We start from the raw sequence: 71,786 nt of genomic DNA, 5'->3' as shown, positions 1-71,786 counted from the left end.
TGGATGTGCGCAGATCCATGCGCAGCCTGCCTGTCCCTCAGAGACTGGCCTCTGTGCTTTTCCTTTCTTGAAGGATGGAAGTGAAACAAGCACAGACCCAGACTGTACATTCAAAGGATTATACACATAGGGCCTCATTCTGTAAATGGCATCTAAAATCTAGATGTATCAAAAAAAAATGCTTAGCGCTAGTCTATATAACACACCTAAGTTAGGTGCGTTGTACAGAATAGCTCATAGGGCTGGGAAACACAACTACAGTAATACCTCGGCTTTCGTTGGTGTTGCTTTTCGTTGATTTTTTTCCGTGAAAACTTTGTCTAGGATTTCATCAGCGTGCCCCACATGACCTCGCTGCTAATTTTGCGAAAACAAAGGGCGACCCATACGTTCTGCTCAGTGGCATCACCCTGCATGTCTAGCCAAACAATTCCACATGGAAATAATTGCCTCGGTTTTCATCGGTTTCGGATTTCGCCGATTGTTTTTGGACGGATATTGACGAAAACCGAGGTATCACTGTACATTTAGGCGCAGCCATTCATGCCACTGAAAATCTGGTGTAAATATCTACGCCTAAATGCAGACACATTCCCCCAAATTCTATAACAACGCACATAAATTTGAGTAATGCCCTCAACATGCCCCTTTTCAGTGCCTGTCCACCCAATTGTACAGTCTGGATCTGCGCTTGGCTCCTCATATGCATATTCATTGGAACAAATTCTATGCAGTTTGCTAGAAGTGAGGTGCCCAAAACCTTGGTGCTAAACTAGTATTCTATAACAGCAGAGTTACGCATCACTACTACTACTACTACTACTATTTAGCATTTCTATAGCGCTACAAGGCATACGCAGCGCTGTACAAACATAGAAGACAGACAGTCCCTGCTCAAAGAGCTTACAATCTAATAGACAAAAATAAATAAAGTAAGCAAATCAAATCAATTAATGTGAACGGGAAGGAAGAGAGGAGGGTAGGTGGAGGCGAGTGGTACGAGTCAAAAGCAATGTTAAAGAGGTGGGTTTTCAGTCTAGATTTTAAAGGTGGCCAAGGATGGGGCAAGACGTAGGGGCTCAGGAAGTTTATTCCAGGCGTAGGGTTGCAGCGAGACAGAAGGCGCGAAGTCTGGAGTTGGCAGTAGTGGAGAAGGGAACAGATAAGTAGGATTTATCCATGGAGCGGAGTGCACGGGAAGGGGTTGTAGGGAAGGACGAGTGTGGAGAGATACTGGGGAGCAGCAGAGTGAATACATTTATAGGTTAGTAGAAGAAGTTTGAACAGGATGCGAAACGGATAGGGAGCCAGTGAAGGGTCTTGAGGAGAGGGGTAGTATGAGTAAAGCGACCCTGGCGGAAGATGAGACGGGCAGCAGAGTTTTGAACCGACTGGAGAGGGGAGAGGTGACTAAGTGGGAGGCCAGCAAGAAGCAGATTGAAGTAGTCTAAACGAGAGGTGACAAGGGTGTGGAGGAGGGTTTTGGTAGAGTGCTCGGAAAGAAAGGGGCGGATTTTACGGATGTTGTAAAGAAAGAAACGACAGGTCTTGGCGGTCTGCTGGATATGAGCAGAGAAGGAGAGAGAAGAGTCAAAGATGACCCCAAGGTTTCGAGCTGAGGAGACAGGGAGAATGAGAGAGCCATCAACAGAAATAGAAAACGGGGGGAGCGGGGAGGTGGGTTTGGGGGGGAAAATGAGAAGCTCGGTTTTTGGTCATATTTAATTTCAGGTGGCGTTGAGACATCCAGGCAGCAATGTCAGACAAGCACGCTGAAACTTTGGTTTGGATGCAAGGGTGAGATATCAGGGGTAGAAAGGTAGATTTGGGAGTCATCAGCATAGAGATGGTAGGCATCAAATCTGTTCTAGAATTGAGAGTTGCACAGGGACAGAAATGTCACCCACCTCTACTGGAATCTAACCCGGTCTCTGCCATCCCCATTGGAACCCTTCTCCATCCCCGCCTGTACCCTGTACTAAAATAACCCAACTTGTGGGTAGAATAACCCAACTTAACAGTAGCCCATGTTGATAACATTGAACTCAATTTGGTTACTTTAATCACACTGTAATTATTTAATGTTATACTCTACCTTACATTTTGCATATCCGATATGTATTATTTCTTTTATTTCTAATTTTATTGATTTCTAAATACCTTAATTGTAACAATGCTTTGTTTCTTCTCATACCGTTTATGACAATTGTCATTCTGGCTTAACGTAAGCCACATTGAGCCTGCAAAGAGGTGGAAAATGTGGGATACAAATGCAGCAATAAATAAATAAATAACCTTCCCCTCTCAGTGTTTATGGGGATTTCAATGCTACTCGACCATATTCATTAATTTTTTTAGTGCTATTAAACTGCTAAACTAGCTTAGAAACACAAGGAAAGGATAAGTAGGCTGGCTTGGCACTACACTTCAGCGGGAACCCCACAAGAACTGCATCCATCCCAATGGGACCCCTGCGGGAGTCCTGTAGAGCTGGAGGGGATCCCTACGGGATTTACGCTAACCCCATTCCTGTGCAACCCTCTATTCTAGAACACTAACATTAGTCCAAAAGTTAAGCACCAAACTTTAGCTGTGATCACTTTTTTTGCATTGGTAAATGTTTTATGTCTGTTTATTGTAGTTAAGTGTATTGAATGATTGTTATTTCTGTCCTATTAATTTTGGGAGTTCCTTTCTTTTTATTTTCTGATGTTTATATTTTTATTGTACCCTGCTGTGATCCTCCACCTCCCCTTCATGTCTGCTTCCTATTCCATCCCTCTTTTCCCTCCTTCTCACCCTTTACTATCCTGAATTGTTACAAGTGCCTTGTTATGATGTTATTACTTTCCTTTTCTATCATGCATTTTGTAGTGCATCTAACTTTAGGTGGCAATATAGACTTTGGGGGTTTGTGAGGACCCTGGACACAGAAGTACAAACCATTCAAACTTTATGCCACCGTTTAAACCCTAGTAAGGTGGCTTATGTGAAACGAGATGGCATTCTCAGTGTAAGTCTCACGTCAGGCTCCTAGCAGATCTCTATGAATCTGTGAATCCCTGCACACATCTCACCCGAACACAGTAAACATAATAAATGATGGCAGATAAAGAACTGAACGGTCCCATCCAGTCTCCCAACAGTCACAATTATTCTCAATTCTACATAAAATCAACAATGAATGTGATATTATATACTTGATCGTGGTCTTCTTTGTTGTTTCTGGGACACAGACCGTAGAAGTCCGCCCGGCTCTGTCCTTATGTTCCAACTACTGGAATTGCTGTCAAAGCCTATCTGAATCCGGCTTGTCATTTGCGGAACACGGACCATAAAAGTCTGCCTGGCCCTGTCCTCACATATACATTCTCAACTGATCAAAACCAGAAAACGGATTCCTTCATCCAGCCCCAGACATATAAACAGTACATGCAGAAGCGGTGAGGCTTGGAAAATAGGATTTAAAAAAGCCCCTGCACCTGTCCATAGGTTCCCAGGAGGATTTCCTGCACCCCGTCAAAATCCACATCAGTGACAAGTGCACACAGGACACAGTCGTACTGGTTACTCTCTGGCAACAGCAACTGCTCCTGAAGCCCCCTCTTCAAAACGTTCCTGCAAGATGAACACAAGGAGAGGTGCTCAAGAGCTAGGAACACATGGGAAAGAGGAGATAGGTCTAGCTTGGGTACAAGAAAAGTAGTTTAAAATCTTTCCTTTTTAATAACTCCTTCTTTCTTCTTCTGGGACCTGCCTAGGTGGCAGTAGGATCTGCAATACAGGTCTTTTCTCTTAATTGTTTTCTTCTTCCTTTTTAAAATATTGTAAACTGCTCTGAAAGCTCCTACATAGAGCAGTATATCGCGAATTAATTAAAACCTGGAAAACTTGGATAAGGGAAGACAGGCAAATCTATGGGTGCAGAGAGGGCAAGGGAGTACAGAGGGAAAGCCAGAAGAGCAGAAGGGACATAAGGAAACAGGGCAAAACAGTTAGAGACACACCTGTACACTACAGAGAGCTCAATGGTGCTGGTCACAAGCAGATGAAATCCTGAGGCAGACACTCCCTTTCCCAAGCTGCAGAAGACAAAAAGCACAGAAACTCCTCACTACAAACAGAATGACACCATATCGAGCAAAAATGACCCTTTTCTACAGTGCTCTCATGATTGCAAGGATCACCTTTACCCTCCACAAGTGGTAGCTCCTTGCTTCCTCTCTCTATGGCACGAGGCTAAGCCGAATATGAGCACTCGGGAAATGGGCCCATCCTGTTGGCTGGTCCAACTCTGGAGAACCACTACAATGAGAAAGATCAAAGTTCTATCAGTAAACAGAGAAATCCAAGGAAGATTCCAGTAACTATACCTCACTCCAACAAGTCCCACATATGCATGGTTCTGGCAATGCCTCCTTAATCCTACCCTGCAGCACCCTACTACTACTACTACTATTTAGCATTTCTATAGCGCTACAAGGCGTACGCAGCGCTGCACAAACATAGAAGAAAGACAGTCCTGCTCAAAGAGCTTACAATCTAATAGACAAAAATAAAGTAAGCAAATCAAATCAATTAATGTGTACAGGAAGGAGGAGAGGAGGGTAGGTGGAGGCGAGTGGTACAAGTGGTTACGAGTCAAAAGCAATGTTAAAGAGGTGGGCTTTCAGTCTAGATTTAAAGGTGGCCAAGGATGGGGCAAGACGAAGGGGCCTCAGGAAGTTTATTCCAGGCATAGGGTGCAGCGAGACAGAAGGCGCCAAGTCTGGCATTGGCAGTAGTGGAGAAGGGAACAGATAAGAAGGATTTATCCATGGAGCGGAGTGCATGGGAAGGAGTGTAGGGAAGGCGAGTGTGGAGAGATACTGGGGAGCAGCAGAGTGAGTACATTTATAGGTTCGTAGAAGAAGTTTGAAACAGGATGCGAAAACAGATAGGGAGCCAGTGAAGCGACTTGAGGAGAGGGGTAGTATGAGTAAAGTGACCCTGGCGGAAGACGAGACGGGGCAGCAGAGTTTTGAAACGATTGGAGAGGGGGAGAGGTGACTAAGTGGGAGGCCAGCAAGAAGCAGATTGCAGTAGTCTAAACGAGAGGTGACAAGGGTGTGGATGAGGGTTTTGGTAGAGTGCTCGGAAAGAAGGGGTGGATTTTCGGATGTTGTAAAGAAAGAAACGACAGGTCTTGGCGATCTGCTGGATATGAGCAGAGAAGGAGAGAGAAGAGTCAAAGATGACCCCAAGGTTTCGAGCTGAGGAGACAGGGAGACTGAGAGAGCCATCAACAGAAAATAGGCAAACAGGGGGAGTGGGGAGGTGGGTTGGAGGGAAATGAGAAGCTCTGTTGGTCATGTTTAATTTTCAGGTGGCGTTGAGGACATCCAGACAGCACGCTGAAACTTTGGTTTGGATGCAAGGTGGATATCAGGGGTAGAAAGGTAGCTTTGGGAGTCATCAGCATAGAGATGGTAGGAAAAGAATGGGATGAGATTAATGAACCAAGGGAAGAAGTGTAGATAGAAAAGAGGAGGGGACCAAGAACAGAACCCTGAGGTACGCCGACAGGCAGAGGGATAGAAGTAGAAGAGGATCCACCAGAGTGAACACTAAAGGTGCGGAGGGAGAGGGTAGGAAGAGAACCAGGAAAGGACAGAGCCCTGGAATCCAAGTGAGGACAGGGTATCGAGAAGTATTGCTGTGATCGACAGTGTCAAAAGCAGCAGAAAAGATCAAGAAGAATGAAGATGGAATATTGACCTCTGGATTTAGCCAAGTAATAGGTCATTGGAGACTTTAGTAAGCGCAGTTTCGGTTGAGTGGATGAGGGCGGAAACCAGATTGTAGTGGGTCAAGAATAGCATGAGAGAAAATCAGAGGCAGCGGGTGGTGACAGCACCAAGTAATTTGGAGAGGAAAAGGGAGGAGGGAGAGGGTCGGTAATTAGAGGGACAAGTAGGGTCGCGTGAAGGCTTCTTAAGGAGAGGTGTGACCACAGCATGTTTAAAGGCAGGTAGGGACAGTCGCAGTGGAAAGTGAGAGGTTGAGAATGTGACAGATAAAAGGCATAAGAGTAGGAGAGATGGCATTAAGAAGGTGGGTGGGAATGGGATCAGAGGAACAGGTGGTACATTTGAGGAAGAAAGGAGAAGTGTAGTTTCCTCTATAGTAACTTCAGGAAAGAAGGAAAAGGAATGAGGGGACGGAGAAGAGAGGGGAACGGACTAGTAACGAGCCCCTCAACACCAAGCCCTGTACAATGTACCTTAGTCTTGTACATCACGACTCCACCAAAAGCACAGGTCTTGTGTGGCAATAATATCCAACTCACCTTGGCTGGCCTGATCCACATGGGAGAGACTCACAAACCCACTCTGGCAGCCAAAGGCTGTGATACGGCGGGTGGAGCTGGGGAGGTTATACACATCCATCCACAGCACACTGCCAAACACAGAAAGAAAAGAGAGGTCAGCAGGATGCTTCAGGACCTACCCTCCATCTTATACTTAAATTCTTATTCAACTTCATAAAACAGAGCTGATGAGGTATTCCAAGAAATTATAAAATGATCTTCTGCATGATCAAAAACAAGCCACATGTAGAGGCATTTAAACACACACACAGAGCAGCGAGATCTACAGCACATTATCTTCGGCTATCCCTGCCATAACTGTGGAATTCTCCCCTCCCTATATTGTAACAGGACTCCCCACACAGGGACAGAAGGCAGTTAAATAAGAGACACAAAGACATTACCATCTTACTTCCTTGCTCTGCCATGCTTTCCAAACCAGTCAAAAAACGCAGGTATCACATTCTCCTACTTAAACGTACTACCCTCTCTCTTTGCTAAATGTAAATTCAAAATCTGCTTTTCATGATCCCTATCAGGCAGGACAAATTTAGTATAATTTATCTGCTCCTAGTTTGATGTAGAATATTAAGGACTATGAATCCAGCCTTCTGTGCATTCCCGTTAATCAGGACTGGTAAACAGAATAACATGTCAACCAACAGGCTCTTTCCAATTTCAACCAGCTGGGGTAAATATCACAGCGGGGACATGTATAGAGTAATCTCAAATCTCAGCGTTCATCAGATTTTATCAACTGTTCTCAGATCCAAACACCTGAACCATCAGTGGCAACTTATTTCATATGAACCAAAGTCCATAGCTCGCCTTACTCTTCATTGTGGTTGAATGTATGCTTTTCTTAAAAAACGTTCTGATTACATTTGAAAGCATGATACTGAAAGTATAGACACTGGCAACCTTCCCTCATGCAGAACTGAAATGTGGCCCATGTCGGTTGGTACGTCACTATCAGTTAAGTGTTGCATTTTGTAGTTTGCTTGTGCACGTTTAAGAATATGAAGACACAGGCGATATAAATTATGCATGGCAATATTAATTAAAAAATGTTTAAAGAAAAGCATAAATTCAACCACAATATTGTTGAACCAATGAACAGAAAGGAGAGGCATGAACATTGGTTTGTGTGAAACGAGTTGCCGCTGTTGGTTCATGTAGTTGGCTTTGAGAACATGCTTATGTTTATTGCTTGATATACCGCAATTACTAATAAAGGAAAATAGCGGTTCACAACTAAAATTAAAATTCTACATAAAACGTAACAGAAAAAGGAACGTCATTATTAAAGCAAAGAACAGTTAAAGAAAAGAAGATAAACAAAGTTTAAAAATACACATCATAACTTCAGGAAAGGATGCAACTCACGGCTGATCAGGCTCCAGTGCTACACTGAACGCACAATGAAAAAAGTAGCTTGGAGAAGAGATGGCTGAGGGGAGACATGATAGAGGTATATAAAATATTGAGTGGAGTGGAACAGGTGGATGTGAAGCGTCTGTTCATGCTTTCCAAAAATACTAGGACTAGGCAGCATGCGATGAAACTACAGTGGAGTAAATTTAAAACAAATCGGAGAAAATGTTTCTTCACCCAATGCGTAATTCAACTCTGGAATTCGTTGCCTGAGAACGTGGTGAAGGCGGTTATCTTAGCAGAGTTTAAAAAGGGGCTAGACGGTTTCCTAAAGGACAAGTCCAGAAACCATTACTAAATGGACTTGGGAAAAATCCACAATTCCAGGAATAACATGTATAGAATGTTTGTACGTTTGGGAAGCTCGCCAGGTGCCCTAGGCCTGGATTGGCCGCTGTCGTGGACAGGATGCTGGGCTCGATGGACCCTTGGTCTTTTCCCAGTGTGGCATTACTTATGTAGGTTTTTAACAGAGACCTGAATTTAACAAAGGAGAGCTCCAAACTAACTTCGGATGGAAGGTCATTCCAGAGTCTAGGGGCTATAAAAAAGAAAACTGATTTTCGAGTGGTTTCATAATGAGCGGCTTTTGGATCAGGCAGAACTAGGCAAGTAGAATCAAGAGACCTAAGAGTTTCGGTAGGGGTATAAGGAATAACCACTGAAGACAAATAGGAAGGAGTGCCTAAATGTAATGCTTTATAAGCTAAGGTGAATACTAGCCAACAGGCTCTTAGCATATAGAGACACTTTCACTTTTAGTAACCACAATGGGTTTTAACAGGCCCTGGTGATTATGACTGTGGAGCAATTATATGGAAATTACACTTAATCACCACAAATGGCCAAAAAATAATCCACAAAATATATAAAAAAAAACTTGCAACTCAAAAGTGGAAAAAGAAGATTCACAAACCTATCTTGTTTAAATGACAAAGTCAAAATATTGTTGTACTTATACATAGCAGGAGGAAAAAGACCTCAGAAATCTACACCTCTTCCCTGGGCTCCCCGATCTCATCTCATGGTTTCCAGTATCATCTCTATGCTGATGACACCCAACTGTATCTCTCCACACCAACAATCACCGCGGAGACCCAGGCAAAGGTATCGGCCTGCTTATCCGACATTGCTGCCTGGATGTCCAACCGCCACCTGAAACTGAACATGTCCAAGACTGCGTAACCCTAGTAGCGCTCTAGAAATGTTAAGTAGTAGTAGTAGTAGAAATCACAAAGAGTCTTTTATCCACCCTATGGATCATGGGTTGGGAGAACCTCTTTTAGTGATGAGAGGTAAAAAAAAACCAACTCTTTCCTGCTCTTAGTCCAAACTTTATTTATTTCAATGCAGGTTTGCCGCAATATCATATATATATATATATATATTTGTCTTTTGAAATATATAAAACAGTCTTAAGGAATATAGCCACAATTCTGACTCTCAGATCTTCATGGGAAAATAAATTGACAATATATAAATGAATCAATTAGCATACTGACAAAAAATATATATGCTACTGTGGCAAACCTGCATTGAAATAAAGGTCCTTTTACTAAGCGTCAGTAAGCCCAACGCGGGCTTACCGCTTGTTATTTAGGAAGTACCGCCGGGCTACCACAGCAGCCTGGCAGTGCTTCCCACCCCCTACCACGCCGTCATTTCCGGCCCTACAAAAATTTCTAGCACCGGATAGTACCCGGCAGTAATCGGGCAGTGCCATGCACTGCCCAGTTACCGCAGGAGCCCTTACCACCACCTCAATGGGTGGCGGTAAGAGCCCCCCCCCCCCCCCCCGAAATGGCCGCACAGCAAGTGCTTTACTTGCCATCCGGCCATTTCTGGCAGGAAAGCAAGACCGGCCCTTTTACCACCTGTGGTAAAAGGGGGCCTCGGCACGCGTGTAAAACATACGCCGACGCCAATGCAGCTTTTTGCCACAGCGTGGTTAAAGGGGGCCAAAGTTTGTACTAAGGGCAGAAAGGAGGTTTTCAACCTATGATTAATTCATCACTAAAAGACAGTTCTCCCAACCCGTGATCCATAGGTTGAGTAAAGACTCTCTGCGATTTCTGAGCACATGTTTACACATCATCAGGGGAATTCTATATAATGCCTAATGTTAGGTGCTACTTCTGCGCTGAGTTTTCAAGTCTAATGGACGCAAGGCACTGAAATGGGCAGAAACGGCAGAGCCGCACAAAACACACTTAAGAGCCCATTTATAGAATAGCCCCTATGTGTTTCCGAGTGGATCTGCAAAGAAGCATAACGATAGCAGGGACACGGACGGGTCAGGGACCTTCCCTTAAGATGCGCACAGTGATATACAATAGTGCGGATCTGAGAACAACTTGCGTTCCGGGATTCACATCTGATTTCAGTTGGTGTAAATTCTTGTGCCCAAAGTTGAGTGTGGATCCCAGCGCTTTGCGCTGTTCTATAAAGGACACCCATCCCAAAACACCCTTTATAGAACACCAGTCAGCGCCAATATTTTGAGGCCATTTACTAAATCCAGACCCATGTGCCCAGTCTCTGCCTCTGATGTCTTTCTACTCCAGCTAGTGGAATAAGAAATTGTGTAATCAGACATCCAGCCTCCTCAGGACTAGCCTTTAAAATATTACCTATGCTTCAGATACAGAAAACCTAGCACCTTTTTCCCTGTTCACCTGTAACCCCCACCGTAAGATACTGGGGCTATTCTTACTTGCTGGGCAGATCTTTCAGTTCTGGAAAGAGATTTTCTACAGGCTGTTCCTCAAATTGATGTAGGCCTTCATTCTGTGGGACAGGGCAAGAACACAGACTTCACTCATTCTTACTACCCATAAAGGAAGATACATCACACTGATTATCTACCTTCCCTAAAAAAAAAACACCTTACAATATGCAAACTAGTCCGATTATACTTAATTATAGTTGGGTAAACCGAGGCACAGGAAAAAGTGTCTTGATCATTACATTACATTATACAAAGCTTATAGCCCACAGATACCAAAATAGTTCATTGCAGGTAACAATAAGATAATAAAAGAACTGGACTACGAGTCAACAGAATGGGTAGGGAGGGAGGGGGGATGGGGGAAGGGTAGATTGTTCTTATTTCAGGGCTGTGGTGCATTTGCTGATGTTATTGTATTATTTTTTGTATACTCTTGCCCTGTTTTCAATTTTAAAAATTTCAAGTGGAAAAAAAAATTGAACTATTTGTTCAAGTAAGCTAACAAAACTGCTAAATACTAGAAAAAAAAACCCCAACAACAACAAATCAAAATATAATCTCACTAGGCTCCAAGTACAACATATTTATGAAATAGGAAAAAGTCTTAAGCACCTTCTAAAGACTCAGGACCCTGTTTGCCAAGGTGTGCTAGTGTTTTTAGCATGTGCTAAAAATTATTACGTATTAACCGTGTAGACGCCCAAAGGAATATTATGGGCATCAGCACGCTAACATTATGTCTAGTGTAGCTTAGTAAACAGGGCTCTGAGTAATTGCTCATTTTTCTGAACTGAAGTGGTAAACAATTACATAAAGATGCAGCCTGATATAAAAAAGAGAATGATAAACATTTTACAGACTTAACTTTCTTCACAGCAGAGTAACATAATAAAGCTTAATCACACAAACAGAGAGACTTAAGGCCTACCAACTGATTAACCAAGTTCACCATATAAAACTAAGAACCACAATTCCTAATTTAAATTGGACCCTAGCCTCTACTGGCAACCAGGTCAAACAGACAGGCTGGGGATCAGAAGTGAAGCAGGTAATGTGGCTGACCTCAAATTAACATAAAGTGAGTCAACAGCAGACCTTGAATTAGTACTCAAGAGCTGCCCATGCTGTGTGCTACCTATTTCCTCACACTTCTGTCGGGTCTTACACAAATATAGCACTGTCAACAATACCTCCTTATAAAGGTGAATTCGCTGATCATTCCCACTCAGTAAAAACACAGTTTCCTGCTTGTCCCCATCCTGTATCCTACAAGACAAAACACTCATTAGGGGAAAACATATGGAAAGGGTATTATATTGTCTTGGGCCATACAGCAAAATTCTTGCTCAGAGAGGGAGGCTGATGAGAGAAGAAAAATGACAAAGAGTTCTAGACATGTCAGACTCTTTATCTCAGTATCTATCTGATCCCTCCAGCCCTAGGAGTTGACAAGCTCTTTATCCCCGTCCTTATCCCCCAAGTCATTCAGTCTTACAGCTGGAGCTTCTGTGTCCCGAGTCATCCAAGGTTCGGGGGATATCAAATACTCCTACATAAAGGAAGTTAGGGGGATATTAAATTAAAAAGTCAGTCAGCTGGTTTACGTCTGCAAGAATTGTCTGTAAAGACCTATGTGAAGCCAAAAACCGGCAGTGCGACTCACTCTGCATGATACAGCTGGAAGGGTGTGAACTGCAGCTCCAGATTCAAGCAGCTTTCTAATAAATACAAAGATAATAGAACAGAGAACCTTATTTGTGGTGCAAAAAATCGTGGAGCTAACAAATACAAATCTCCCCTTACAATGTAAGAGCAGCCATAGGCTTCTCCCCTCCTCAAATTATTAGTTCAAGATTCAACTTACGTGCCACTGAGTCCAGGTTATACTCTGATCCAGGCTCATAGTCACAGTATATATTGAGGAAAGGACTGGCTTTGTCACCTGAATCCTAAGAAGAGAGATAAAGAAAGCCAGCCATTAAATCGATTGTGCCATCAAACGTGTCATCCAAGGTTACTAGTTGGTTTTATATCATCAGGGGCAGGGTAAACCAGCCAAAAACGTTACCCCCACTGCATCAATTAGTTCAAGGTTCCCATTTCTCAACAAACATCAAAGCAAGGCCACAAAGGCATTATGGAAAAATGTATCTTGCTAAAGATGTAAAAAGACTGGAAGCAGTGCAAAGAAAAGCTACAAAAATGGTATGGGATTTGCCAACCTGAAAATGTATACCTTGGAGAAAAGGATAAACAGGGGTGACATGATACAGACGTTCAAATATTTGAAAGGTATTAATTCGCAAACTATCCTTTTCTAGAGACAGGAAGGTGTTAGAACTAGGCGACATGAACTGAGGTTGAAGGGGGGTAGACTCAGGAGTAATGTCAGGAAGTATTTTTTCACAGAGAGGGTGGTGGATACATGGAATGCCCTCCCACAGAAGGTGGTAGAGATGAAATCAGTAATGGAATTCAATCATGTGTGGTATAAACAAAAGGAATCCCGTTTAGAAGGAATGGATCCACAGAATCTTAGCAGAGATTGGGTGGCAACACTGGTAATTGGGAAGCAAAACAAGTGCTGGGCAGTCCTCTATGGCCTGTGCCCTGATCATGACTGAATAAGTACATAAGTAATGCCATACTGGGAAAAGACCAAAGGTCCATCGAGCCCAGCATCCTTTCCCCGACAGCGGCCAATCCAGGTCAAGGGCACCTGGCAAGCTACCCAAATGTACAAACATTTTATATAAGTTATTCCCAAAATTGTGGATTTTTCCCAAGTCCATTTAGTAGCGGTCTATGGACTTGTCCTTAAGGAAACCGTCCAACCACTTTTTAAACTCTGCCAAGCTAACCGCCTTCACTACGTTCTCCGGCAACGAATTCCAGAGTTTAATTATGCGTTGGGTGAAGAAAGATTTTCTATTTGTTTTAAATTTACTACACTGTAGTTTCATCGCATGCCCCCTAGTCCTAGTATTTTTGGAAAGCGTGAACAGACGCTTCACATCCACCTGTTCCACTCCACTCATTATTTTATATACCTCTATCATGTCTCCCCTCAGCTGTCTCTTCTCCAAGCTGAAAAGCCCTAGCCTCCTTAGTCTTTCCTCATAGAGAAGTCATCCCATCCCTGCTATCATTTTTGTCGCCCTTCGCTGCACCTTTTCCAGTTCTACTATATCTTTCTTGAGATGCGGCGACCAAAATTGAACACAATACTCAAGGTGCGGTCACACCATGGAGCGATATAACAGCATTATAACATCCTCACATCTGTTCTCCATACCTTTCCTAATAATACCCAACATTCTATTTGCTTTCCTAGACGCAGCAGCACACTGAGCAGAAGGCTTAAGTGTATTATCAACGATGACACCCAGATCCCTTTCTTGGTCCGTAACTCCTAACGTGGATGGGATGAGGTGTAAATTTTAAGGGCTTTGACGTTAGCGTCAGAACATTTAGTACAAAAACAGTGCTGGGCAGACTTCTATGGTTTGTGCCCTGAGAATGGCAAGGACAAATCAAATTTGGGTTGGGTATACATAAAGTATCGCATACCATGTAAAATGAGTTTACCTTGTTGGGCAGACTGGATGAACCATACAGGTCTTTATCTGCCGTCATTTACAATGCTACCTTCAAAACACAGCCTTCCGGTGAGCATAGGAAGCCCAGAGAGAAACGTGCAATCCTTCTGCCAAGGTACCATCACCTACTGAAATTGTTTTTTTTAATCTGACATTTATTCTCATAGCTTTAAGTATGAAAGGCTCCATCCCTGAGCAACTGTTCTGCTTTTGTCTTAATGATGACAGTGAAAATGACAGCAGATAGACTACATGGCCTATCCAGTCTGCCCATCCATACCTTCCTCTCCTTTACAGAACCTCCACATCTGATCTGAGATTTCTAGAAATTCACCAACTACTGCCATTAAAAATTTGTCTATGTAACAGCTATATTAGCGATTCTTCATCTACTGGCACACAAGGCCCATGGCTTACAAAGTGTGTGGCAAACCTGAAAAGAACATCAGAGGCGTGGCAAAAGGATGGCCTGTATGAGATACAATAGCATTAATAAAAAATACGCTATGTCCCTCTCCCTTTACCTTAATGAAGGTGATTCCAACCACTAGACCCCTTTTGGGCAAAGATTTACTGAAAGTGTCAATAGAACAATTTCAGCATCCACTGAAAGAAAAAAAACAAAACAAAAACAGGTTATTTTTCCTTCTAAATACTTATGCTGTTTGCATCCTTGAATCTGCTCCTCTGAAAGATCCCAAGTGCTGCAGATAGATTACTTCACACTCTTAATCAGAACCAATTCACTGAACTGGTGTGTCTATCTGCTGCTCTGGGCCCCTGCTGCCTGTGATACTTCAAGCAGCTCCTCCTACTAGAATCTGGTTTCATACCATAAGAACCAGTAAATTCATTAAGGGGCCCTTTTACTAAGCCGTGTAAGTGTCTACGCACGCCCAACGTGCGCCAAAAGAGAGTTACCGCCCGGCTACTACGTGGCTCTTGCGGTAATTTCATTTTTGGCGCACATCTGCTACGCACATCCGAAAAATATTTTTTTCAGACGCTTGTATTGGTCGCGTGCCAAGTGGCATTTGATGCACGTAGGTCATTACCGCCCAGTTACCGCGTGAGACTTTACCACTAGGTCAATAGTTGGCGGTAAGATCTCAGACCCAAAATGATGGCGTGGCAATTTTCATTTTTCCGAACATCCATTTTCAGAAAAAAAAATGTTAAAGGCATTTTTTACTGCCCAAAACACGCCTACACTACCACAGGCCATTTTTCAGCACACCTTAGTAAAAGGACCCCTAAGGGCTTTTTTACAAAGCCAAGCTGGAAGCCATTTGCCACACTGAGAATCGTTAGCGCCGCTTAGTAAAAGAGGACCTAATTTCTTGCATGTAAAGATTTAAAAGTTCATATAATAGAGCCTTATAGTCTTCCCTTCCAGTCCTTGAAGGCCACCAGCAGTCATGTTTTCAGAATATCCCTAATATATGTGTGTGTAGTGTGTGTATATATATATATATATATATGATATTTGCATGCCTACTACCTCCATTGTATGCAAATTGATATCATGCATAAGCATTAGGGACACCCTGAAAAACTATCCACATGAAGACCAGGGCAATAGAGTAAAACTAGGACTGGAGTAGAACTAGGTGGCAACCCTTACACCTCCAACATTCCCATAATGCACCGGGCAAACGTAAGGACTAACACAAAATCTCCCTCCTCCTGGCTCGGGGTAACCCGGTAACTCTGCCCTTCTTGCTCTGGAAGGTTTTTCGCTTTCTTGCTCCTCACCTGGGATGTAAGTAAACTGTAGCTCGCGAGCCACAGCCCGGATTTTCTGTCGGAGGTCCTGGTATTTAAAACAAATAACCTTGCCTTTAAGAGTGGCCAGTAGCAGCTCAGGCGCCCCTGTACCCCGACAGCTTGCTAACCGTTATATTACTCTGCGATGGCAAACGGCTAAAGCTGTCCTCTGCAAAGGGACAGCTGCGGCTACACTCCCCATCCATTGCCATCCTCCAGTCCGGCGCCACCAACGCCAGCAAGGTGGGTCCTTCTCCGGTTCATAACGTTATGGTCTGGCAGCTTCTTTGCCAGCATCCAAGATGGCGGCAGAGCTACTGGGTCCCGATTGAGGCTGCCTATGATAGCAAAGAAAAAGCGCTCAGTTCCTCCATGATGACAGATGAGCTAAAGACTGAATACGTAACGTGTGAGGACTTTTGTATCCTGCGCGGAAGAACTTCCTGCCATCTGGTCCTTGCACTCCCTCAATGACTGCTTTTTAAACTTGTTTATGTGGCACAGCGCGGCAGGCACCGGTCTAGTCAGCCCGGGGCCTTCCCTCTGACGCAAATTCCTGTTTCCGGTGGGACTGTACGAGTTAAAGGGAAGGCCTGAGCGGGAGGGTAGGTTATCGGCAACAGCAAGGAGGTTTGATAATTGGTAACAGGGGAGGGGAAGCGAGCAGTCCACTGATGGTTAAAACACCGAGTTGACACAGTCAGGCAATCTTGGTTTAAATGGCGCAGCTACTACTTTTCCTCTTCTCTTGCTTGCGATCTTGGGCAAGTCTTTAACCCTCCATTGCCTTAGCTACAAACTTAAATTGCAGAGAAATTGTTACTGTACCTATACGCTGAGCTAACTGGAAAAAAAATGTGAGCTAAATCCAAATAAGTTTAAAAAGTTTGGGAGGTGGAGAGATTCTGGCAGCACCCTCTGAAATTTTAGCGAGTCCCTGACACACAGTCCTGTTCGAGTGAAAAATATTGCCTCCTATTCATTTTAAAGATATTACCATGCAACTTCATGGAGTGTCCCTTAAGTCTTTGTACTTTTTGAAAGCACATCAGTGCTGCTTTTTTTTTTTTTTTTTTGTAGAAAAAAAGGTGCTGGTACTCATTATGGGTGGGGTCACCATATGGCTACACCCCTTATACCTGCCATGGCACATATAAAGACATCATTGAAAATACTAGTATAGGAGAAAAAAAGTGATTTTTTTTTCATTATAATAATTTCTGTAAGCTGTTACAGCACCAGTAGACCCAGTGCAAAGTAAGGCACCAGATGTAAATTCTCAAATTGGACATATTCCAAACACTAATATGAAAATAAAATGATTTTTTTTCTACCTTTGTTGTCTGGTGACTGTTTTTCTAATCATGTTGGTCCCAGTCTCTGTTTCAAGGGCTTCCTTCCACTTATTTCTTTACTTTCCTCCTTTCGTCTTAATTTCTTGCCCTACATCCATAAGTAAAAGCTGGGTCCTCCTCCGTGGAATTGACTGGAGGAGGTATAACGTGGATCCAGCTTTTGCTTATTTTCACCGTCCACGTGCAGTTTTTTCTTCCCTTTCCCTCATCTCCATCCATGTGCATATTTTTTTTCTTTCTTCCCCTCCATCCATGTCCAGCACTTCTCCTCTCTTCCGTCCTCTGTATCCATATAAAGCAATAATTCTTTCCCCTCTCCTCCATCCAAGTCCAGCATTTCTCCTCTCTCCCTGCCAACCATCCATTTCCAGCATTTCTCCTCTCTCCCCTCCCCTCCATGTCCAGCATTTCTCCTCTCTCACCTGCCCTCCCCTCCATCCATGTCCAGCATGTCTCCTCTCTCCCCTGCCCAGCGATTCTCCTCTATCCCGACATCCATGTCCAGCGATTCTCCTCTCCCCTGCCCTCCCCTCCATGTCCAGCAATTTTCCTCTCTCCCTGGCCCTCCCCTCCATTTCCAGCAATTCTCTTTTACCCCCTATCCTCCCATGTCCACTGACTCACAGCAACCTCCACCTGCCCCCCCCCCCCAAGATCGTTCAAACCTCAGCCCCATCTGCCCGCTCACTTCCGTTCATACACCCAGCCATGCTCCCTGCATTGGAAATCTTTTGTTTACCCCAAATTGCGGCAAACCAGCAGTAAAGGCAGCAGGCAGGCTTGCCTCCTCATCGTGTCCCTTCCAGTCTCAGCACGTCCCGCCCTCCTCTGATGTAATTTCCTTTCCATGAGGGGGGACATGCTGAGACTGGAAGGGACACGATGAGGAGGCAAGCCTGCCTGCTGCCTTTACTGCCAGTTCGCCGTGAGTTCAGGTAAACTAAAGCTTTTCAATGCAGGGAGCAGGCACGTGAGCTGGATCCACAAAAAAAGGTGCCGGTATGCCGTACCGGTGCAAAAAAAAAAAAGCACTGGAAAGCATAAACAATTGTTTCACATTTACCCATTCTACCTCACTCAGAATTTGTAGACTTCCATTATATTCCCCCTCACCATCTCTTCTCCAAGCTGAAGAGCCCTAACCTCTTAAGCCTTTCCTTATATGAAAGGAGTTCTAGCACCTTAATCATTCGGGCACCCTTCTTGCTACTTTCTCTAATTTGGCGACATCATTTCTGAGATGTGGTACCATAGTTCCCGAATTCTCCTACCTCTCCAGACAACCTACTGAAGTTTGCCCCGTATGGCACTGCTCCACCTCAGTCCAGTGCTTGGCAGTGCCTTCTAATAATAGCCTCAGATGCAACACCTGCTGGTATTAATAGGGCGAGGCAGCCAGCACATTTTCATGGTTTATTCCATTATTTTGGCTCTAGCTAGCATTATGAATATGCACTTTAAAGTGTACACTACATAGTCTTTCCCAATACTGTGTATGCACAACCGTTCATGCATAGTGAAAAAGGAAGAAGAGTGTACACTGTTCTTGGCCAACAGAGGTTAAGGTGGATACTTTTCTAATACAGACCACAACATCTAAAGTACTTAAGCATTTGACTTTCAAAATTAACATGAGCAGACATTACTTTCTACAGCTATTATAAACTAGGGTATGATGTACAGAAACAAGAGTTAAACAGGCCCAAAGTTTTGTTGTATCTACAAATTCTGCTGTTTCTCACCCTGTTTTCTGTCCCTTTTACACCATTTTCCTCTTATCCATTTACTTTAGCTTGAAACTCATACCACATTACATCTTGGGAGCTAATGGGTACTTGTAAGCCAAACTGACCATCAAAGATAGGATGCTGGGCTTGCTGGACCTTGGTCTGACTCAACATGGCTTTTCTTCTGTTCACAGTAATGCAACCTACAACTTTACTTGTATATCTGAGCAACACCATGCCTTGTTCATTCTGTACTTACCAAATGAAGGGGACATGGCTCTTGCAAGTTAGTCACAAATGTATCCGTTAAAAAAAAATCACCTACACTTCATTTGTTGGCTTTCTTTTCTATGCACATGCTGAATGCAATAATACAGCCATTTGTTTTGCAAACCAGATTATGAGACCTTCCTTATGATGAGGGAGTGTTGGCAGTCTTAACTTCCATGCAGTCCTTAAAATACATGCAGAAAGACAGGGCCACAGTGCAAGCAGCATATACAGAGTTTGGGGGAAGGGGAAATCATTGTTAGTAGGCCAAGAGGACAGTATAAGCCCAATATTCAGAGGGACATGTTCAGTGGCTACAGCTAAACCAACAAGTCCCTTAATTCATTTATTTTCAGCTGGAGACAATAATAATGTTATATTGCTGTCAAACTCTCAGCATCATGGCTCTATCCAGAGCTGTACATTTTCAGCTATCTTGGGACAGGTGGTCACATTTGTTATCATACCACTCGCTGTCCGGTGGTGCCCGGCCGATCTCAGCTGCTCACACTAAGTAAACATCGACAATGAGACCTAAGGACCTTGAAACCAAGCTTTAAAAAAAAAAAATATACAGCTGAGCAAAGAACAGATGTGGGCAAGTGTGGGGTTGGGCAGGCCAGTCTGGCATGTAGGCAAGGCCAAACATGACTTCAGGTTCTGCCACTTCTGTTTCAGTATGTGTTAAGATTTATGTTAGGGCTGACCTTAGGGAAATCTCAAGGACACTGGCTTAGATAAGATGCACAACTAGGATTAAGCACCCAGAATTATCTAAAAATCCTACTTATGCTCTCCTTTAAGTCATTCCCCTCCCCCATAATTACCTACTAGGTAGCAAAGAAATCCCACAACCAACAGACTAGATTCCATAGATTCTATGGCTCACCAATTTATTAAATGCTTTTGCACAAGGTCCTTAAAATAAATTATTTTACAACACAATAGAAGCTAGTGCACCAGTATATATTTTTTTTCTAGTTCCTCTACACTGTATTATAAAAGAAGCCTTGCAACCAAAACAGAAAATTCTTTTAAGTTAGATTAACACAAGAAATCCTGCTTAGGCCCAGGGCATTGTAAGCTCCATAACAGCAGTCACTTGTCTGATAATGGGAACGGATAGGGGAAAGCATGCAAGTAGATATACAAGCAACACAGCTAAGAGCTGCTAAGTTTTCTCTTTGATCCAGAAACATTTGCTAATTTAATCAACTCTTTATTTTTCAAATTGGAAATATGAGGTTACTTAGAGTATGATAAAACACACTGTAAAGCAGGGATGCTTGGCTTCCTTCTGTGTGCCTGTTTTTAATTCCAAGCTCTCAATTTGCTCAGTGTCCTCAATCAAAAGAGCCTACTTTTAAAGACTAGAGCACAAAGTTGCCATGATTACCCACCAGCTGGATGCCATCATGTGCCAGTGTATACTACGTACACAAAACTAACTAGGGAGTACATCACCCCCTTCTCCGCCTCCATATTATTGCAGGCTGGGCTGCCATTGGCCAACTTGGTGCAAGCGCACACACAGCTTCAGCAACAAGGAAATGGTGAAAAGCTAGCTATGTACAGTGCTTCCTGCGCCCCCTTGGCTTGGCACCCCAAATGACAGTCCTGTTGTCTACAACAAAGAGTTCCAGTTCCTAAATGCCAAAAACAGCTGGTTGAAGGGTAGTCTCCAGGAACTCATATGTACTACAGAGTGGAATCCTTATGGCAACATCCAGTTCTGAAGCAGCTCTCACTATGTAACAAGTTGGCACCAAATTTTTATTAAACAAGTAAAACTTCAGTACAAACGTTCCAAGAAGAAATCCACACAAGAATGTTCTCTTTTCACCTTGAGGTCAGATGTCATGTTTTAGAAGCAAAAGCTAAAAGAAAGTTCGAGAACACCCACTCCGTAGTACCCAGGTTTTCCAGGATAACCTAGCAGAGATTCTTTCTGAACTAATTTCGCTCAAGTGTACAAAGAAACCACTACCAACAGCTCTGCCAAAGGGAAGCTTCTACAAACACTTCTCTGGCAAACAGGAATTTATTATTTGTTACATTTGTATCCCCCATTTCCCCACCTATTTGCAGGCTCAATGTGGCTTACATTGTACCAAATCAACCCCATGAAGTCAAAGCACATTGATAAAAATAATAAATTAAATATGGATACAAGAATTGCAATATACAAGTCCCAGTTCTGAACCCCTCCCCCTCTGGAAAAAAAATATTATTCCAATAGCATTTTATTCCTTTAAACGTAAAACTAGGACAAGGAGGCATATTTTCAAAGCACTTAGCCTTCCAAAGTTCTATGGAACTTTGGAAGGCTAAGTGCTTTGAAAATATGCCTCCAGGACTATTATCCTGACAGAGTAATGCAAATGACAGACATCAGAGAAGCTGCACTCGAGTCAGTTAAGTGTTTATATTTTTCTTGAACATTTGGGAACAATTAGCGACCACACAATTCCACCGTCTCATTCTACAGGAACTGCATTTCTGATGGGTGGGGGCAGAAAGGAGATTCAGCAAGAAACACAACCATTATAGTAAAGAAAAAAGGCATGCTCTTCAAAGATGCCTTCCAAAACACTGCAGCGGTAGTCTGAGCAAACAAAGGCTATAAGTACATCAAGCCTTCACTAACCCGTTAAGGCGGCTAGTCTAACAGCACTCATCCTCCATGTGATTAATACACCCTCTGGGCTAGTGCCCCTGATTAATGCACCTCTTGGCTCTGACCACAGACATATTTTGATGCTGTGAACCACACTGGAACTTCCCAAAGGACAGCAATATATAAAAAATGAAATGGATTCTAAGAAGGGAGTGGATGCCAGAGACCACATTCAAATGTTTATGATTTTGCCTTGGAATGTTGCAGGTGTTTTCTTTACAGGCAGCTTGTATATCTCAAACATATAATTTAATATACAACTTAATATTAAATTATACGTTTGAGATATACAAGCTGCCTGTATATATATATATATAAAACAACCCTACAACCTTCACAATAGTGAGGTTAGTATAAAATTGGAGCCTGATCAGACTTCCCCTCCAAACATATACACTAATTTTATCAAGAGGAGGTTTTTTATCATTTTGATATCTAAGAAAATCCTTAATCTAGTTCCTCAAGTGTGAATACTAAACACATTCTATTAATTCTGACTTGCTGCTTTCGAAATGTCAAGAAATGTTTCCTTGAATGGTTGTTACAAATACAATTCCATTTATTTAGGTTAGGTATCAAATTTGGTCTTAAATGCCCACACTATACAAGATTTTTTTAGCAGACCCAATAGATCAAACATACATAGCTCAGACTGGTAGGAGGATGGAGAAAAGCTAAGACTGCTTCAGTGTCCTCTTGTGGGGTTGTAGAACAGCATCACAGCAGAGGCAGAAGATGCTTAGATTAATGGCCATGAAAGGACTTTTCATGACCAGGGTATTCACAGAGATTTGGGTTGTTTTTTTGTTAAATTAAAAAAAGGGGTGGGGGGAAAAACCCAAGAAAAAAAATCAAACCAGGGCAAAACTTAACTGGAATTTTAAGTATTTACTTCCAGTCTGGGTTATGTGACAGATCTTAGGCACAACATGATTAAGCATCAGACTATGGACCAGGATCTCTAAACCGAGTGTGGGCAATGTTCCTAAAAGTGGGCTACTTTGGTGCAGAGGTACAGCTCGGCTGAGCTGCCTGCTAGGCCCAAGAAACACAATCCTCTTTTGACCAGAAGCCCCACTGGTGCTCTAAACATGCATTGTTTTTTTTTGTGTTGTTGTTTTGTTTTTGCTTGGCTTTTTGTTATTGATTTCTAAGAGATAAGAAGTTTTTATTTAAGATTTTCCTTCCCCTTCCCCATGTCCCATATCCATGCAGAGTCCCAAAGGTAAAAGTGCTGTGCTGGGTTGGGCTGGTCTGAAGGGGCTCCTTTCCCCAAGGTTAACGCAGGTCCTCTCCTTCCCCTTGTATGGTTTTCTTGATGCGAAGCAGCATGGTGGTGAGCCACTGATCCAGCCTGGAGATAGAATCATATTCCTTCACCTACACGGGACCCGAGAGGCAGAATGGAAGAGAAAGGAAAGAGATTAAGTACTTGTGAGAAGAAATAACAGCCATTAGCATCCTAATTAAATCTTATATCCTGCAACTACCAACCAGTTCAATACAGGTTACAATCAAGAAATTGAAGAATTCTTAAAAAAAAAAAAAAAAAACCCTACATATAACAAAATGTTTGATTCAGCAAAATCATAATAGTAGTCATTCAAGAATAAAAATACTTTCTAAAAAGGAAAGTTTTCAACATCTTTCTAAATAGATTGTAATTTCCAGTTGCCTGAGGGAAGGTGGTGGTATATTGCAGTGCATTGTAGCTTGGTAAGTAAAAGAAGACTTAAGAGGACAAAGCGCCTTCACCTGTCTAACAGAAGGACAAAGCTGCTGCTACTACTAATCATTTCTATAGCGCTACTAGACATATACAGCGCTGTACACGGAACATGTAAGACAGTAACTAATCGAGAGAGCTTATAAACTAATCAAGACAGACGGAGGACAAATAAGGGATAAGGGAATTACTTGAGGTGAAAATTATAAACAGACATGGGACTGAACAAGTGAATATGAGTTAAGAGTTAAAAAGCAGCCTCAAAAAGGTGGGCTTTTAGCCTTGATTTGAAGATGACCAGAGCTGAAATTTGATGTACTGGTTCAGAAAGTTTATTCCAGGTGTATGGTGCAGTAAGATAAAAGGAATGGAATCTAGAGTTTGAGTGGAGAAGAAAGGTATAGATAAGAGAGATTTAAGATGAATGGAGTTCCCAGGGAGGAGTGTAGGGCGAGATAAGAGTGGAAAGGTACTGAGAGCTACAATAAGAAGACTGAATTGTGTGTGGAAACGGATAGGGAGCCAATGAAGTGACTTGAGGAGAGGGCTACCATGAGCATAGCAACATTGGCAGAATATAAGTCGTGAAACAGAGGTCTGAACAGATTGAAGGGGAGATGGATGGCTTAGCAGGAGACTTGTGAGAAACAAGTTGCAATAGTCTAAGCGAGAGGTGGTTAAGTGTGTGGATAAGGGTTTTGGTTGTGTGCTCAGAAAGGAGGGACAAATTTTGGTGATGTTATACAGAAAGAAATAGGTTTTAGCAGTCTGTTCGATATGTGCACAGAAAGAAGAGTCAATATTACCCCAAGGTTTCGAGTGGATGAAAAAGGAAGGATGAGGTTATCCACACAGGTAGAGAATGGGGGAAGAGGAGAGGTGGGTTTAGGGAGAAAAGCAGCAGCAGCAGCTTGGTCTTGGCCATATTAGTTTCATATGGCAGTGAGACATCCAGGCAACAATGTCAGACAGGTAGGCTGAGACTTGGGCCTGGATTTCTGCTGAAATTGTGATGTGGAGGTAAATCCTAGAGTCATCAGCATAATGGTGATACTGAAAACCATGGGAGGAGATCAGAGCACCAAGGGAAAAAGTATAGATGGAGAAAAGAAGAGGTCCCAAGGGCCCTGAGGTACACTGATAGTGGGATAGACGTGAAGGAGGATCCACCAGTGCATACACTAAAAGTGTGATGAGAGAGAGAAGAGGAAAACAGCCCTGAAATCCAGTGAGGACAGTGTTATCGAGGAGTAGGTGGTGATCAGCATCAAAAGCAGCAGATTGAGAAGGATGAGGATAGAATAGAGACTGTTGGATCTGGCCAGGAACAGGTCATTGGAGACTAGCAAGGGCGGTTTCAATTAAATGTACAAAAGCCAGATTGAAGTGGATCAAGAATAGCTTGAGATGAAAAAGTCAAGACAACAGCTGTGAACAGCACATTCAAGTATCTTGGATAGGAAAGGGTGGGGGAGATGGGGGATAGTTAGAAGGGCAGGTAGGGTCCAATGAAGGTTCTTTAGTGGTGGTGAACTACAGCATGTTTGAAGGCATCAGGAACAGTTGCAGTGGAAAGTAAAAGACTGAGGATATGGCAGATAGCAGGGATGAAATAGGAGACACGAGTGCTGAGTAGATGGGTGGGAATAAGATCAGAGGGACAGGTAGTCAGTTTGTAGAAAGAAAATGTGCAGTTTCCTCTTCTGTGATCTCAGAAAAGGAGGCAAGGATTGAAGGAGGGTTGACAATGGACTGGGGGGAAGAAGAAGTGGAGGTGACTTGGTTGACAACTCAAAGTTAATCTTGTGAACCTTATGAAAGGGGAGAAAGTGAAGGAGGGGTTGGAAGTGAAGGCACTTTAAGGAGAGAGTTCAGCGTGGCAAAGACACGTCAAGGGTTGTGCCAAGAGAGTTTATGAAGTGGATGTAGTAGTCCTGTTGGCAAGTGAAAAGAAGACTGGAAGGTCAGCAAAATTTTGAAATGTATGAAGTCCTGATTAAAGTTTTTTGGAGCATCTTACCCTTGTGTGTGGTGACTGATCTCTTGACATTGGGCCCTCTCCACCCTATTTCTGTTGTGGAAATGAAAACGGTAACAGAATTCAAGCACGTGTGGGATAAACATAAAGGAATCCTGTTCAGAAGGAATGGATCCTAAGGAGCTTAGCCGAGATTGGGTGGCAGAGCTGGTGGCGGGCGGCGGGGATAGTGCTGGGCAGACTTACACGGTCTGTGCCCTGAAAAGGACAGTACAAATCAAGGTAAGGTATACACAAAAGTAGCACATATGAGTTTATCTTGTTGGGCAGACTGGATGGACCATGCAGGTCTTTTTCTGCAGTCATCTACTATGTTACTATGTATGACTTTGAAGGAAGAACAGCAGCGAGACTGAGGTGGAAGAAGAGGATGAGAGAGGATTAACTCAACACCACCTCTGCAGCCAACCTGGCAAGGTGTATAGGAGAAAAGGTAACCTCCATGACACAGAGCAGCAGCTGAAGCAGAGTCTTCAGGGTAAAGCCAAGTCTCAGTTAGTGCAAGCAGATGGGGAATACAAGAGATAAGAGCTGTGGATGTGAGTGGAGAGCTTGTTGGAGAAAGAGAAGGCATTCTACAGGGCACATGAAAAAGACAGAGAAAAAGGGGAGATGAGAGGAACAGAAATTAGATTGGAGACATTGCAGTGTGACCTGTACAAGTAGGGTGAGAGCTGATTTGGCGAACCAGGATTGGGACAGTATGAAGAAAAGTAGGAGAGACATGACAAGAGTGATGATGAAGGTGAGATGCACTCAGACAAGATGGAGATGGTTGAATGAAAGGAAGAAAACTTGAAGCTAGAGAACTGAGAAGGGAGAAGACAAAAGGGATGATGAGGTGATGAAAGCAGAAGGTGGGCAATATGGTCCTGAGATATACAGTGGTTTCAGATTAAGAAAGATTGGGAAGAGACAGTATCAAAAAAAGAAATTATACTGGAGTCATTGGGAATAGTAGAAAGAAAATAAAACCTGCAGAGAGAAAATATTCTGAACGCCATCACTCCGGAGAAGTCTGGGAGGATATGCAGATGGCTGCAAATCCTCCACAGCACATGGAAGGCAGTTGGAGGAAGAAAGGCACCTGGAGCAGAGGCCCTGGGAGTCACCTTGGAAAAGGCTGGAGGATGCAGAGGGCTACTAGTCCTCCAAAGCAATTTCTGGTTGTTCTAAAATCACTTCCATTTAGAAACAAAACATGTAAATAGGTAAAGATTGGCATCCCCATAAAGAATCTTATGAACCAATGTTAACATTCTAATCTGGTCTCTATTGGCAGCCAGTGTAGTTGTTTCATTAGTGGGGTAATGGCATATTTATATGCCGCAAAAATTATAGCTTTCTGTACCCTTTGCAACTTACTTTTTAAATTCCTCATACAACCAATATATAGAGTTGCAATAGTCTAATTGAGAGAATATTAGAGATTGTACTAACAAGCGAAAAATCTCCTGATCAAAAAATTTGCAAATAGTCCTCAAACTTTCTAAGAAGGTGAAAATAATTATTCACTACCCTACAAACCTGAGGGCCTAAGGAAAACTGACAATCCATTTCCACTCCTAAAATCCTGGAAACAGTAACTAGTTTAATTTTGAGATCTCGCAGCACAAGTACAGGATTGGCTTTAACCAAATCTAGTGGGCCAACCCATAAATATTGTTTTATCGTTCAGTTTTAGCTTAAAAGATTGAACCAGGTTTCTACTATTGATAAACAGGAAAGATTCAGCTTATAAAGCAGATTTCCCAGAGTAAATGGGATATGGCAGAAATATCATCTGTGTAGATATAAAACTACAACTTAAGTTTCTCTAAATGGTAAGCTAACGGTTGCAATAGTATGTTGAACAGAGATGGTAAAAGCAGAGAACCCTGCGGTACTCCACTAGTGACTTCCCAGGAGCCAGACATTTTGCCCTGTGTTTTCACTCTGTATGATCTTTTTAGGAATCCCTGAATCTAGGTAAGAGCCTTTCCATGGATCCTAAAGGTATTTAAATATTGTGGTCTACCAGGTCAAAAGGCACTGGAAAGGTCGAACAGCACAACAAGAGCAGTTTGACTTGGATTCACTACCCCCTGACCAGAAGTAATCAAAGAGCTGACCACGGTTTCTGTACTGAAACCCCTAAGGAAATCCGGTTGGGATCCATGTAATAACTGAAAATTATCAAAGAAAGAAACCAATTGTTCCATCGGCCAACCCTCCATTATCTGAACCAGTAAGACTATTGCTGCTACTGGCCTGTGGTTTGTCAATTCGTCAACTTTCCCTTTTGGATCTTTTACAATAGGAGTCAGAACAATCTTAGAACAGAGGTTGGGGCAAGCATACATAGCGGAGGTCTCTAGTGTAGAGACAGAGCTGAAGGGTTCCCAAAGTTTCTAGCTGCACTATAGGCCCCCCCCCCCCAAAAAAAAAGTGTTACAGAATAATGAATCAGTTTTTGTAACAAGCGCTCAGTTGTCACCCATGGGCCCTTTATAATCTATTTTCAACAGCACAAATTCTTCAGGTCTATAGACTCTCAATATTGCATCTCACCCATGTCAACCAGAAAATATACAGAGAGCATGCCTCCCCCCTCCCTCTAGACTTACCGCATCTGTGTAACTGTCGGTGTTCTGTTCTTCATGTGCTTCCAGCAGTTTCTTTGAAAGGAAAGAAAAAACACAACAGCACTTACTATCTAAATGTAGCCGGTAATATGCTCCATACAGGACAAGATAAATCATAAGCCGTTAAGTTTCCTCATTTTGAAACTGGCCAAGCGTGAACAAAAGTTAAAATCACTCATTCAAGGTCCCACGGTGGCACTAGCAGCAGAAATCTAACAGAAAGCAGAGTCCACAGATCTTTTAAAAAATTCTTTAATATGAGGTTTGTGGCTGCAAAATGAGTCCACTTGGAAGAGTCAAAGAATGGAGAAGTTGCCTAATGTATAGTGGGCTGAGAACCTGAGGAGCTGGGTTCAATTCCCACTGCAGTCGTTGTGACTTGGGCAAGTAACTTAACCCCTCCATTGCCCCAGGTACAAACTTAGATCATGCGCTCACTAGGAACAGAACAAATACCTGCATATATGTAGACTGTTTTGGTTGTACCCAGAAAAGCAGTATATCAAATCCATGACCCTTTACCTTTGTACAAGAGACCTTTTTTTACTGGACTAACCTACTATATCTGTGACAAGTGTCAGAGAGATTTCACATATATTAGTCCAAAAGAGGCATCAACCCCAATTTTAATCATAGTGAAAGCAGACCATGCAGCTCCCTTACCCTCATCTCCCCACTAAGAGGGTTCTGGCTCTCAAATTTACACAGACTCTAGAAACATGCTAGAGGTGAGTGGATGTATTTAAAGAAGCAAAACTCGCCAATTCCGTAGTGTCTATATTGAACCGGGGGAAAAGTCTACTGCAGCAACAACTTATGAACCTTAGTTGCACGCAGAAAAAAAGGCCTTCATAGACTAAACCCCCCCCCCATAAATTGTATCTTCTTAATATTTTTAATTATTTTAAAATATATTTTTACATCTGTTCATGCATCACCTCCTCGTCTATCACTGTCTTTCATAGAGTCCAAAAATTGAGATAAACGGACACAACATCTTTCTTTTGTGAACTCCAGCTTGCGTGTTGATTCCAACGGTCCTATTTCAGTATTCTTCCTCAGGGAACCATACCGCAAGACATCTGTTGATAGCCAATACTTCATGCTGGAGAACTCATCAAACTGTATTTTTTGGACTCTATGAAAGACTGTGATAGATGAGGAGGTGATGCATGAACAGATGTAAAAATATATTTAAAAATAATTAAAATATTAAGATACAATTTATGGGGGGGGGGGGGGGGGTTAGTCTATGATGACTTTTTTCTGTGTGCAACTAATGTTTCTAAGTTGTTGCCACAGTAGTTGAGACTTTTCCCCCTGTTCAATCTAGACACTATGGAACTGCGAGTTTTGGTTTTTGAGGATATCAATATCAGTGAGAAGTATCTTTTGATCTGTGTGTGGTATGTGTGTTTAAGAACAACATATAATGGATTTCTGTGCATGCTGAGCACCCAGCTTTAACAGAAACCACAAAGCATAGTGGGCTGCAAAAGTTCAATGTTTCAACTTCTGGAATGCCAAAATATTCCTATATTCAAATCTGCAAGCACAAAAGATCTCTCAATTTTAAAATACATAGAATGTCAAACCTATAAAGAAGAGTAGACAGAGTAGAACTAACAGTAAAGCACTTGTACAATGGTGTGTAAATGTATCAGTTGATCTGTCACTCAAAAAAAAAGTGTTTCACTACATTTTGGAAGATTTGATAATGGGATATGAGAGCAGATAGCAAGGAAAACATAGTCAAGGTTATCCGTGGACAATCTTAACCAAGCATGAACAGCAACAAATGTTTCTCAAGGGAAAATATACATTAAAAAAATAAATAAATTTCATGTGGGGAAAAAAAAAACCCCAAAGCATCTCTACACACATAAAGGGACTTTTTGCACATCATCACCCAGCTTCAATCTTCATATAAGTACATGCTGCATAGAAGAGAAAATGTGTGCATACTTTTAATCAGGAAGAAGAGGAGTATTCCAGAGGATAAATGACTATTCTGTCACCGCTTATAGGTCTTATACTAGTACAGTGATGGGCAACCTTTTGAGCTTGGTGTGTCAAAATTCACCAAAAAACCGAGCATAAACTCGGGTGGTGTGTCACTTCAAGAAAAATCACTGCTACTAGGACCGCCCCCGGGCCCCCCCTACCCGAGATCGCTGCCCACTCGAGATCGCGGGCCCCCCCTCCACCCACTACCGGGCCCGGAACTAACCTTAAAGCCTCCTTTCACGTTGCAGCAAGCAGCAGCAGGGCAGACCTCTTCTCCTTCCTTCTGTGCCTCGCCCTCGCGGACGTTACGTCAGGCCCGAGGTTAGGACACGAAAGGAAGGAGTGGCCTGCCCTGCTGCTGCTTTGCTGCGATGTGAAAGGAGCTTTAAGGTTAGTTTCCGGGAGCGAGGATGGGAGGGCGGACCACACTGTGGCGCGCCGCGTGTCATCGAAATGGCTACACGTGTCAGTGCTGACACGCGTGTCATAGGTTCACCATCAGGGGTACTAGTATGTACTATTATACATTCACTCTCCTTACTTTCACCAGCTTGCACTCCCTGGAATCTGAGAAAGCAGGGAACATTTCTTCATACTTCTGTAACCGCCAACTACAAGACAAGGAGTAGGAAAAGCTGACATGAGCAACTTGAACAAGAAAGAGGTGCGCAGAGAAATTATGACAGGCCCTAGTTTCCAGAACCCACCTTGGCATTCAGCATGTCCACACAGAAATGACAGAGTGCAGCTTTGAAGAAGTACTCTTTGGCACCTGTATTTCAGCAGGCGGGCTGTCCATAGCATTAGTGCCTACCCTAGAAACAAACCAGATACTATGAGCAAAGCCCTGCATGAGATTTCTCTCATAGCACTGGGACGACCCATTCCCTCTATTCTGCTACTTACTAGTGAAAAAAGCAATGACTCTTGCCTATGCCCTGGACCCTCAGATCCCACAAAACCCCCTCCTTTATTTACATAGCTACATTTCAAACTTTATATACCAACTTATAGGATCGCAAATCACTTATGATGCATCCCCATGTCCTGTGCAGGACATGCTTCTCCTCTTTTCCAACATGTCAGCAGAATCTTATCTACTACAGATGCAGAGCCCAGAAACGCTTCATGTATCAATAAAAGAAATAAAGCTTTGTATTACCACATTATATAGGCTACCAGATGTATACAACACTATACGATGCTCTAGGAAGCTCTAATCTAGTTGACAGATTGTGACTGAAGTCATAGACAGTGGAATGTGGCGACCCACCAACATTTTTGCCCTCAACAGATCAGAAACTAGGGGGGATTGGGATGGATGTTGGTTTGTTTTAGAGCCCATGCCAAAATCAAATGTGCAACCAAAACTGGCAGCTTGGTTTCGGAGAAACTAAACTGTAAACAAATGGCCCCCTCCCAACCAAAAAAACTCCCTCCTAAGCCCATGACGCTGCTCCAACACATTGGATGCCGAGACTCCCTGCAACCCTGAAGAGGCCAATAGACCACCAGAGTTTCTTTAGTCTGGGGGTGGGGGAGGAATGAGTTTCGAGTTTCAGCTGAAAATGACAAACTCCAATTTCAGTCCGGTTTCCGTGCCGAATTCGAAACCAAAATTCAGTTGGTCTCTAGTTGACCCCCCTCCAACCAAAAGGGCGTTCTGGTGCCCCCCTGACTGAAGGTCTAATGAACAGATAACTAGAAAGGGTCATGATCTTTGACCTCTACAGTCTAAAGCATGAAGTAGCTGGGTAGTGGGGGGTAGCATGTGGGTTAAGGGAGGAATTCATGCAGATGGGACCATTTGCTTCTGCTAATCAAGTGGTTGTTATAGAATAGCTTGGCTGGTGTGAGTCTTCTCTTTTTCCCCCCTCATTAAAACATAGGGCCTGGTCATCATTCCTAGTACTCAAGGGCTGCCAATGGGTCAGGTTTTCAGGATATCCCTAATGAATATGCCTGAGAGAGATATGCATGCAAACCTCAGAGGCAAATTCATTAGGAATACAATGAAACTCCTTGAGGACTGCGAGTGAAGAAAAGGACAGAGGCAGAAACTCTGAATCCTAGCTAGTCAGAATTTTAAGATATCCAAGCTACACATGCATGAAATTTGTATGCAATGTCTTCATTACAGGCAAATGCATCTCATGCCTATCGATGTATATATCCTAAGGGACCTTCAAGTGCCTGACCCTGGTAAACAGATAACTAGATTGTAGTGGACTTTGTACTTACAGGACACTTCTGCAGGAGGCTGGATCACCAAGGCCCAAAGAGATTGTCTTGACGACACACTGCTGCAAGAGAGGATCACAGGCAGAGGGGTCAAGGATAAAAATACTTAATCTTCACAGTACTGCATTAGATAAACAAGGTCCCTGCCACATGAGCTTAAGCCCAGAGAGGTGCAGTGATCTGTTCAGGGTTACAGAGAAAGTGACAGAGGCAGAATTGGAACCTAGTCTCTGGATTTCACAGTTACATGGTTCTGTCAGTACATCCCACCCATAGCAAAGACCCAAGGGAGAGGCACAGTCTGACCTGTTCATATATCTCGATAGCCTTCTGATACTGCTCCAGTTGGCTGCATAAGTGGCTACTTTCAGTAAACACTTGTTAGCAGCGCTGTACAGAAGAGAAACAAAAACATCAGTATTCCATGCCATATCAGACACGACCTTTGGCCCTGGCTTAAGCTACATCTTCCTTGCCTTCGCTCACTGGAAACTGCAAGACAAAAGGGGGTACTGTGCCATAGAATCTGCAACTTTAAGGCTGAACTAAGGTAGTTGATGCCTCTTCTTCCTCACCTCCACATTCTCTAGCTATGTTTCATCCAGACATATTATGGTTAACTGTACTAAATAAGACATGGGGGAAGAAGACAGGACTTGCCCATACCACAAGGGGAGGAAAAGGATACAGGAGACTGAGGCATGCAGAAGAGGGTAGCTGTGAGTCAATATACTGTAACCAGGGGTCTGCATTCAGATTTACCTGTTGGATTCCTCGCCTTTGTAGTAATCTGCAGACTGCTCATAATGGGCTATGGCCTAAGAGAGAGGGTAGCAAAACAGTACCCGTTAATCAGGCGGGGGGGAAAAAAAAAAAGCAACCCTTCCCCCACATGCACACAATGCTGCACCCACATAGCGAGATGCACACTATGGAATAACAAATCATTAGAGAGAATGGATACAGCCACCTGTAGCAATTTTCAAAGATAATTCTATGGCTAAAAAATTGTTTACATATTAGAAACAGACCTGGTGAAATGGCTTCCACCAAATCCTTGAATGCAGTTAGAACCACCTACAAAGAGGCAGGGAAGGGGCCTGGCTAGCTCAAAGGAGGGTGAATCCTGTGGGCATATTTGCACCTACTTCAAAGCAGGTACAGCTATATGTGCCAAAAGCGGTGGTGCACTGGTTTAAGAAAATGTTCAAAAGGGAAGCTCCCACAAGAATTGCAGCCTTAAGTACACCCTATGTTTCCAAGGAATAAGCTCATCAACACCAGCACTAGGAAGTATATTAAAATACATGATCTCTGTCACGTGTGACAGAATGAGCAAGTAACATAGTAACATAGTAGATGACGGCAGAAAAAGACCTGCTCGGTCCACCCAGTCTGCCCAACAAGATAAACTCACATGTGCCATTTTTTGTGTATACCTTACCTCAGGGGCGTATCTGAAAGTCGGCGGTAGCGGGGGCCGAAGCCAGAGTGAGGGGGCACATTATAGCCCCCCCCCCACCCCCCCCCCTGCCGCCGTGGGTACCTTTGCTGGTGGGGGACCCCAACCCCCACCAGCCGAGGTCCGCTTCCTCCTGCCGCTGCGAGGTTTTTTAAGTTCTTCATCGGGATTCGTCCTCCGTCACTCTGTGCTGCTGTTCAAACAAGCTGCTAGCTGAATGCAGTTTCGGACTGAGTCTGACGTCGCTGCTGCACGTTGTACGTGCAGGACGTCAGACTCATGTACAACGTGCAGCAGCAACGTCAGACTCAGTCCGAAACTGCATTCAGCTAGCAGCTTCTTTGAACAGCAGCACAGAATGACGGAGGACGAATCCCGATGAACTTAAAAAACCTCGCAGCGGCAGAAGGAAGCGGACCTCGGCTGGTGGGGGGTTGGGGTCCCCCGCCAGCAAAGGTACCCACGGCGGCAGTAGGGGGGTCCAGGGCGAAATCTGCAGGGGTCCCAGGCCCCTGTGGCCCCACGCAGATACGCCCCTGCCTTACCTTGATTTGTACCTGTCTTTTTCAGGGCACAGGACCGTATAAGTCTGCCCAGCACTATCACGCCTTCCAACCACCCGCCCCGCCTCCCAACCACTGGCTCTGGCACAGACCGTATAAGTCTGCCAGCACTATCCCCACTTTCTAACCACCAGCCCTGCCTCCCACCACTGGCTAAGCCTCTTGCTGAGCTCCGAGTGTTGCCCCCACATTTTAGCAAAAATTGCATTGAATCACATCTCTAATTCTTCCTTTGGTGACTGCTAGTGATATTAAGTTCTGAATTTATTTCAGGTAAATGGGACTGCAGGAGTCCATTAAAATGAAAGGGACACACCTTTCACACAGCTGAAATTCAAGATGACAGTCAAAAGTCCAAGCGTGCCAGCAATAGACACAGAAATCACATCAGTGGTGGAGAAACTGACACATTTGAATGAGTACTATAAAACCTGAGACAAGATATTGGCACCAGGGTAGAACAGGACGAAAAGCACATTTCAGAGAGAGAAGATTAAGCACTGCATAAAGGCAAAGAAATAAACCCGATAACTACAGTCTCAACAGTGGAAAAGGGATGATCTGAAAACAGGTCAAGAAGAAATGCCTTATGGGGACAGCCGACCTGGACAGGGAGCGGAATTCATACAAGATATAGCTACCATTGGAATTAAGTCCTGAGGCGCATACAAGCTCAGTTTTAATTTAATGGGCCAACTGCCCTGTGGCAAAGACCAGAACAAAGCAAGAGAGACCTCAAGTTCTTATTGTTTGGATCTTCAACTTGGTATCCAAATATGGCAATTCTACAATTAGGCACCTCCACTTAGGCGCCCAAGGCCACATGGTAAGAGCCTACTATAACACGGCACCAGGTGCTGTTACAAAATATTAGCCTAATATTAGAACATAATAGCAGCCATACTGGGTCAGACCAAAGGTCCATCTAGTCTGGTATAATGTTTCCAACAATGGCCAATCCAGAACCCCAAAGTGTAGCAAGATTCCATGCTACCAATCCCAAGGACAGCAGTGGCTTCCCCCACGTCTCTCAACAGCAGACTATGAACTTTTCCTCCAGTAACTTATCCAAACCTTTTTTTTAAACCCAGATGCACTAACTGCTGATACCATTGATACCACATTCTCTGGCAACAAGTTCCAGAGGCTAACTATTCTTTGAGTGAAAAAAATATTTTCTCCTATTTCTTTTAGAAGTATTACCTTGTTGTCCCCTTTGTACTTTTTGAAAGTGTGGCCTAGTGGTTAGGGTGGTGGACTTTGGTCCTGGGGAACTGAGGAACTGAGTTCGATTCCCACTTCAGGCACAGGCAGCTCCTTGTGACTCTGGGCAAGTCACTTAACCCTCCATTGCCCCATGTAAGCCGCATTGAGCCTGCCATGAGTGGGAAAGCACGTGGTACACATGTAACAAAAAAGAAATTAACTTTTACTCGTTTTACTCGGGATTTTATAGACTTCAATCATTAACTCCTCAGCTGTCTCTACTCCAAGCTGAAGGGCCCTAACCTCTTTAGCGTGTCCTCATATGAGAGGAGTTCCATCTCCTTACTCATTTTGGTCGCTCTTCTTTAAACCTTTTCTAAATTCTGCTATATCTGGTTTGTATAACCTTTTATATTGGGGGCCACATTTTATATTTTGTAACATTCCGAGGGTCAAAACACGCACTATTGTGTTTGTCATACATTTCGTCAAATAGTGCCAAAATAAGACTGTGCATCACCCCCTCCTCAGATTTCATCCAGTCTCGCTCACGTAACTGCCCCCCCCCCCCCCCCCCCCCCCCCCCCCCCCCCCCAAAGCCTTCACCCAGGGGGTCTTTTACTAAAGCTTAGCTCAAGTTATGGGCCCTGCTGCAGATAACTGGAGCTAAGCTTTAGTAAAAGATCTCCCCCCCCCCCCCCCCCCCCCCCCCCCCCGTTTCTTTTCCCTCACCTGGCTTTGGATGTAGAAGAAAAACTGGGATTCCTGCTTCTCCATCATGACTTGCCTCTCTGCAAGCTTGAGCCTCAGCGAGTCAAGTCACGTTGGGGAAGCAGGAATCCTGCTGTAAGCACCACAAGAATTACCAAGCTTCCCAGGGCCAGAAAAAGAGCACTTGGTGGACCGGGTTCTGGTCCTCAGACCGTAGGTTGGACAAGCCTGTGCTATATCTTTAAGATACAGTGAGCAGACCTGCACACAAAACTCAAGATATGGTCGCACCATGTAGGCGCCTACAGTTCCAGCAGCCACAGAGCTGGTGTTAGGTGCGACTGCCTAAATATAGTAGAGATGTGCACAACTTGAAGTATTCTGCTCCACTCATGATAATCCCGTCTTGCAAATGTGTGTTATGCAAGTTAAGCAGGTTATTTGCAGAACAATCTTTGGACACGCTGCTGACACTTTCACAGGTACATGTACACATACATATTAAGTGCTAGTATTCTGAACCGGATGGGACTTGACATACCGCCTTTCTGTGGTTACAATCAAAGCGGTTTACAAAACTATATACAGATACTTATTTTGTACCTGAGGCAATGGAGGATTAAGTGCCTAGAAGTCACAAGGAGCTGAAGTGGGAATCAAACCCAGTTCGCCAGGATCAAAGTCCGCTGCACTAACCACTAGGCTACTTCTATAGTCTAGGCAGGTGCCTTGATTATACAAGTGTTGTGTTGCAAGTGTATAGGAAGCAAAGTGTGCTCAAGTATGAAGGAAGAACATCAACGTTTTGCGATTATTCAATGAGCGAAAGGAGCTCATGACAGTATGCACAGAACCTTACAAAAAGAATATCAATTACACTGTAATAGCGCAGCTAAGGAAAGCTGTTGTACTGGACTCATTTGCAGAAATGAAACCATTGACCAGGTTTTGTGGATAGGTTTTCTGTGATCAAGTTATTAAATGGAAACAGCTCCTGGAACACCACCCCTCCCCCCCAAAATCAGTAATTATTAGAATTAAGACCATCTCTGGAGGCTCTGATGTATACTGGGGTACTAGGCAAGGGTGCCCACCGTCACTTTTATTTTCTATTTTGATTCTTGACACCCTACCAAGGAAAGACATCCAGGATCAGGAGTTAAAGAAGCCGAGTTCAAGTCATCAGGAAATGCTGTCAACGGTATCTGTCCAATAGCTCTTAGAAAGACAATGCAAATACTGACTAATTCTGGGACATTTGCCAGCCTTAAAAAGTATACATCAGAAACTTTAGATATTATTGGACTCAAGGATTCCTGGGTAGGTACTTTCCCTTTGAAGTGAGTTTAAGATCAAATAAAGTGATCTAAAATCAAATAAAAGATGTGCTAAAAACCTGATATGCATTACCTTTGAATATTTATGACAACATATACACATTTCAAATAATTTCCTAGATAGCTGTATATTTTACAGTTGCTTCACATAATAACCCAAGAGAGGATATTCAAACTACGTATTAACTAAATATATCCGGAATCATCATAATCTTAGAATAACCCATCAGGTTTTAATGCAAGGCTTGGGCTTCCAGATTTGCAATTATGTAAATCAGACTGCAATACTTGGATATGTGGTAGACTGACATCCATAGAACAATGTAAGTCCAGGGTACGTACTACATCCAAGACATTCTTAAATGGATCATTTTATCAGCTGTCTGGTAATCAGCAATATTAGAGCAAGAAGAATTTTTCTGTAAAATAAAAGCTGTTTGTTCAGAGAGGATCTCTTATTTGTGTCACTGAAGAAGAAAAGCCTATCCACTAACTCAGAATCCAAAGGATTAAGGCTTCTAGTTTAGAAAGAGAAGACACCAATTCCTCCGTGAATTTGTAACAAAAGCACGAGACTCCAAGAACAGATCTTTTTTGCCTATCAACAGATGCAACATTCTATACTAAGTTGGAAAAAAAATTCTGATGCTGTTTGTTGTCTATAAAATCAAGACTATATTCATCTCAGATTCCAAAGACTGTTGCATGTTCAGAGATAGTGAAAAGGTTTTAAAAAGTGTAAAGGAGACACTAATATGGAAAAATGATCCAAAAATCAAACATTGTAATAAAGTTCAACTGAACTCACAAACAATATTCAACTATTTGCAACAAATGCACATTCACCACCTCTGGCCATTCAAAGCACACATGATTCAATCAGAAAAATGCATAAAATGCAATGCAGCTTCTAGAATATTTTGATTATAACCAGTAATACTGCAGTTTTGGAAGGCAGTGATGACATACTAAATGATGATGGTCTGCCACTTAACTGTAAAGCAACATTTGATCTATGGGCAATATCTACACCTGGAAATCAATGCGAGACAGTTAATATACAACTTAGCAATATATATATTTTCACTTAACTGGATCTCAGATGATAGATCAACCTTGACTAAGTGGAGTATTATTAGATTTTAAAGCTGGAACACAAAATAGCAAAAAAACCTGCCTGCTCTGCCAATCTTGTTAAATTCATGCAAATCTGGGATCTACGGTAACTTTGCAAACTCTTCCACATGATGCACTAATCAGTTAGCTACATGCCTTATTTGTGGCCTCTACTCGTATAGTGGTGACTACTAAGATCCAATGAAGAAGTACATGGGATGGAGGAGGAGGAGATGGGCATTAACAAATTGCTGAGTTTGGGAGATGAACTAGCTGCACGATAGAAACACCTTGCTCTGGTGTCTGTAATACTTGGAAATTTGCTCTGGATATTTATCCTTCAATGTATGTAATTTTGGAATACACCAAAAGATTTATAAGATACACCTGACCACACTCCATACACACATACTCTCAAGTGCTCTTACTTTCTCGATATCCACCAGCTCCGTCTCGTAGATCTCTGCTATCGTTATGTGGTGCTTTGCTGCAATTGTGAATCGGCCCTAAGTGTTTAAAAACAAAAGACTGTTCCAGATAAAAAGGCAACATGTGTACCCTTTGCTTTCTTTCTCCTGTGGAAGGACAGACAGCCCTCATTGCACACCCACAGGCTGTGCTTTCAGATGCACACCCCAAAGAGTATAGTTAACAACCAAACTACTTGTTCATCTTTCGAGCTGTGGTCCGACGTGCAGCCCTCAGGTTGGGGGGGGGGGGGGGGGAAGGGATATAGGAGACTCAGAAGCCCCTGCTAGTTTTTCTACACCAGTGAGCAACAGCACTATGGAGGGGGTAAATGTGGGCATTTGAGAGGGACTGGCAATACATGTATTCTGCTCTCTCATCTTTCTGGTAATTATAAATTCCTTTTTAAGTTTTAAAATCTGACTATTGAGAATTGTAAACTGTCTAGATGGCAACCTCAATGGGCAATATAGCAAGAAAACTGAAAGGATTCCTGAGACATTCCCTCCTCTGAAGTGGGTGTGCATGAAAAGAGGAGCAAAAATTATCTGCATTGCTGTGGACGTTTTACTCATTAATTGGTGCTTAAGGCATCAAGACCAAAGAGATTTAATGGACAACATCCCATATTAGGATTACAAACCTCAGGTGGTGAGAAAAAAAAAACAAACCAATCCATAAGGACCTAACACCAGTCAAAGCTGAGTCCTCCTTCCTCTTTATAAAACAGGGAAAAATGGCACTGGAGATAGGAACAGGAGCACAGGTTCCATGTACATGCATCTGTACTTTCCACTGCCACGGTGCCTGTCTTGGTCTTACAATGAGCACAGGTTCCATGTACATGCATCTGTACTTTCCACTGCCACGGTGCCTGTCTTGGTCTTACCATGTCTGTGTAGATCTCAATGGCCCGACTCAAGCAGTTAATGGCTTCTGTGAAGGAATAAAGTCAAGATAAACCATGTGAGGGAGGGAGTGCCTGAAACATGGAGCATTTCCCTAATAAACTAATTATGATGCGCTTCACTTTTTTTATTTTTAACTTTTGAAAAACACACACATTGAAAATAAAATATCTGGCTGTTAATATAAAGCATAAATCTGTTCCAGTCTCAACAGCATCTTATATGCTGTTGAGATAAATCCCAGGCCATTCAGAGGCACCAGAGGTGTGCTAAGTGATCATTCACAACTCCTGGATCTCACCTTGTGGATCAGCTTTCTTGAAGGCATTTCCTGCATCCACGAAATTGGTGGCAGCATCATGCTTGCTTTGCACCTGCAGGTGTAGCTGTGCAGCCTGACAGAAAGCATTCCCAGCAGCTGATAGGGGGAAGACAGAAAGAGATAGGGAAGTGGGGGGTGGTCCAAGTCAACTGAAGCTTCAATTTAAAATTTTCAAAATGGAAACAGGAAAAGAAAATCGCAGCATGAGTTGGGAATTAAGCACCGACAAGGGAGGCCACACAACACACAAGACAAAGTCAAAGACCATAGGGAAAAAAACATATACAAGGCCAGTCATGCTCCAGTGACAGGACAATGATATAAGACACAGATCACACCAGGTCCTCTAGCAATGCTTAAGTAAACTAGGCTTCATTCTCAGAACTGCCAGTTTAAAGAATTCTAAAGCAGGCTGAAGAAGTCACACAACAGCATTTCAAATATCTGTCATTTGTCATTCTGTCAAGGAGCTCATCACAGAGGTGCAAAGGCTCCAAGGAAGCCTATCAGATCAGTTTGGAAGGACTAACACAGGTTTCTTCTGTGCAGGAAAACAGAAAAAGTAGGTGTGTAAGGAAAACGGGGGGGGGGGGGGGGGGGGGGGGGAACCCTACACATCTGTTGATTTGTAATGTGCTTTGTCTAAAGCAACAGTTCCTCATCCACAAAAAGGATGGCACCCAATAGCACCAACAGACAATTATGGAGCTTTCCAGGAAAATGTTAGAGACTCTCTGGGTATGAAGTGCACTCTGTCTTGGTTTTATAATTAAATTAATGAGCTCAACTCCAAAAAAAGAAGGGCATGAACAACTATTGAACTGCTGTCTTCAAGACTACCTGTATCCTCCAGTTGGGAACCAAAAGCATCTCGAATAAAATCCCTGTCCTCTCCTGTAACACAGCATGTCCAACTGCTTTGGCTTTCAAGAGGAGCTGATTTCTAAGTTATATAGGACCTGGTGTAAAAATAGATAGTTTATGCTTTCTAAAGTAAATAATTTGGACTCAATTCCTAAGGCTGCAATCTGTACCCCTTTGATAAAAGTGAAAATAGATTAATAGTTTCCATAAACTTTGATCTCCCACCTACAAGGAGCTGTTCTAGAATAAAGAATACTAGCTATAATCTTCGGATTTGGTCAGAAACCGATCCCTGGGAGTAATGTGGAGCCTAGACGGCTTCCTAAAGAAAAAGTCCATAGACCATTATTAAATGGACTTGGGGAAAATCCACTATTTCTGGGATAAGCAGTATAGAATGTTTTGTACTTTTTTGGGATCTTGACAAGTATTTGTGACCTGGATTGGCCACTGTTGGAAACAGGATGCTGGGCTTGATGGACCTTTGGTCTTTCCCAGTATGGCAATACTTATGTACTTATATGGAACTTTTATACCTCATGGTAGCAAACCCTATTTCTATCTAGACGAGCAAAGCCCAGTAACTGCTTTGTTGGAAGCAATATTTTCTAGGTTTTTAACTGCAATAGTGTTAATAGAGGAGGGTTCTGAAGCGTCACATGACATTCCTTAAGAATACTTTACAGCATGGCTATCTCCAAAGAGATTCCCAGGTGTACAAGCCACTTCAGTGAGTCTTTCCTGCACATTTTTATGTAAGTCAGATGCACACAGCCATGCGACTGTGTTTATCTAAACTATAGCCACATCAGAGACTCTCAACGTTGTTTCGATATCATATGCCACTAGTGAGCAGAATTTACCCCTGATCCTCTTAAAAGGAAGTGGTCTGAATTCCTATGTCCTTTCCAAAAAGGGGTTCAACTTTTGAATAATGGAACCATGACAGATGTGCATAGCATTCTACCAAAGCCATCCTAGGTCTGCTATTTGAGCCCAAAGTGAGCACTAACATTTCTTTGCAGAGTAGACACTCTTTCAGTACCGAAGGTGGTCTCTTAGGGTTCCACAGTCAGCCAAGATTTCCTTTCCAAAGCCATCAAATTGACTTGGTGGAGACAACAATCCAAGCCTGATGTTGATTTTAAGATGCTTGGCACCATAAGGGAGGCAGCTGCTCTTCAACTAAAGAACGGTTGAATAAGATTCCGATACCCAGCACTCTTCACGCACCATACAACTACCATTATATGGTACCTCCTCAAAGATTTCCATGCCAGAGCGGATGGACCTCGGCAGAGGACCAAAGCTTCATGGTATCTTGACGAGTCAGATCAAAGCTGGACCGCCAAGCACTGACACAGTGGCTTCGACAGTAGACAATGCTTTCCTCCAGATGTAGCCACTTTGAGGGTCACAAAGCAAACACCAATTTCCTTAGCATCCTTTCAGACTGGTCCAGAGGCTTGGGTTATGCACAACTACCGGCAGATGAAGACGGAGAATCTCTGACTTCTGAGAACCTATGAAGTCTCCAGCAGATGGTGGACATGGTAAGCCTGGGCAGTCTGGTCTGGTTGAAGGGCCTTGGGGGAGTGGGAGAAGAGGCCTAGCTTGGTCCCTAGGGTTCTCAGTGGGTGGTGTGTAAGTAATCTGCCTTAAAATATATTTTTTAAACATCCCTCAAGACTACAGCTTTCTCCCTTATAGGTCATTTTTGTGCTTAGTTTAGCGGGGCTGTGGTCTGTGGGAGCCACTGTCTGCCTGGGGGTGTTACACCCAGGCAGGCAAACAGGCCACACCTCTCCCCCCCCCCCCCCCCCCCCCGCTTGCCCTCCTCTCTGGGGTAGGGATGATGGCCACTGTGTGCCTTGCTTCCTTTCGTCAAAAGGGGAACCTTGAGTGCCTGTGGAGACAGCAGACAACAGTGTGATTTCAGTTTGGTTCTGTCTACAGTCCTTTTGCTGTCAGATACAACCTTTACCTCTGAAAAGCCTTCAGTGCTGTCTCTCTTCAGCTCAGTTTTGAACACTGAGAGCTGGATGCTCTATGCAAGTTGGGAAAATCAGAGACCTGTCTTGATCTTTGGACAGCACAGCCTCCAGGAGTTGGTGCAGCTTCCTGGTCCTTGAGTTTCAATGCCCTTAAGTGTAAGTTTGGTGGACCTGGACTTTCTTCAAAACTTCAATAGTAACACGATGACCGTCTCATTTTGATGACCCTCAACATTCTAGACATCTGCATCCTCCTCTGACGACAGCCCAAGTAAAACTTGAAGCTGGATGCCTCCACTGCTAGCAAAAAATTCAACACCAATAAATTGATTCTCAAAGGGAAGGGAAAGGGAAATGGGACTTGATATACCGCCTTTCTGAGGTTTTTGAAACTACATTCAAAGAGGTTTACATATATTCAGAAAATGGATAACTGATTGGAGGCCTGTCAGGCTATTCTAAGCGGAACTGCTGGCAAGGAAAGCAACAAAACCTTCCAAAACAAAAAACTGAATTAAAGTAAGGTGCACTTCGATTTCTTCTCCTTTTTTTGGGTCAATTTATCAAAACCCCATCTATAGAGCCAACAGTGAAATTACTGAAGAGGAAGATCAAAATATATCCACGGCTTGCCTCAGAACACAATGAACCGAGGTATACGATGTGGCCACTGGACCACAGGAAATTCTATACACGCCCAGAAAGAATAATTCCTGGAAAATATCTGCGTGTCAGTGCCATTAGTCTGTGTATGCGACTATGGTCAACTACTTGTCTTTAGAGAAAAAATTCTGCAAAAAGGAGAACGTGCAAGAGGTTTTCTGATCTAAACCAAAATGTACCAGGACCTTTACATGGCAGATATTTAGAAGATGTCAGTGGCCAGGTTTGAATGACTACAGCAGTGCGCTACATACCACTCCAGTTCTTCGCCATCTTGAACATGTTTGCAGCTCTGGCATACAAATCACAGGCCTCTTCAACTTTGGAGGAGCCCCTATATGGAAAAAAAAAAAAATTACACTCCCATCCCAAATTATCAAGGCGTGCTCTGCACCAATGCTAGACAGCCATTTCCTGTAATTGTGTACTCAACAGAAAAAAGGATTTTTTTTTTAATTTAAAAGTGCTTCTGAACAATCAACTTTGGAGGAGCCCCTATGTGAAATATTCCAGAGGGAGGAGCTACACTAAAGAAATTGTCAACTGTGTTCATACAAATGTGACAAAAGCAGGGTATATAGCTAGACACTTCTGCTGGATGAGGGAGTAAGGTATCAGTGGGTGGGTGAAAGAGAAATAAAGGCATACCTGAAAAACACATTTTATCAACAATAGTTAAAGTCTTGAAAGCAATCCCGTGGGAAAGAGGAAACCAGTTTTCATCATTCAACAACATAACATGACCACATTTTTTTTAGCCCCTTTGATGAGTTGGCAGCTGTATTTAGAAGTTGCAAAACCCAACCCTGATTCTAAAAAGGTCGCCAAAAATTGCACGTTCTCGATTTGCACGTGTAACAGAATGAGCCAATTAGTGCTAATTGGCATAATTATTGGCACTAGATTTAATTGGGACTTACCTGAATAAAGATAGGCGCAGGATACATGCCTAAAATTTACACACAGTCTAAAAAAGGAGTGCAGAAATGGGAGGGTCATGGATTTTGGGACAGAATGGGTGTGTGGTTTTCAGTTACAAGCATAATTACACAATATGAGTACTTTGTGCGTAAATTCAGACTCGGGCATTTGCATCACGTTTTCATTGGTGCAAACGGTGGCCCCTAAATTTAATGAGCAACCTCTCCACTAAGTGTTTATTCTATAAACCACGCTAAAGTTTAGACACTGCTTTTAGAATACCACTTACATGGGTATTTTTCAGCGCCAATTTCTTAGGCACCATATATAAGATTCTAGCCCCAAATGTCTAAGTTGGGGTCTGTAAAATAAATTCAGGCTACTGAAAACCAATGAATGTTAATAATGACGTTAGTAGGGCTGCAGTTTGATTTTTAATTGCGCAATTAAAGGTGGGACATAGCCAGCAGTCCATTGTGTGTGTGTGTGGGGGGGGGGGGGGTTACACATTTCCTTCCCCTCTCCCTCCATTAGGTGTCATACCTTTGCTTGTAGGGATACTGAAGCCTTAAACACTTGGTGAAGACCCTGGGAGCTAACACGAGGCTAAAAGGCAACGCATGGTACTGAAAGTGATGTGTTCCCAGTCGAAATCAAAGATACTTTCGCCGGGATATGAGTATATCGTCCTTTAAGTCCAGAGAGCATAGCCAATCATTTTTCCAACTCATTGGGAGAAGGTTGCCCAGGGAAAACCGTCCTTAACTTCTTTTGGACTAGAAATTTGTTCACGGCCCTTAGATCTAGGATAGGACACATCCCCCGTCTTCTTTTGCACAAGGAAGTACCTGGAATAGAATCCATGTCCTAGGAAGTACCTAGAATAGAATCCCTGTCCTCCTTCCCCTGGTGGAACAGGTTCAACTGCATGGGTCTTCAGAAGGACGGAGAGTTCCTCTGCAAGTATCTTTCTTTGCTGAGAGCCAAATGAATGAGCTTTCGGTGGGCAATTTGGAGGTTTTGAAGTGCCAATTGAGGGTGTATCCGAGACGGACTATTTGAAGAACCCATCGGTCAGAGTTTACAAGAGGCCACTTTCATACAAAGATTTCACCCCCCCACCAAACCGGCAAGTCGTCCAGAACAAACACCTGTACTGTGGCTATGCTCTGCTGGAGCCAGTCAAAAACTTGTCCCTTGGGGGCTCAGTCTAAAGCAGGCTGATGAGCCAAAAGAGTGTACCTACGCCTAGAGTAGTAGTAGGGCGCACTCCTTGACTTGCCAAAATATCTCCTAGATGAGGAGGTGGATGCAGGTGTCCGGTGGGAGAGAGAAAAGATATACTACCAGTGTGCTTCTTAATTTGGTCTGTGATCTCCTAAACTTTCTCTCCAAAAAGATTATCCCCCTGGCAAGGGGCATCCGCCAACCTCTGCTGAACAGAATGTTCCAAGTCAGAAATACACAGCAACGAGAGTCTGCACATTGCTATATCTTGAGCAGAGATCCTGGATGCCACTTCAAAAGTGTTGAAAGTGCCCCTGGCCAAGAACTTGCGACACGCCTTCTGCTGCTTGACCAACTGGCGAAAAGGCTCGGCCTGCTTCGGAGGAAGCACATCAACCAAGTCTGACAGCTGTCTCACCGAATTCCATAAGTAAACGTTCGTGAAGAGCTGGTATGATCAAATATGGGAGCTGAGCATTGAAGCCTGGTACATTTTTCTCCCCACAGAATCCATGGTCCTAGCTTCTCTGCCTGGGCGAGCTGAGACAGAGTCCCTAGAACTCCTGGCTCTTTTGAGAGCGGATTCCACCACCATGGAGTCGTGAGGCAACTAAGGCCAAACAAACCCAAGTTACTGTGGATCTGATAGTGGGTGTCAATCTTCTTGGGGGCAACAGGGACCGACAGAGAGGACATCCAGTTCCTGATGAGGACTTCCTTGAGTACCTCGTGGAGAGGATCCATCACATCCTCCTTAGGAGATGTATAGTCCAGGACCTCGAGAAGGTTGACCCTGGGCTCATCCTCCACTTCTACAGGGAACGGCATCAGCCATTTCCTTCACAAAAGATGGGAAAGAGAGGATCTCTGGCAGAGACTGTCAGGTGGTAGGGAGGGCTCAGAAGGAATCCCATAAGACTTGTCCGAAAAGTATCTGGGTTAATCTAATCGAATCCTTTGAGAATATACAGCAAATGAAGTTCTACTGAAGTAGGAAACGGTTAAGATTTGAAAATGATAAAAGACCAGAAAAATTTGAACAAAATGAATATTGTTACAGATGATTAGTATCGAGATTGTTGTTTTCCCAGAGTTCCGGGTATGACTCCTAATGTTTTTTTTCCTCTGAAATGATTCCTCTTATTATATTAATTCAAAAGGAGTGAAGCCTGTGAAACTGGGATTACTTTAATCAGTGGGAATTGGATTGGAGATTCAAGGGTTTGTATTGTTAAACAATTTCTGGTTTTAAAAGGGAAAAAAATGAAATCAGGTGTATACTTTCACTAATATTGGACAATAAGTATGTTTCCAATGAAATTGATGGACTATGCACCGTTATGGTCTTGAAGAAACCAACCAGATGATCAATGTGGAATAATGATTTAGATAAATAATAACTGGGGATAATCGGGTTAATACCACGTTTTCTTCGTTTGCTGTTTAAATTGATCTCCTTGTCTTGTTTCACTCTCCCTATTTATTTTGTGGTCTAAGAAAGAGAAAGACTGTATAAAATCCATTTATCTTGTTAAGATTGTTTTCTTCTAATATTGTTTTAATGTACAATCATCTCTGTTTTACAAGTGATCCTTGTAAAATGAAAAAATTATAAATAAATGATTTAAAAAAAAAAAAAAAAAACCTCCCTATGAGATGTCCGAGACAGAGCCTACCTCAATGCCGAGGAGCCATGTCCTTGAGAGCGGTGTCGAGACTGGCTCCTGCCTCAAATCTCGGCACCGTGTATCAAGGGTGACCGATGACGCCCGAAGCATGTCACCCATACTCCTCGGTGCTGTGGTCGTCGCCTCCTCACGCCACCTCAGGGTCAGGTCTGACGATGGACAGTCTCGGGGGGCTTGCACAGCTTGAGGCCTCAAGACAGGTGGAGACCCACTCAATGCCTCGCTGCTCCCAGTGTCTTAAGGTCTCAAAGCAGCCATGCTTACTGATGCCAGTGCAACCCTCAACATTGATGCCAAGGAACCGGACCTAGCTCCAAAAATCTTTTCACGTTGAGCTTCCCGGGAAACCTGGGTCCTCTCTTTCGTAAGAAGACAGAAAACACAGCAGGACTATGGTTGGGCCCAAGTCACTGCACACACCAAAAATGGGTGTCCTTTCCCGAGATCTGGGTGGGTAGGTAGGCTGTAATGGAAAAATATGTGGTGGCACAATGTGCTTAGAAAGTCAGTTGATGGGGGAAAATTAAGCTCTTGATAAGCTTTTCATCCCAGGACACCCATTCTTGGTGTTTGCAGTTAGCAGGGCTATGGTTGGGCCCAAGCCACTAAAGACACCAAGAATGGGTGTCCTTTCCCGAGATGGTCCAGTTACACCGGGTACGCTTGAAGCCACTGGGAGTCTTCGTGGACATGGACAGGAAGACCTCTCCAGCCAAATCAAACAGCTCGATGTTGCCTGAAAAAGGAGCGAAGGCACACACACACAAAAAAAAAGGGAGTTCCTGACCGGAGTCAGGGCCTAAAAGCAGCCCATGTCAAAAATAAAAGAAAAACTTAAACACAGGCAAAACTAGACTAAAAAAATATGGGTACTTTGTTTTTCTTAAAAACAAAGCTGAAATAAAAAGAGAAAAGAAAAAGAAAGGCCGAAGGCACTCAAAAGAACTCTTTACCGAACGTGTGAAAAGAGACCAAGAAGCAAATGCAGAAAATATGAAACTCAAGAGGACCGTGTTCTCGTGGCGGGCGGGAAGACACTCGCTCATGTGCAGTGGAGCACGGCTCACGCTTCACAAAACTCTATTTTTTACTTTGATATAAACCCCGGACCGGGTGAAGTGGATCAGTGACTACCCATGTCTGAGGATATACAAGCCTGCTTGTCCTCGGAGAAAAAAATGATATTCACTTCTTCCTCTCCCTCGAAGTGAAATGATGCTCCATCCAATTTCTCTAGACCCACAATCCCTCCACCTCATCAACTTCTGTGAACAAGCTTTAAGGTCCATTACCTCCCACCATCAAAAACTGCAATCAGGCCATTGGGCTTGTAAAACCTACACCTATTTTACAATTACAGAAGTCCCTTTTATTCATCACCAGCAATCCAGTTTCTCCCTGTTGATTCTGGTGCCAAAACCATAATGACCCCACCAACACTGATCCACAGCATTAATGTCACCATTCTGGATTTAGCACTGCAGAGAGATTTAAGGAATTCTGGATTTAGCTGTAGCTCACACCTATTCTCAGTAGTTCAAGAAAAGTAACATTCAGGTGCAACACACATTTTCCTATTGGGGGGGGGGGGGGGCTTACAATAGAATGTTAAGCGAGTTGCACAAGATCACAAGGCATGGCAGTGCAACTTGAATCCTGGCTTCTCTGGTTCTCAGCCCATTGCTCTAACCACTAGGCTAGTCCTCCACTCTAGAGAAGTCAGAGGACTAAAAGGTGCCAGAGGCCCACATGAGTATGGGAATCAGGAGTAGGTTTCTTCATGCTAAATGATCTTTCATTTTGAGCTGGTTAGCTCAAAAAAATCTTGATATGCTGAGAACAGCAGAATAAGAATATAAGAGTAACCATACTAAGTCAGACCAATAATCCATCTAGCCCAGTACTCTGTTTTCCAAACAGTGTCCAAGCCAGGTCACAAGTACCTGGCAGAAACCCAAATCATGGCAACGCTCCATACTACAAATCCCAGGGCAAGCAGTTGTTTTCCATGTATGTCTCAGTAGCAGATTATGGACTTTTCCCTCAGGAATTTGTCCAAACCTTTTTTAAATCCAGATACACTAACCGCTGTTACCACCTCCTCTGGCAAAGAGTTCCAGAGAGCTTAACTATTTGTTGAGTGAAAAAATATTTCCTTCTATTTGTTTTAAAATTACTTCCATGTAAACTCCTCGAGTGTCCCCTAGGTCTTTGTACTTTTGGAACAAAAAAAAAAAACCCACCCCCGATACTCGTTCTACACCACTCAGGATTTTGTAGACCTCAATCACTCATCCCAGGATTTTGCAGATCACTCATATCTGTCTCTTTTCCCATGGCACGTATTTAACATGAGCAAACACAAACAAGGTGAAAATCTCAAAGGAACAGAAATTCAAACAGCATTGACAAAACTAATTCCCATTCCAAAAGAAAAAAAAATGTAATACAGTGTACAGTTTATTCACAATCATACCAAAATTTTTAGAAAGCGTACTCATATGTATACAACGGACAATCACAGACTCAATGGTCCTGCTCTGTGTCCAGCTTATAATCATAGCACAATACTTCAAATGGCCCACAAGTGCCAAGTTTATGTGAGAAAAAAAAAAAAAAAAAAAAGAGTATACTTAACTTGCTAAAATAGGAGCAATGAATACAGTCCCGACATGGTCCATTTTAACCAAAGCTGTCTCAAGTATCCCAAAGGTTATACTTTTAAATGTGAAGAGCGTTCATGCTTAGAGCTTCTAACAAGACAGCTCAATGCGTCTTTTTCTTTTGGAATGGGAATTAGTTTTGTCAATACGTATTTAACATGACCACAGTAACATTGTCACATTCTGCTATCACTGGTTTAGAACACTGTGCATTAGAATCCCATGTACTACTAATATTAAAACTAATAGATAACTCGCATCTGTTTGAACATTAAGAAAACTATAAAGGTTTAACACTAATTAACTATAAAAGTGACAGCAAAGAGATACAACTTTTGAACCACCACACTCGTGTTTTCCATTGCTACATTTTAATCTCTCCTCTTTTCCCCATTTCTTAGAGCTGCTTTTCATACAGGTATATTGTACTCTCTCACTGCTAGAAATAGCATATCTATTCCTAAGAACGAAAACCGATCCCACTACATCAAGAAAGCAGATCTTTTACCACACAAACCACAGTGTTAAAGGAGGAGAAAACTAAAATCTTTTATGTATATTATTTCCCTTCCTTTTTAATTTTATCTCCTTTCTCTAAAGGGTTTTCCTCACATTGGCTGAACTAAACATATCCCCTGCAAGCAAAAAAAAAATAATAATAAACTGGGATGAAAAGCTTATCAAGAGCTTAATTTTTCCCCCATCAGCTGACTTTCTAAGCACATTGTGCCACAACATTTTTTTCCACTACAGCCTACCTACCCACCCAGATGTTTACCCAAACCTGGATATTACATATTACACAAAGAGCAAATGAAACAGATATCATCATAATTCAGCAACCTCCTGGAAATGTAATCTGTATTTTTCAAATAAATTCCCCCATGACAGATGAATAATAAAAACTGGAAATGAGAAACAACCCTTTAAAAACTGTAGAAGAGTGATGAAAAGCACTCCATATAAATACATAATTGGAAGTCAGAAGTAGATTAGAAGAACGGGGAAGGAACAAGGCAAAAGAGCACCAACCAACCCCCCTTCACCACCACCCTGAACCCCAGTTCTAAGGCACTACAAAAATCAGGTTTCTACCCTACAAAAGCAGTAGTCTAAAACTACCAAAAAAAAAAAAAAAAAAAAAAAAGAGGCGTGACACCCACTCGCTGTACTTGCGAAACAAGACTCAATTGCTCTCTGTCTCTTCCTCTCCCCTTCTCGTTCAAAAGCCAAAAACGAAAACAACAAAATCCTGGAGGAACGGATCCCAGAAGGTTACAGTCAGACCTGACATAAAAGGAATCCGATCCTCAGCAAAATTACAACACCGCCTCGTCAGTTAACCCTGACTCTTAGGCAATAAGCTCGTTTGGGAAAGGGGTTTATCAGGATTCCCCCCCCCCAAAAAAAACACACAACTGAAATACTTAACATTCCCAAATATTCCAAACACTCAAAAACATCTCCATGTGTGAGAAAAAAAATAAACACCAAATTCCTACTGGACGGGAAGAAACGGGGTAAACTAACAATTTCCAGGCTCCACCCCAAGACCCATACCTCCCATCCCCATGTCCCACTCCCCGCCTGCCTGTTTTTGACCCTCTGGGCCCTTCGTCAACACAGCTCCCTCACCCGAAAAGCCCAGAGAAAAAAGACTGTGAAGATTTCAGCTTCTTCTCCGCTTCGGCCACCAACTGCCGCGCCTCCTGCTCCTTCCCCGAATTATCCATGGCGAGCGAGCTCAAGAGAGTCCGGCGAACAGGGACACCCTAGACCCGATGATGACACAGGCCGCGCAAGCTCTCCGCTGACACGTGATCCACCTAAATTACACTACTCCCTCAGCCTGTGACCCTAACAAATCTATATACTCCGTGCATACTCTCGTTTTAGTGAAACTGAGCATGCGCGATAGACCCGATGACACAGGCGGCGCAAGCTCTCCCCTGACACGTGATCCACCTAATATACACTACTCCCTCAGCATGTGACCCTAACAAATCCATATGCTCCGTGCATACTCTCGTTTTAATGAAACTGAGCATGCGCGATAGACCCGATGACACAGGCGGCGCAAGCTCTCCCCTGACACGTGATCCACCTAATTTACACTACTCTCTCAGCATGTGACCCTAACAAATCTATATGCTCGCGCATGCTCAGTTTCATTGACACGAGCGTGCAGGGTTCTGAAAACAGGCAATACGGACCAGGATCCAGCGCGGGACAGGCAAACGCTTCAGCTGGCGGGGGTTGGGGACCCCCGCCAGCCAAGGTACCCTCACATCGACAGCAGCAGCGGCGGCCTAAAATGTGCCCCCCACCCCACTTACACTCTAGCCCCACTCCCGTTGAGGTCTGGCTACGCCGCTGTCAGACCTGTGTGCTAGAGCCCCGATCCTTGGGTTCCTCAAATGAAGGGGATTGCATCATAGTTGTTTCTTGTTTTGCGATTGCAGTTTTTTAATGTTTATACACTATATATAGTCGTAATGCTTAAGCACCTGATAGTAGCTGTTTAAAAAAGATTACTCGACGGCAAAAAGGTAAAAGACGAATACAGCGGGATTCTCCCGGATTCAATTACAAAACCCGGCTATATATATACATTTTTTTTTTAAGAAGACTGTTGATGTATTTAACGCTGGGGATTATTTTCCTGGACCCTCCTATTTGCGTACCAACCAATTTCGTCCTGCTTACACGTGGCGAGCCCCGTGCAGACGTAAATTTGTCAGAAGGTAACATTACGTCACAGGGGGCGTGAATCTGAATCTGTTAAGTACTACACATTGTATTGGGCCGCCGTTGCTTATAGTATGCAGCGATCACCAGCCATAACTCAGCGCTGCAGTTCTCTAGTCTTGTCTTTCCGTGGTGAGTCTTGAAGGAGGAGGTTAAGGAAGTGAGCCTATCTGTAAGCAAGGAAGCCATTTGGTTAATCTCTGTTTCCACTCCCCCACGCAGCCGTCATTGACAGTCACTCAAAACAAAGCAAGCAAACCTATAAGCTAAAGCTGTTTCAGTTGGATAGGTAGGGCCTTAAAAGTGGAGGAGAAAAGAAATAACAATTGACTATCACTAAAACATCTTTAAAATTACTGTAGTTGGTAGAAACAGCAATTATAAACTCTGTAGTTTGTGCTTCACTATTCTATACAATACAGATGGCCAGATTTCAGTGACGATATCCTGTTTCCTGATGGGTTCATCTTAACTGTTGTAATCTGCCTTGGGAAGCCTGGTGTTATAAAGATGATGGAATATATTGAAATTAAATGGAAGTAGAATTAAATTCCATTCATTGGGGCACATGGAATCACATCTTCATCTGTTTTGTAGAAGTTTACCTTTTAGATACACAAATAGATTATTCTGTTTTGAACTTGTTTCAGGGACAAGTGGTTTTATAAGTCAAAATAAAAATAAATATTTTGTTTCATGCAAATCTCTTTTGTTTAAACATAACTAAATGGGCTATAAGCCCCTAATGCAGTCCATTAGTTTTTTTTGTATTTTGGTCTTCTGATGACTTATACAGTGCCAAAGCTGAAAACTCTTCTCTCTGTCTCCTTGAGGTCAAATGAGGGGACATGATATGAGCTTATCTGGTCCACAGGAGACGGTATGACTTTAAAGTTGAAGCCGGTTCCCCCTTCAGCAGCCATCTCGGTTTGTCAAAAACAATAGCAAAGTAGATTTGCATTCTCACTTGTTTGGGGGGGGGGGGGGGGGGGAGATATAAAAGTTGTGGGGGCTGTGGCATTTTCGAGGGTCTGGGGATGGGGGAGTTATTTTCAAATACATTTGTCAGTGCTCCAGAAGCTGCTTTGTTATTTCCAGTGCTGTATTGTGGTTTTCATTGGAGTGGACATAGAGATCACAAAACTGAAGGCATGGATACCAGATGGTCAGCTCCTCCTTCACTTCAGTATATCTCTAGCAGGTGGTAGACAGTGTCTCTGCAGCTCCTGGATTCGTCTCTTGAGTCTGCTCCTGGGCTTTTTGGCCAGTTGAGCTTAGGGGTGTTTGGGCTCTGTGCTAACTTTAGGGGCATACTTGGTGGCCTGGGTCTCTGCCTCATCCCGTTGTCCCTTTCCTCCCAGAGTTTGGGCTGTTTGGACTGTAGCCTTCCTCACTAAAAAAAAAAAAAAAGAAGAACTCAAGTCCTCGTGTGTGCTGCTGTTTTTGACAAACCGAGATGGCTGCTACAGGGGAACCCGGCTTCAACTTTATAGTTGTATGTCTCCTGTGGGCCAGATAAGCTCATACCATGCCCCCTCATTTAACCTCAAGGAGATAGAGATAAGAGATCCCAGAGATCTGGCTTTTACACCGTCCCATTACTCAACTATGTTTTAGTCACCCTCTGGTGAAGCATAATGACATTAAAAAGCCACGATTACCTTAATGATTGAAAGATTTCATCATTATTAAGTGGTAGGGTAGCTGTGTTAGCCCACTTTTAAAAGTAATAAATAGAAATAAAACAAGAGAAGCATAAAGTGAATTAAACTTTCTTGGGATCTTGCAAACGCTTAACAATCAGACTTATTTATAAGTACCATTTAAAAAAAAAAACCCCACATTAATTAGGTTGAAACCTGGAAGCATTTAACATCTTTTTTTTTTTTCCTGTGCCTACATCACAAGAAAAGATGGCATGTGGGAACTGGCGCCTTTTGTTTTGTGAAATGCAGTGGTATATTATAAAAATGCACTTGCCTTTTTTATTACTACTATTTCACAGGGGGGAATAATGAGGGAATGGTGAGGGCACAAGGAAAGCAAATTTGGCCCAGTGAAGACTAACTCAAAATAACCTACCTGTTCATTAGCTGGGCTCTGGTATTACCATATTGAAAATGCGACCATACCATACCATGCCCCTGTGGTTATAGTCCACTAAGACGTTAAACAGTTAACTGGCTTTCTTGAAAGGATTATATAACCTTTGGATGCATGACTAGAAACAAAAACATATACTTATTTATTCAATATCACAATTCCTCATTTACAGCCACAAAATAACCTTTTATGGTGGATAGTGTTCACAATGAACTCCTTTTAATATCGGCCAGATAGAAAAGAGTTGTCAGTTTTGGCACAGTATAAGTCATCACAAGAACAAAATATAAGAAAACCAATGGACAGCATTAGGGGCTTATAGCCCATTTAATTATGTTTAAACACAATAGATGTGCATGAAACAAAATATTTATTTTTATTTTGACTTATAAAACCACTTGCCCCTGAAACATGCTCAAAACTGAATAATCCATTTGAGTATCTAACATGCAAACTTCTACAAAACAGATGAAGTGAAGATGTGATTCCGTGTGCCCCAATGAAAGGACAGTTTAATTTTACTTCCATTTAATTTCAATATATTCCATCTTTATAACACCAGGCTTCCCAAGGCAGATTACAACAACAGCTAAGATGAACCCATCAGGAAACAGGATATCCTCACTGAAATTTGGCCATCTGTATTGTATAGAACAGTGAAGAAAAATTAGCACAAAATACAGAGTTTACAACTGCTGTTTCTACCAGCTGCAATAATTTTTTTAGCTGTTTAGTGATATTCCCCATTTTTATTTAATGATATTTATATCTACATATGGGAAGCTTTCAAATAAATTAAAAAGCCGTCAAATAAGTAAAAAAAAAAATCTTTTGTCTTCCACCTTTTAAGGTACTGCGTGTCCAAATGGAACAGCATTTGACTTTTTACAGATGGACCACACATAGGCAGTCCATTATTTCTAATAATCTTTTCCTATTGTTTTCAATACCGTTCACTATTGTTTTGGGGGAGTGAAGCAAAAATGGTGGCAAGCTCCGCCTGCTGGCTTCGGCCCATATGATGGGCTAGGTAGGCTCATATCATCTCCTGTTCTCAATCTAACCTCCTTGTTAAAAGGAGTCCTAACGCGAAGACTTGCAGAGGAAAGGTTAGACATGGCCGGGCACAGCTGGGCGGCGGTGACGTCATCCTCTACCCTCTCTGCAGTCGCTGAAATTATGCTGTAGTGCTCAGGCTCGGCAATATTTGTCAACACGCTCCTCGTCTCTTTGCTTAACAGCTGCACGTATGTATAAGGCTGTTCTCTTTGGTCCTAGCTTTACCCGGTCATGGGACACTACTGAATTCCATACATGGTGTAATATATAGAGGAATGTTCTTTTTGCTGCTTTTCACACTGCACTTAAAGGTATTGGGATGGGCTGGGGAGATCGGCCTGTTTGTATTTATTGCACTTTTTACTGTACTGCCTTTTGCAATTACCAGAGATCAGTTTTGCAATGTATCTATAACATTGTTTAATAAAGAGGTTCTAGATATGCGTCCATGCATGATTTCATCTCATTGCAGGTGGTTGTGTTGTTGTCGTCGTTTTTTTTTTAACACGCCTCTGAACTTCACCAGGATGTCAGTTGAAAAATATATTAAAAAAAATATCCTATGAATTAAAGCTACCGCTATGAGAGTACATAGACTTTATAGTGTCCAAGAACTGGAAGAGGATGGTGAACTCTTCTGACACTTGTAGATGGTTGCTCCTATATGAATCTGCAGGAGGGCTTATTCAGAAATAGGATAAGATGAAGTGAAGTATGACTTGGTTTTTCCTGTAGTGCTGGTCTTTGGATAGGATCTTTTTTTGTCTAAGCTGTTTGTATTTTTTTTTATTGTTTGTATTTTGTAACCCGCTTTATATAAAACGGAATATAAATTTTAAATTAAATTGTTTTAATGTTTTCTCTGTGAATACCATTAGGTGCTAAATGGCAGATCTCAGTTCCCAGAGAGTGTCCGAGTTCCTGCACAAAGGAGTGAAATGCGGGGAGGATGGAGCAAGTCAGCGGCCATTGGAAGAAGCTCCAGAAGATCATCAGCTCTCCTTGCTTACCCAGCCCTATTTGCAGACAGTAGAAGGTAAAGCAGTTCTTAGGAGGTGCTCTTTCATGTGGATAGAATGGTGTTGCATGAAAAGCAGAAAAATATAAAGTTTTCCCCTCCCCTAACACTAAACTATATATTTTTTTAATTTACATACTTATGCTGTGTCATTATTGAGACTCCCCATACACACACTGCCAATACACAATACAGTGACATGCTGTATCTGCTAATTACATACCTACATGACCCCCATCATCACTATATCTGCACAAACTCTTATCAATGTACCTCAGTCCTCCTCTACAGCACCTCCTACTATTCCAGTATTAGAATCCATAGATGAAATGAAATACCTAGGGTGGAATGGATGGAACTGAACCACATTTTCTAGTGACTTCCTGTCTGTCACTGTGCCAACACTGATACCCTGTACACCTGAATAACCACAATCAGCAACGATGGATAAGAAAATAATTTATAACATTAAGGAGGTCACGTAGAAGGTTTCATGGCATTCGTATGTGTAAGTGCCCCTGCATTCAAATACTGATTTTAGAAAAGCAGCTGCTACTTGCACATGTAGATTCACCACATGTACAGTTTTGAAGGAGGTGTGTTGTGGTCCTGTTTTGGGCAGCACTGAAAAATATGTTTATTTCCCACTCTGTGAAGGCAATACATCCATCCTAAAACAAACAAGCAAACTCAAAGTTAACATTTACACTTGCGCTGAGGGAAATATAGGCATTAGCTTTACAGCTTCTTTGGATAGTGTCATTGCACCCACTATGATAACTCTCCTCTCATAGCCAAAGGAAAAGGATGAAGAGTTAAGCAGCTTGTATCTTTTCCCCAGCACAGCAGAGAAAGGAACAGGAGTTGGTGAAAAAGCCCGGAGGGGAGGGAAAAGGAACTGGCTGACAGTCTCCCCAAAGCTTACTTGAAAGGGGAGGAAAATTCCCTGTGGCCGGCCCAGGAAAGGCTTCTTACCCAGTATCCATGGCTCAGAGAGAAATATAATAAGGAGGGAGGAGGTCCCTGTGAAAGAGCAGAAAGACGCTGCAGCCGGGGCAGAGAGAATGGAGTAGTTAGAACAGGGAGAAGCAACAGACTCCGGGACCCCATTTAAAACAGAACCAGAAAAAATGGACATATGTTTTACCCAAAGCTCCCCAGCTTTAACCCATTGTTAAAGGTGTGTTGGTTTTGCCTTTCTTCCCCAGTTTTTTCTTGTGGGAGGAACCAGTGCGTTATTGTATTTTGACAGGTGAGAGGGAAAGGGGGGGGTTATATAAGAGAAAGAGAGAGGGAATTTTACATTAAGGGAGAAGGAAAAGGAATGGTCTCCCTAAACCTTCTTGTTTTCCAAGTAACGGGGAGAAGGGGGAAATTAAAAGGAAGGTCCCCTACTTAGGAAGCTTCCTGCTTCAAAATAAAAGGAGCAGGAAGTTGGTACTGTTGAAAGCTCCAGGGGGGAAGGGGATAGGGGAACTCTCAAGAGAAAGAAAGAGAGGAACAGCTCTCCAAAAGACTTGTGGAGGTGAAAGGCATCACAGGGGATCTCAGGGCCGTGACTCTGGAGGCCTCTGCCAAGACTGTGACAAGCCTTTCTTGAACAAGGAACAAATAAGCCTACCCCTGTTACTTAAATTGATAGAACTATAACCAAAGGGGAAGCCCTCTGGCTGTCTGAACTTAAAAGTCCCCTTTTTAAAGAAAGAGCGGGATATTTTGCTGTTTTACTTGATGCTGCCAGAACATAATAAAGGAATTTTAACTGCTTTGACTCTACCTGGTTGGTGACTGTGATAGGCTGAATTAAAGCCCAAAGTTTTGTTTTTGGAGGAACTGTGAGACAGCAGCCAAGGAATTGTTCAAAGGCACTGGATAAAATAAGATTGTCCCAAAACATAAAGACTTTATTTTCTTAAGTGGATATTTTTTGGTTGTTTGAATAATATAGCCTGGAACTGAAGTTAAAAGCTCAGAAGGCTGAAAAGTTCAGCCAAGACTGGTGTCCTGTTTGTTTGTTTGTTTGTTTGTTTTTTAAAGTTGCCACCCCTGGAGGGACTCCAAATGCTCTATGCCGTAAATAGAGCCCAGGCATCAAGTGCAACTCTAAGGAGGCCAAAGAACCCCGAGGTAGACGCAACACCACACATTGGAATTCATTTCCTCTGTGCCTTCACTCTGAGTTGTCTTTTTTGAAATCTAAGACCCTATTAAAAACATGTTTCTTTTTGCTGGCTTTCCCCTCTTCAACAACATGATTTTCCATATTAATCCATTGTTTTTTATGGTCTCTAAGCAGCTACTCCCCCTTGGATTCACTTGTCTCTTTTCTCCACTCCCTCCCTTAAAAGTAGGTTATTGTGGTAAAAATACCCTTTTTCCCAGGCCTTATAATGACCTGATTTCCATTCCATTTCCAGCTGTTACATCCTGCTTAAATCCAACTGCTATCAAAGCGGGTTGCACTAAGATTCAAATACCATTAAAAGATCTACGTATTCAGAAATATTTGTCAAACAATAACGTTTTAAAAGATTGTCTAAATTAAAATATGAATCAACACTCCATATTTCTAGCTGCAATATAACTAAAAGAGCTGTCATGGAAACGCTTAAAGTGGATCCGACTGACAGCCGGAAAACCCAAATGTAGTAAATAATTAGATCGAGTTGACAAACAAAACTGTCAGGTAAGTTAACAAAGATATATGATCCATAAAAGATCTTATATATCTCTCTCCCTTTTCCCCTCCATAATTTACAATTACTGTTTTGTAACCCACTTAGATGTATTGGCTATTTGCAGTATATTAAGTAAAGGTGAAATGTAACCTGAAGTTTACGCCAGTGATTGAGGGAGCAATTGTAATTATCTCTTTGGTGTTTAAAACAACGGTAAAAGTTCAAAAAATAGAAGTGGCTATATTCAGTTTGTAGCAATCAGCATTTTTTAAACACTGACTGCTATGGGCTGGATTAGATCTAGATATGCAGTACCAGGTCTAATCTGTGTCTTTGCGGGCCGCCAGAAGTTATCTGGGTCCAGCTGATAATTCAGTGGTAATACCTGGATAACTAGTCAGGATTGCATTTTATCGAGTCCTACTTGCCTAGTTAGATTTTTAAGCGCTGAATATCAGTAGTGCATGAATAGTTTATTAAAATACTAGCCGTTGAGCCCGTTAAAACAGGCTAGTAGGTCGCCGCTGCCCCCCCCCCCCCCCCCCCCCCGAGTCGCCACCACCCCTCCACCTGGCCCGGCTCTTCGCTATTCAACTTACATCTCCGCAGCAGGCAGATCAGCTGAACTCCTGTCGGCCTTTCTTCTCTGCCTGTGTCCCGCCCTCGTGTGACGTAACATCGGCGAGGGCGGGACACAGGCAGGGAAGGAAGGCCAACGGCAGCTCAGCTGATCTGCCTGCTGCGGAGATGTAAGTTGAATAGCGAAGAGACGGGCTGGGTGGAGGGTTGGCGGCAGCGGCAGCGGCGACTCCGGGGGGGGGGGGTACCAGTGGCGGCGACCTCGGGGGGAGGGGGGGTACCAGTGGCGGCGACCTCGGGGGGGAGGGGGGAGCGGGTGGCGACCTCGGCGGTTCCCTCCCCTTTGCGCAGTTTCCCTCTCTGTCCCGCCCCCCCCCCCCCCCCCCGTCATCACGTATTGACGCGGGGGTGGGACAGAAAGGGAAGTCTCTACTGCACATTTGCGAGTGAGTACGGTCACTCGCCGTTTATATGTTTGATTTGATATATCACTACTACAGCAGAGTTGGTCAAAGCGGTTTACAAAATAAAATCCATAAATTAAAAGAAATAAAAGGAACGCCAATTTAACAGGACAGAAATCATTCATTCAATGGGTGAGAAATGGAGGTAGGGAATATGAGGTGTCAACTTCAGCAAGGATAGGCCGTGACCCTACAACAATCACTGAAAAAAGGAAGAAATAGTCTTCTCTCTTAGGTAACGGAGAGAGTCTCTCCAAATGCTAACTGAAAAAAATGAGCTTTTAAAAGTTGCTTACATTTTTGGAAAAGAGGTTTCCACTCTAATTATAGCGGGAAGATCATTCCATGTCTTCGGGGCCATAAACAAAAATGCAGTGAGCCATTCAAGGCAAGGTGAGGGATGGGCAATTAGCATCTAATGATCTTAGGTTGTGACTGGGGGTGTAAGAAATGACAAGGAAAGAAAGTCACAGAAAGAGAGTGGGAAATGGACCAATGACTCCGGGAGAACAGGAGATAAGATTTCAAAGAACCACTTTATTCAATGACTCGACACAGACACAGAAAACTGTGTTTCGGCCAAAAGGCCTGCCTCAGGAGTCTAAAAACAATAAATATTTAAAAACATAAGTTCAAATAAACAACAATAATAAGAAAATTGTACATCAAACAAAACTCTAACAGTATATATATAGTTAAGAGATAGACTAGAGTAAAACCATATATATAAAAATATACAAAATTATTAATATATATAGAGAAAGAAAGGTACATATGATGGGCCTTATGGGTAAGACAAAGGGTTTGAAAATCAGCTGGTAATGAATCAGTGACCTATGTAGTTTTGCAAGAAGTGGGGTAGCGTCAAACCTACGGGCTCTACACAACAGTCTGACTGCCGATTTTTGAAGGGTCTGGAGCCTGTGAGACAAAGGGATTCCCCAATAATAGTATTTTGCAATAATCTATTCTTGATATTAAAAATGCATAGACCAATATTTGAAGGCTTTAGAATCAATATAATTTCAAATGGATCTGAGTCTCCTAAGAATAAGAAATCCAGTTTTTACAAGTGAAGATATCGGGAGGGGGCAAACGTCAGGTTGGAGTTCAAAATGCTTCCTAGATAGCAAAAGGAAGTAACAGTAGGAATTGGTCTATGAAAGAGAATAGGGGTAACAGAGGGAGTAAGGTGAAATCCTGTGAACCAGGAAGTTGTTTTAGATGGACTAAGTACTAATTTGTGACTTGCCAACTAATTGGCTAAAGCATTGAGGTAGGATTGCAATGGAGTCAGATAACTTCTGGGTCCTCCCTGACTCCGCCCCAGAAATAACCGGAACGTGCTGCGGCAGTCAGAGCTAATATTCAGTGACACTTTGTGGTTAAATGCTGCTGAATATTAGCATTTGGGCCAAGCAGTGCAATTTAACCAGCCTCTCCTGCCTGGTTAAATCACTCTAAATATCAAATTTGGCTCTCAGTTGGCATTTCCTGGATGTCCAGTTTTGTAAACTTTAGCACTTTTGCATGTGTTGGTGTTTACACACATAGGGGTGGATTCTATAAATGATGTGCAGATTTCCGCATGCAAAATTGTGCGCTATCCTGAGATGGGAGTGCAACTAAATTGGCTACAGAGCCAATTAGTGCCAGTAATTGGGTACTAGCAATCAGTTGGTGTTAATTGGCAACATTTTGGCTTTGCATGCACATCTTGCAAAGCGCTATCCTATAAAGATCCATGAACAAATCTTAAAGTGTGCAACTCAGAAGTAGCTGTGGCTATGGAAGAGGCATGGGCAGGTCAGGGGCATTCACTCAAGATGCACGTAGTATTACTGAATCTGCATCTAACTTACGTGCCAGGAATTACACCAGGTTTTAGTTGGGGTAAATCCTTGTGACCAAAGTTTAGTGCCCAAATTGTCTCTAAGCGCTATGCTACAAACGGCACACAATTCGTTTATAGAGTAGCACCATTTATAGAATAGCGATTTGTATGGATTTTTTTCAGCACCATTTACTGAATCTAGTCTGTAGTTTGTAAAATTGGCACTTAAGATTTTCAGAAACTGTGTTGCTGCTTTTTTGAACGTGTTTTTTTATAAAATGGCTGTTCATCTGTACATGCGGCAAACTGTTTCTCCACATAGAAGCCCTATACAAAATCAGTCTTTAAACTCATATTTTCTTCTTTGGTAACCTGCATTGTAAACGTATCTGGAATGACAAGCAATTAATGAGAGCCAGAGAAATGTTAGGTTAAATAGGGAGAGATATTGCCAGTAGAAAAGATGAAAATAAAATACCCTTGTAGAAATCACTAGTGAGAGCATTATGGCTAATTCTGGAAGCCATACCTTTGAAAAGGATTTGAACAGAGTGAAGGCAGTCCAGAGCAAGCCTGCCAGAATGATTCAATCTGTCCCTTAAGTTTTATGAAGTGAGACGTAAGGATCCATATTTGTACACTCTAGAAGAAAAGTTAGAGAGGAATATGATAGAGGCATTGTCTATTCTGAAATCTTTTTATTAAGAAACTAGTAAAAAAGGCCCGTTTCTGACAGAAATGAAACGGGCTCTAGCAAGGTTTTCCTCGGAGTGTGTATGTTTGATAGAGTGTGTTTGACAGTGACTGTGTGTGTGTGTGAGAGAGAGAATGTGTGTGTGTGTGTGTGAGAGAGAGAGTGAGACTGTCTCCTGTGTCCCCTGCCCCCCTTTCCAGCCACTCAGCGATTGTTCTATCTCCCCTGCTCCCCTTCCAGGCACCCAGCGATTCTCCTCTGTCCCCTTTCCCCCCTGTAGCCACCCAGCGATTCTCCTCGCTCCTCTGCCCCCACTCCAGCCGTGTGTGTGTGAGAGTGAGTATGTGGAAGACAGAGACAGTGAAAGTGTGTGTGTCTGTGTGAAAGTGTGACTGAGAGTGAGTTAAGAGAGAGAGTGAGAGTGTGTATATGTATTTGTGTCTGTGTATGTATGAGACAGAGAAAGTGTGTGTGTGTGTGTGTCTGTGTGAGAGAGTGTGTATATGTGTGTGTGTGTGTGTGCGTGTCTGTGTGAAAGAGAATGTGCGAGGCTAGTGTCAAAATGAAGAGACAGCAGCAAAAGTTTGCATAGCAGAGCACAACCATTTGAGCCAGTTGTTACCTTATCTCCCCTGCCGTCCCCTCCATACCCAATGATTCTTTTTTTGTCTTCCATCCCCTCCGTGTCCCGTGTGTGTGTGAGAGAGAGAGATGCTAGTAGTCCCTGTGACAGTGGAGGGTCAGTTGCTCCTTATAGGCAGTTGAGAGTGAGAGAGAGTGTGCATGTGGTGTTTTTTTTCCTTCCCTCTCATCTCCTCCGTGTCCCTTGCGTGTGTGTGTCTGAATACAACGGTTTGTTTGTTTTTTTTTCTCAAGTGTAGTGAGAATGTGTATATGTGTGTGTGAGAGAGAGAGAGAGAGTCAGAGAAAGTGTATGTGAGTGTGTTGAAGAGAGAGACAATAAAAGTGTGTGTGTGTCTGTGTGAAAGAGAGACTGGAGAGTGATTTAAGTGAGAGAGTGAGAGTGTGTATATGTATGTGTGTCTGTGAAAGAGAGTGTGCAAGGCTAGGGTTCAAAATGGGAAGACAGCAGCAAAATGTTCCATTGCAGAACACAACCATTTGAGCCATTTCTCAGTTATAGGCAGTTAAGAGAGAGGGAGATAGTGAAAGGGAGTGTGTACTGATGGTTTTTTTCCTCCCCTCTCATCTCCTCCCTGTCCCTTGTGTGTGTGTGTTCTAGAGAGAGTGAGAGAGAGGTTAGTTTGGATGTTAGAGATGCAGTGAGAGGCAGCTGTGGGAGGGGGGGTTGTATTTGAGGGAGTCTGCCACTCTCCTTGTTCTGTGTGCCACATGTGATGTTACTGAGGTGCAGCCAGGCATCAACTCCTTGTGAGAAACTTCTCTGACCTGCCTTCTGTGATGTGTGCTGCTGTTGATCGTATCTGTGGTCTCAGGACAGCCTGTCTGCTGACACCATCACCGAGCCTGTCTGCGTCGCTTGAGTGTTGAAAAGCAGCAGCAACAATGAAAAAGACCTGCCTCTCTCCTAGCCCGATCGTAGCTACTGTTTAGTGTTTTTTTTTAATTGGTGGCTCGTGCCAGAAAGCAGATTAATGATCGTGTGAGGACATTTTCGTGCAGTTGCTAACAGTAAAAAGAAAGACGTATGGTGCCCTCGAGATGAATTAAGTGTATTGTTTTGCGATGTTGTCAGTGTTCAGGCTGCATTTTCACCTTTTCGTAGAAATCCTGAGTTTCATCAAAAGGAGATCAGGCTGACAGGCGGTCTCAGCGTCTTGTTCTTGAGGACATACCTTTGACACCTTTGCTGCATCAGCATGCAAGCGCTAGTTTTTTTGAGTGTTAGGGAACTTGTTTTAGTCATCTCATATTGGTCGTCTGTGCAGCTGCTCCTCCTCTCCCCTTTGACGTCGTTGGCTGTGCTTCTCCGGGGTTTTATCCAGGGGCAGTGATGTAAGGAGAGAGGCTGAGCGGCTGTAGGGACCTGGCAGTCTGAGATAGTTCTGAACGGAGGTGCATTGTATGAGTTGTTTTTCCTGTGGCCCCCCCCCCCCCCCCCCCACCCACCCGTCGTCGATGTTGGTGAATTGCTCCGCCTCCGCCCTCAACGTCATAACATTTGACGCGAGGGCGGTGAATTGCTCCGCCTCCGCCCTCAACGTCATAATGTGACGTCAGAAGCCAATAGAACGTTGAGGGTGCGTTTTATAGGGAGCAGATGGGCGTGGCTGAGTACTGAGGGTGAGTAGTCCCAATAGTAGCCTAGCCTACCAGGAGGACAGGAGTTCAGGGCTTCACTGCCACAGATGGAGTGAGCTTCAGAACTCTGAGGGGGGATTTTATTTATATAGATTATAAAAACAATAAAGCAGGATAACATAATACACTAGGAAAAAAGGCCCGTTTCGGACTCAAATGAAACGGGCGCTAGCAAGGTTTTCCTCTGAGTGTGTGTGTGATAGAGAGAGTGAATGTGTGAGTGTGTGTGACAGAGTGAGACTGTGTGTGTGTGTATGTGAGAATGTGTACCAGGGGCCCCCTCCCTCCCAGTTTCAGGGTCCGCCCTCCCACCCAGTTCCAGGGTTGTTGCCCCCCTCTCTCCCTCCCTCCCAGTTCCAGTGTAGTTGCCCCCCCCCCTCTTTCCCACCCCCCCTGCAGCCACCCTGCGATGTGTAGGTGAAAAATAATGGAGCTATGTATTGTAACCAAACGCACCTGCTACGTTGTGAAGCTGACTCCGTGGCTTCATTGAAGTGAAGGGTTGGTAAGGTTCGTCTGATTCGTGAATCTGTAATCATCTCTCTCGGCCCCACCCTCACGCCTGTGATAGGTCCGCCGCCCTTGACGTCAAAACGTGATGACGTCGTGGACGGCGGACCTATCAGAGGCACGAGGGCAGGGCCGAGAGAGATGCTTACAGATTCACGAATCAGACGAACCTTACGAACCCTTCATCAGTGAAGCCACGGAGTCAGCTTCAGAACATTGGAGGTGCTTTTTATTATAGTAGAGATGAGGGTACTAATCTCACCAAACCCCAACCCCCTCAATTATTTATCCCAGCACCTACAATAGGAACATCAATAAACTAGAGTGCACTTTTACTCTTATAGTCCTCCAATGGAAGGAACAGTGACCGAGAAGGAAAATGAAAACCCCACAAAATAATTTCCCTCCTACCATTCCTAAACTTTCCTTTCCCCACACCCCTCCTTGTTTCTTCCAACTTATACCCTCTAGAAAAACATATAAGAAACATATCCGAACCCAAACTATCCTTTAAAGCTGCCGAGAGGGCATCCCTAAACAAAATAAGTAGTCTAAAAGGACCATGATATTCTATAACTCTACCCTGGGCCTTGTCAGATCATGTTACATTCTTCCATGATCCTTAATCTAAACAAATCTGAGGGAGTCTTTGCCAAGCATGCAATATTTCCTACTAACCCAATTTTGTTTGTGTTTTTCATAGAGGAGATATCCATGGCATTCCATACCTACAACATGGCAGCCAACTCGGGGCCTTCCCAACGCAGGAAACGAGAGAAAGGCATGAGCCTGGATGGAACCAGCACCACCCTGTCTGTGGATCGGCGTAAGTCCAAGGTCTGGAATTACTATACCAAGCTAGGGGATGCATATGTGGAGTGCAATGTGTGCAAGAAACAGCTGTCCTTCCACAACAGCACAACCACCATGCGGGAGCACCTGGTGAGGAAGCACAGCATCCGGGATACAGCCCTATCACAGCTGAAAGAGGAAGCTGCCTCAGAATCTGACTGTTTGGGCCAGGAGAGCCTAGGGAAACGAGCTCGGCAAATGACTCCAGAAAACAGCCTTTTCCAGCCCCCAGTGCCCTCTTGCTCTGAGCCACGTACAGAAATGGTCCTAGACTTGGTGCTTGAAATGATCTTTCGTGACCTTCATCCTCTGTCTGTTGTAGAAGACAAAGGCTTTAGGCTTCTGATGGGCTATCTGGAACCTGGTTTTAGTATACCCTCTTCTATGCAGTTGGCAAGCATGTTATGGCATAAATACAATGTAGTCAAGCAACATTTGGAGCATTATCTACATACAGCCCAGGCTATCATCCTGTCATTGGACTTTTGGACTTCTCAGCCCAGCCAAACTTACCTGACCATTAGTGCCAATTTTATTGACTGCAACTGGCGCTTGGCAAGGTGCATCCTGGAGACACAGCCAGTGCATGGACATAAAAGAGATGATTTCCTTGGAGAGAAGTTATGCTCTGTTTTAGCTGAGTTTGAGCTGTCCCCCCGATCAGTTTTCTGTGTGATGCATGACCAGCTGTCCAATATGTTGGCCAACTCCCCGGTCCTGAAAGATGCCTATGGATGGACAAGCCTGTGCTGCACTGCATATATGCTGCATCTTTGCATCAGCACTGCACTGCAAGCAGACCCAGTGCAAGAGGCCCTGGCTGCAGCCAGAGACATTATCAGCTATTTCCAGCAGGATGCAAAGGCCACTTGCTCTCTGAACACAAAGCTGGAAACTATGAGTAAGACAAAGCTGAAATTGGTGGTAGACATGCCCTCCCGCTGGATAACCACGCTGGAAATGTGCGAGAGCCTGCTGGACCTGAAATGGGCCATTATGTCTGTTCTGGAAGAGCACACCAAAGGCACAGCAACGGTCCAGAATTTGGCTGATCACCAATGGAAGCTTCTTCAAGATCTGTTGCCAGTGATGCGGACCATCAAGATTGCCACATCTTTCTTGCAAGAGGAGCAGAATGGATCCACATCTTCCCTGCTGCCCTGCATGCATGGCATCATGACAGCCATCGAACACCAGTGCCAGGACTCCAGTAGTATTATCAAGACAATGGTGAGCAAGATCATATCAGAGATCAATCAGCACTGGGACCTGTCAGATGACGGAAAGCTGCTGGAAAGCCCTGCTGTTGTAGCCTCATTTCTGGATCCCCGTTTCAAAGAAGTAAGGTTCCTTAGCCCTGCTGCCAGGAGTCAGCTCCATAACAGAGTTAAAAACATACTGTCACAGGTATTTAATCTGCAGTCCTTGACCAGCACCCAACCCTGGTTGCCCTCAGAATGCAAGGTAGAAGTGGGTGAAACGAGCAGCCAGGTTGCTAATGACAGGGCTCCATGTGAGCATCCGCAAAGTATATATGACATCCTTCTCGGTAAAGATCCAACAGAGAGCATGCCTGAAATACACCAGCAACTGGAAAACTACATTGTGGAACCCCTCTGCAAGCGCAGCACCAACCCTCTTTGCTGGTGGCGTAGCAACGAACATCGCTTTCCTGCTGTTGCCAAGCTAGCACGACAGTACCTTGCCATCCCTGCCACGGCTGTGGTACCTGAGCAGGCCTTTGCAGCTGCTAACACACGGCTTGAGCACCGAAGGGCGGTTCTCACACCAGAGCACCTGGACCAAATTCTCTTTCTGAATCAAAATCTGGATTTTTTAGAGTCTATGAAAAATAGCAAGACATGAAACTTTAGGTGGAAATAACTGAGGAGCTGTGAGAGGTTATTGTAGCGTCTGTACAGTCATCTGTACAGTGTACCATCGGTTTTGCCTATGGCATTGGTGGACAAGCCACTTAGGGAGGTAGTGGTTTTTAAAAACAGATTACTCACATCTGTTTGGGAAAATCTGGAATAGAAACAAGGTATAAGATGGGTGAGCCCTTGAGGTTACTTGAGTGGAGTAGCCGCCTAGTGGTTAGTGCAGTGGACTTCGATCCTGGGGAACTGGGTTTGATTCCCACTGCAGCTTTTTGTAACTCTGGGCAAGTCACTTAATCCTCCATTGCCCCAGGTACAAAATAAGTACTTGTATATATGTATACCGCTTTGAATGTAGTTGCAAAAAAACACAGAAAGGTAGTATATATCAAGTCCCTTTTCCTTCCCGCCATCTTTTCTTTGAATCTGATGAGCAGCACAATCCACTGAGTATCTGGAGCACTGGAACTGAACATATTCGGCAAATGCCTGCTTAATCACAGGATTGCAACTCTAAAATATGAGCCTTTTTTGGCAAAATATCTTGATTATATGCACAAGATTGGGGGGGGGGGGGGGTTAAGCTGTTTACTCTTATGCTTTAATGCCATTTCAAGAGTCATATGCTTTACTACTCTTTTGTGGCCCAGTTCAGATCCAAGAAAAAAGCCCTGGCAGAGGGAGTGTGCTACACTCAGAAAAGCAAAACTGGTTAGCTTGTTGTTTGACCTTGCATCATCACATGTTCTGTTGAGAGGCTTTACTTGACTTGAACAAGCCTTGCTGGGATTTTTTCCAGTTTAAGCAGGGAATTGACAGAAATGAGCACCTTAAGGAAATGGGTGAATTTGTGTGGGAATCAAATAGGTTTTTCCTCCATTTTCATTTTGTGAATGTCGTCGTAACATTTTGTAAGCCACACTGAGCCTGCAAATGGGTGGGAAAATGTGGGATACAAGTGCAGCAAATAAATAAAATAAGAGAGCTTCTGTACATACAGTTTGCTTTTCCAGCATTAAGTCACTGCTCTGTGGGTGGGCTCTGTCTGCTTGGTGATATTCCATGCAGTTTACCAGTTTGAAAATCAATTTCAGTGATTACTACAGAGAAGAAATTGAATAAAAAGATGTGGCTTTTTTGAAGCTGATGTCATTTAGATGGATGCCTGCATATGGTCCAGGTTTCACAAACAGGCATGGTACGTTACAAGTTTTATCAAATGATAGCAATGTGTTTGGCTACAGTACAATTAAGCATATCTGGGAAAATATGCAGCTAGGCATATTTATTAAACACATATTCTTCACTACTGTACTGATCCATAGTGTAGCAGTTATGGCAGCAGTTCACTAATATTTGATATGACCTGACACAATGTGCTTCTAAGGCTACTGTCTATATCGGGATGGCATGGGAAATCCCCAACTTCCACAGCTGTGTGGTTAATACTTTTGACAATTTAAGAGACATCATGATGCTCATTCTCTACTTGAATATGAGGATATCAAAGTGCGTACTATGTACCCTGCCAATTAGATCACCAGATAGAATACTTTTTATCTCCAATGATGTGCCCACTTACGTGGGAAAGTCAATAGACTGATCTCCCATATCCAGGGTAGTGATGGTCATCTCATGTTCATATTCACAGGTAATAAGTGCTCATGTAGGTTCTGCTCATTAGATGAGCCTGCGGAGTTGCCTATGCTTGACTGCTGTTTCCTGATAGTTGCTGTAAAGCTTGCATTTATAACTGAAATCTGTCCTTGGCCATCTACCTTTTTCCTTGCTGTGTGCTTATTTATCACTTGCTACACTATGGAATTACTATTCTGCTCCCTGATCTACTCATGTTGTTCTTGGTCATCATTTAAGAACAGGATGGAAAGAGTTTGGTCACAACCTTTGATGTGCTGCAGACAACTTTGCTGTTCTTGTTCAAACAAAACTGTTTCTTTGTGAATAAGTCACTGAATAAATTAATAACAACATGCTGCATTTTCATGATGTGAAATAAGGTCACAGGGAGAGAAACTCTCAGGAAGATAGTTGCAATGTGATCACCTTTTCTCTTCCTTATCAATGTTTACACAATCATGAATGATATACAATGAATTAATAGGGAAGTTATTTACTCTAAACAGCACTAGAACTAACTACATTCCATGAAACTGACTAGTAAAAAATGGAAAGCAAATTTTCAGTTAATGAACAATTAAGCTGTGGCATTTATTGCCAGAGGATATGCTCAAAAGGTAGTAGTATAGCTTGGTTTAAAAAAGAGGTTTTGGTATGTTACTGGAGAGTGGAGAACAGGTCAAGCAATAGTTCCTGGCTAGATAGACTTGGCTGTTTGCACTTCATACTTCTAGGTGTGAGCAACAGAGAACTGAATTGTGTATAAGGAGCTGCTGGGATCTTCCAAGTAA

General features: G+C 43.2%; 3 protein-coding genes across 9 annotated transcripts in view; 1 reads left to right on the top strand and 2 right to left on the bottom strand.

The window, feature by feature from the left end:
* KPTN (kaptin, actin binding protein) overlaps nucleotides 1-16,372 on the bottom strand; it is a 26,630-nt gene extending 10,258 nt beyond the window's left edge. Inside the window, 12 exon segments of the mRNA XM_030219427.1 lie at nucleotides 3,483-3,618; nucleotides 4,008-4,082; nucleotides 4,194-4,305; nucleotides 6,329-6,438; nucleotides 10,497-10,570; nucleotides 11,702-11,777; nucleotides 12,175-12,229; nucleotides 12,376-12,460; nucleotides 14,635-14,702; nucleotides 14,705-14,716; nucleotides 15,866-16,008; nucleotides 16,010-16,372. Of these exon segments, the coding sequence (XP_030075287.1) occupies nucleotides 3,483-3,618; nucleotides 4,008-4,082; nucleotides 4,194-4,305; nucleotides 6,329-6,438; nucleotides 10,497-10,570; nucleotides 11,702-11,777; nucleotides 12,175-12,229; nucleotides 12,376-12,460; nucleotides 14,635-14,702; nucleotides 14,705-14,716; nucleotides 15,866-16,008; nucleotides 16,010-16,089 (1,026 nt within the window). The 5' untranslated portion in view covers nucleotides 16,090-16,372.
* A 6,069-nt stretch (nucleotides 16,373-22,441) lies between these two features.
* Nucleotides 22,442-52,556, bottom strand: NAPA (NSF attachment protein alpha). Its single transcript, XM_030219428.1, is given in 13 exon segments — nucleotides 22,442-23,286; nucleotides 28,277-28,327; nucleotides 30,843-30,912; nucleotides 30,986-31,074; nucleotides 31,077-31,116; nucleotides 32,841-32,892; nucleotides 32,895-32,932; nucleotides 33,305-33,360; nucleotides 39,366-39,443; nucleotides 40,295-40,341; nucleotides 40,615-40,731; nucleotides 44,411-44,490; nucleotides 52,291-52,556. Coding segments are annotated over 13 exon segments (918 nt in total). The 5' UTR covers nucleotides 52,389-52,556; the 3' UTR covers nucleotides 22,442-23,184.
* Nucleotides 52,557-52,846: 290 nt separating this feature from the next.
* Nucleotides 52,847-69,638, top strand: LOC115479862 (zinc finger BED domain-containing protein 1-like). 7 transcript variants are annotated; one of them, XM_030218132.1, is made up of 4 exons: nucleotides 52,847-53,204; nucleotides 56,785-56,876; nucleotides 57,444-57,601; nucleotides 67,329-69,638. In XM_030218132.1, exons 3-4 carry the CDS (start codon nucleotides 57,451-57,453, stop codon nucleotides 69,341-69,343), a joined length of 2,166 nt encoding a protein of 721 aa, XP_030073992.1. In that variant the 5' UTR covers nucleotides 52,847-53,204; nucleotides 56,785-56,876; nucleotides 57,444-57,450; the 3' UTR covers nucleotides 69,344-69,638. The 7 variants fall into 7 exon arrangements, with proteins under 7 accessions (XP_030073992.1, XP_030073995.1, XP_030073993.1 ...); XM_030218135.1 differs by lacking the exon at nucleotides 56,785-56,876 and having other exon boundaries at nucleotides 52,847-52,969; XM_030218133.1 differs by lacking the exon at nucleotides 56,785-56,876.
* Nucleotides 69,639-71,786: the final 2,148 nt, after the last annotated feature.

Source organism: Microcaecilia unicolor, chromosome 11, assembly GCF_901765095.1.
Source record: "Microcaecilia unicolor chromosome 11, aMicUni1.1, whole genome shotgun sequence".
NCBI lineage: Eukaryota > Metazoa > Chordata > Amphibia > Gymnophiona > Siphonopidae > Microcaecilia > Microcaecilia unicolor.
The sequence above is the reverse complement of the archived record's forward strand: the minus strand, read 5'-3'. Positions and strand labels throughout refer to the sequence as shown.

What these genes read in the sequence shown, in the direction of transcription:
- LOC115479862 (XM_030218135.1), top strand. Translation starts at nt 57,451, where the DNA reads ATGGCAGATCTCAGTTCCCAGAGAGTGTCCGAGTTCCTGCACAAAGGA. An exon ending in CTATTTGCAGACAGTAGAAG is followed by an intron (nt 57,602 to 67,328) that starts GTAAAGCAGTTC and finishes TGTTTTTCATAG; the next exon opens with AGGAGATATCCATGGCATTC.